The sequence below is a fragment of the Aegilops tauschii genome, chromosome 5, assembly GCF_002575655.3.
Source record: "Aegilops tauschii subsp. strangulata cultivar AL8/78 chromosome 5, Aet v6.0, whole genome shotgun sequence".
NCBI lineage: Eukaryota > Viridiplantae > Streptophyta > Magnoliopsida > Poales > Poaceae > Aegilops > Aegilops tauschii.
This window is the reverse complement of record NC_053039.3, coordinates 542,786,029-542,857,206: the sequence shown is the minus strand read 5'-3', so window position 1 is coordinate 542,857,206 and position 71,178 is coordinate 542,786,029. Positions and strand designations below refer to the sequence as shown.

Genomic DNA, 71,178 nt, shown 5'->3' with positions numbered 1-71,178 from the left:
GACGGGAAATCAAAATCCACAAAGGAATCCATGGGAGCTGGGATGAAGCGCGCGAGGGAGGAGGAACCAACCGTGCCGCTGGCGCTGTCCCTCAGCACGGACTCGGCGTCTTCCTCCGTGACGTCGGCGGACTCGGGCGCCGCTGGGCCGGCCAAGCGCAGGAGGGGCGTCGTGGTGGCGACGTCGGGGGAGGGGGAGTTCGTGTGCAAGACTTGCGGGCGGGCCTTCGCGTCGTTCCAGGCGCTGGGCGGGCACCGGACCAGCCACCTCCGGGGCCGCCATGGGCTGGAGCTCGGCGTCGGCGTCGCCAGAGCCATCAAGGAACGGAAAAAGCGTGACGAGAAGCAGCACGAGTGCCACATCTGCGGGCTGGGTTTCAAGATGGGACAGGCGCTCGGGGGCCACATGAGGCGGCACCGTGAGGAGATTGCACTGCGCAGCGCCGACGATCGCTGGGTCGCGCTGCTGCCGGATCAAAAGGTGGAGGGGCAGCAGGCTGCCGCCGACCGGCCGCCGCCCGTCTTGCTCGAGCTGTTCGTCTAGGCTGGAAAGAAGGAGATACGCTTTGTTTTGTTTCCTAATGCGTGAATGGACATGTAAATACGAATTCATAGCTATAGCTAGCTTGTTAGAGTTTCGGTTATTGGAAATTTTGCTCGGTCTGGATCGTCGTTCATTCATTGGTCACTCGAAACTAAGAAAATTATTTTGTATATTCGACCATCCGGCTCCTGCGAATGCAATGACTATATTGAATGAAACTTCCCGGCCGGCCGGGGTGGTTCCGTTTTAGCTCGTCGGCAGCGGCCACGGCATTGACTGACTACGTACATATACGTACGGCCGCGTCGTGTTGGTGCGGACGCCCTGGTGCTACGTACGTACATATACACTGGAGTAGTGGTCGGGTCAGTGCCGGCCAGTTTCGCACGCGTGCAGCTGGCCAACTAGGCAAGCACTAATTAAGGTGGCCGGCCTATTCATTCAAATGGTATATTGTGGCGGTACGGTAAGCATTTGACCAACTAATGGCAACTTACAGGTTCCATTGCAGAGATTGGCAAGTGGAACACTGTGCTCGATCCCTCCCTTTTCATTCCTACGTACGTACATACACGATGACAACGTAGCGGTACGTACGTACGTACGTAGTCGTGCTCTGCAAGACTGCTGGGGAAGCTGCATGCACAACTAGCCCGGCCGGCCGGCCGCCACAATACTCTCGACGCTCGATTGACACGAGCGGTAGTTGCGTCAAAGAACGTTTTGCAAAAGAGAAAATGAAAGCAGCACTAGCTAGGAGTACGTTGCATCATGCATGAATGCAAGATGACGTCAGCACGGATCTGTGTACATCATTCTCGCGCTCGCGCCGCCACTGATTTGTGTCCCAGGTGTGCGCAGTGACAACACTTTACTTGGTTCTTGGATAGATATATGCTAGACAGGTTCGGACAAGTTTCGCTGTGCATGATCCAATAATTACAGGAATGATGTCTGTATCCAAACTAGTACTCCCTTCGTTCCTAAATATAAGTCTTTGGAGGAGATTCTATTATGGACCACATACAGAGCAAAATGAATGAATCTACACTCTAAATGCATCTATATACATCCGTATGTGGTTTATAGTGAAATCTTCACAAAGACTTATATTTAGGAACGGAGGGAGTACTATAGGCCTGAGTGTGGACAGTTGACGCGGTTAAGAAGCTTGTCATTGGCCGCGTAAACGCTAATGTCGACATGTCGACGTCCTGGGCATGCATCCAAACTGGTCATAGACGCAGAGTCCTGACCCATGCATATATATATATATATATATATATATATATATATATATATATATATATATATATATATATATATATATATATATATATATATATATATATATATATATCCAGGTTTAATAGTTTTGGATCGATTACACGACAAGTATCTTTACCGGGGAAGTGTGAAATTACACTTTGTAGTCACACGGTAAGGTAATACTACTACTACAATTATTTATTGGGAGAGACGGTGGAGTACTGGTATACAAGCTATACATGCGCAGAGTACGGTGTCATCATCGATCAATTGACGATGAATCCATAACATCCCATGCCGACAGTTGCTCCGAGAACACCTGGACATATGTCAGCAGCCCACTGTCACCCTCTACTACTACTGCAGATGGAGGAACAGCACCAACAGAAGCTGGTGTCGACAACGGCAAGACAGATACAGGACCAAGACCAAGGCCCAAGTCTTCCAGGCCCAAAAAGATTCTCCAGTGGCTTGCTAGCCCAAACTGGGCCCGTTAACTCGGGTGTAATAGTACTTATAGCCGTTGCTCGCTTTCTTTTTTCTTTGGCGATGGACCAGGCGGCTTCGGCCGAGGCTGTACTGTTACAGACGTGTGGGTGGTTGGGAGGATAGCGTCTGAATTCAAATATCTAGCTCATTTTCCCCAATCTCGCCTTAGCTTGAGTGAGTTAGATCCGAGATCCTCACAGTTGGTAATCGGAGCCTTCGTCCTGGATCTTCCGCTGCATCGCCACCACACCAGATTCGGCGACCGCCGACGGCGCTAGGCCATGGAGGAACTTAGCGACGAGAGCCGCGCTGTGTTCGATCTACTTCGTCATGAGATCTCCGTCGACTTGGACCAGAAGCTCAAAGCGCAAGGCGAATCTTTGCTCAAGTCCATGAACAAGATGCTGGAGGCCAACAATTCGGCGCTCGACAACCTCATGTCGGCACGAGCCGACGCCATCCATGACGAGATCGCGCTCGACCTCGAGCAGGTGAGAGCCGACGTCAGCAAGCTCGAGCCCGGAGATCCGGGGCTCAAACTGGACGGGAGCTCGTCCTCGCGCATCGGTGGCCAGATTCGAGGCAGCGCCGCCGGCGACGGCCTGGGTTTCGAAAGCGACCACCGCGGCAAGGCGCATAACATCTATGTACCTCCTCCGGCAAGAGGTGCGCGTGATTCGAATCCTTCGCCCAAAATTTTTTCACCTCGCGAATTCTCTGTTCCGGATGCTGCTGAATCGTCCTCGTTTTCTATGCACATGGAAATGCCTCGATTCGACGGCACCAATCCGTGACTTTGGCAGAATCGCTGTGAAGATCAGTTCAGGTTATGGAGTGTTCCTGCCCACAGATGGATTTCCTTGGCTACAGCTCAATTCGAAGGAGCTGCGGCGCGATGGCTGGAATCTGTTCAACGCCGAATGCCAAACAGTAGTTGGACTGAGTTCTGTTCTGCACTCCAAAGCAGGTTCGGTCGTAATCAGCACCAAACTCTCCTGCGCAAGTTGTTTCGCATTGCCCAAACCAGCACCATGGAGGATTATGTGGAGCATTTCGCGGAGTTGTATGACCAGTTGACAGCTTATGAAGATTCACCAAATGCTCTGCACTACACCACCAGATTCCTCGACGGTCTGAAACCGTGTGTTCGAATTGCTGTGGCACTGCAAAAACCTAAGGATTTGGATGCAGCTTATGAGCTTGCTCTATTGCATGAGGAGTTAGGTGAAGGCATTACACCAATCAACAGTTACTCAGCTAAGCGTGCGTCGTCAGTTGCTTCTGCTGTTACATCCCACAAGGTTAAATCTGCAGAGGAACGAAGGGGAACTGAGAATGTCAAAACACACCGTACTGAAGATAAGTGGTCTGCATTGCGTGAATACAGGAGATCTAAGGGCCTCTATTTTGTCTGTGGAGAAAAACGGTCCAGAGATCATGTGTGCAAGTCCACTGTGCAACTGCATTTTGTTCAAGAGATGATCGAACAACTACAGGCTAGTTCTCCTGAGGATTCTGAAACTTCTGACAATGAGCATCCATCATCAACTAAATCTTCAGTGCATTCCATCAGACTCTCTGCTGCTGCTATGGGCAGAGAACCTGAGGTCCCTATTCTGCAATTACAAGTAGTTATCCAGGGACATGAATTGAACTTCCTAGTGGACTCTGGTAGTACACACTCATTCCTGGACAGCAAGTTTGTGTCACTGTCAGGAGTTACCCCCATTGCTCCAGTCAGTGTTACAGTTGCAGGTGGAGCCGTTATTACTTGTCAGCACAACATTAGTGATTGCAGTTGGTCCAGTAACGGGGTACAATTCACATCCAACCTCAAACTTCTGCCTCTCAATACTTATGATGGTATCCTCGGGTTAGATTGGTTGGCCCAGCACAGCCGCATGAAAATTGACTGAGTAGAACAATGGATGTCCTTCAGTTATGATGGAAGAGTGGTTACTTTGCAAGGAATTCATGCAGCTGAATATACTTATGCCTGCGTCTCTATTTCAACTATTCAGCCGTCAGAGGCTGCTCCAGTTCCTGTAGAAATGCAACAACTTATCGACGAGTTTGCAGCTCCCACAGAATTGCCACCCAGGAGGCATAGTGATCATCACATTCCCCTAATTCCAGGATCAAGGCCTGTCACTTCGAGACCATACAGAATTGTTCCTCAGTTGAAGGATGAACTTGAGAGGCAAATCAATGAGCTGCTTGCAGCTGGCTTGATCAGGGTCAGCAAGAGTCCATTCTCTTCACTGGTGTTGCTTGTTAAAAAAAGGAGGAGAATGGAGATTGGTAGTGGATTATAGAATGTTAAATGCAATCACTGTTACTGGCAAGTTCCGAATCCCTGTGATCGATGAACTGCTAGATGAGCTGTCTGGTGCTGCCTGGTTCACTAAACTTGATTTGAGAGCTGGCTACCATCAAATTAGACTAGCCCCTGGCGAAGAATACAAGACTACATTCTCTACTCACATTGGTCATTATGAGTTCACTGTACTGGCCTTTGGACTTAGTGGTGGTCCTGGCACCGTCCAGGGTTCTCTGAACACCACCTTGAAACCTGTCAACAGAAAGAACACACTATGTGTCTTCGATGATATTCTAATCTTCAGTAAAACTTACAAGGAGCACCTGGCTCATGTTAGAACAGTACTAGAATTGCTTAGAGCTGATCAGTGGAAGGTTAAGCTGTCCAAGTGTGCCTTTGCTCAGCAACAAATTGACTATTTGGGCCATACCATTAGTGCTGCAGGTGTATCAACTGATTCTTCAAAAATCTCTACTGTCCAAAACTGGCCTACTCCTACCAATGTCAAGGAAGTGAGAGGATTTCTGGGTCTCAATGGCTATTACAGGAAATTTATTCAGCATTATGGTATAATCAGTAAGCCATTGTCTGAGCTACTTAAGAAGGGAGTGCCATGTGTATAGTCTCCTGTTACTGAAGAAGCCTTTTCTATTCTGAAGAATAAATTGATTGAGGCTCCTGTATTAGCTCTTCCTCAGTTTGATAAGCCTTTTGTCATTGAAACTGATGCTTGTGACAAAGGGATTGGAGCAGTGTTGATGCAGGAAGGTCATCCCCTGGCTTATGTCAGTAAGGCTCCAGGACCCAAAGACAGAGGCTTGTCAGTCTATGAGAAGGAATATATGGCTATTTAGTTAACAGTATAGCAGTGGAGACCTTATTTGCAGATGCAACACTTTGTGATCAGGACTGATCAGAAGAGTCTGATCCATTTACAGAGCCAAAAGTTACATACTGTCTGGCAACAGAAAGAACTTACACTAGTAGAAAACAGGGCTTTGGTCACAGCTCAATATACACATTAGTCCTGGTTGCATTACGAGCCGGGACTAATGTGAGCATTAGTCCCGGTTCGGGCGGCAAAAGGCATTAGTCCCGGTTCGAATGAGACCTTTAGTCCCGGTTTGAGGCACAAACCGGGACTAAAGGGTGCGATGCCCTTTAGTCCCAGTTCGTATCTCAAACTGGGACTAAATAATAGACATTTAGTCCCGGTTTGAGACATGAAGCGGGACTAAAGGGTGCGATGCCCTTTAATCCCGATTCGTGTCTCAAACCGGGACTAAAGGGGTTCGTGTCTCAAACTCTACCCCCCCCCCCCCCGGTGTATCGCCATTTCAGTTTTGGAAAAAACAAAAAAAATGATAAAAACTTCAAAAAATAAAATCCTTCGAGATGTAGTTATATTACTACATCTACTAGTTAGGAAAATTAAAAAACTTAAATTTGGAGATGTTTTGCAAAAAAGTGTTATGAAAAAGTAAAACAGCTATAACTTTTGCATACGATGTCGGAAAAAAGTATAATATATCAAAATGTTCAGCATGAAAATCCGCATCCGAATTTGACTACCGTAGGCCGTTTTGCAAATTTATAGAATCCTCAAATTTTAAAAGGAAAAAAGTTATGCTCAAATTTCAGTTTTTTTTTGAATTTTGGTTAAATCTGGTCAAACTATGGTCAAACTACTTATTCAAGAAGTATTTGTGTTACTAAATAATTATTCAAGAATATTAGTGTTACTAAATAATTATTTAAGTTTTTTTGAATTTTGGTCAAATTTGGTCAAACTATGGTCAAACTACTTATCAAGAAATATTAGTGTTACTAAATAATTATTGTTTTTTAGAATAATAGTTTCAAACTCAAACAGTGAAACATGTGACTTCATGCTCAAGCTAAACTCCTGATGGTTAATAGGATTGACATCTTACTATTGTCAGGAAAACAACAAGTGCAGACTTGGAAACTAGGGGGAATAGAACTCGGAGGTTAAGTGTGCTCAGGCTGGAGTAGTGACAGGATGGGTGACTGGCCGGGAAGTTAGACGATTTGGAATGATGAGGGGTGATTAGAGAATAGAGATTGTAGATTAAACTGAGCAGTGATGAGGGATGAGTAGAGATTAAATTGTAAAATAATTCAGAAATTTGAAAATCGTGAAAAAAAATTCAATTTTTTTTCATAAAATTTCCTTTAGTCCCGGTTGGTGTTACCAACCGGGACTAAATGTGGAGCTCCAGACAGCGGCCGTGTGGAGGGCCTTTAGTCTCGGTTCGTAACAGAACCGGGACTAGCCCTTTAGTCCCGGACTAAAGGCCCTCTAGAACCAGGACTAAAGGCTCGTTTTCTACTAGCGTTACCAAGTTGATGGGGTTAGATTATCAAATTGTTTATAAAAAAGGGTTGAGAATTCTGCAGCAGATGCTCTGTCCAGAAGACCACCAGATCAACAACTGTTCTCCATTTCTAAAGTGCAACCTGTCTGGATGACTGAAGTTATTGACAGCTACACTGCTGATAAGACTGCTACTAAACTTCTACAACAGTTAGCTCTTGATCCTACTGCCAAGCCCAATCACCAGTTACTTCAAGGAATAATCAGATACAAAGGAGCTATATGGATAGGTAATAAGCAAGAATTACATGACAAAATCTTTGCTGCCTTCTACGACAGTCCAGTGGGTGTGGCCATTCAGGATTTCCTGTCACCTACCACATGATACATTCTCTTTTTAGGTGGTCAGGAATGAAAATTTTCATCAAGAAGAAAGTGCAATCCTGTCTCATTTGCCAACAAGCTAAACTAGAGAGAGTTAACTAGCCAGGATTGCTGTCCTCTCTACCAGTTCCTAAGAAGGCTTGGGAGTATGTTACTATGGATTTCATATCTGGACTGCCTGTCTCAGGCCATTTTGGCTGTATCTTCCTGGTAATTGACAAGTTCACTAAATATGGCCATTTCATTCCATTGAAACATCCCTTCACTGCTGCTAAGGTTGCTGAAGTGTTTTTGGATAATGTGCACAAAATACATGGAATACCAGAATATATAGTGTCTGACAGAGATCCTGTTTTCACTAGTACCTTTTGGCAGACTTTGGTCAAAAGAACTGGAACACAACTCAATATGAGTACTGCTTATCATCCAACTATTGATGAACGCTGGTTCGGACAAGTTTTGTGGCTCCTTCTTAGATACTGGAACGCTGGTTCGGACAAGTTTCCCTATGTCCTGGGAACCATATGTATTATAAAGACAAGTACGAAGACGATGTCTTTTTCCGACCATATCTCTCGAGTCTTGACCGTGTTGACACGGTTGTGCTTGCCTCTCACAAGGAGATTACTTAGTTATTAAGTTATCGACATGTCCATATATTGGCATCCAACCTGATGAAAAAGACCAAGAGTACATCTTCACCCATGCATATAAATCAGATCTAACAGTTTTGGACTGATTAGTGTCATTACTGGCAAGTGCGCAAACTAAACATTGTACTGACGCGGCAAGGTGTATACTATACTAGTAACCTCTTTAGGGACACACGGTTGAGACCTTATTAGTTGAGATAGGATCCAAGCTGCGCACTCGGTATATAAATTACGCGGTGCGGTACCATCATCAGTAAATAGTACGTACGTATAGTTTACTTAAGGTAGAATACATTGTTGTATTTTAATTGTAGCTTTCCAGTTGCAGCAAGCTAGATGCGTTTAGCTTGCCAGCCCCTAGCAACTCCATACCCACCTACTTATATATAACGTGAGCCACGGGCACCCATATGCCATATCAACCCGTTCATTCTCCATTCTCTCACAGACAACCAAGCTAGCTGGAAATTTACGAAGGACAAGAAGAAGTCGGAGGATCAAACTCCATGGGAGCGGGGATGAAGCGCGCGAGGGACAAGGAGGTATTGTCGCTCGCGCTGGCGCTGACCACGGACTCACCGACGCCGTCCACGACGTCAGCGGACTCAGCCGGGTCACCGGCCAAGAAATCACGGCGACGCGCGAGGGGCGCCGTGGTGGCCACATCGGGTGAGGGGGAGTTCGTGTGCAAGACGTGCGGCCGTGCCTTCGTGTCGTTCCGGGCGCTAGGCGGGCACCGGACGAGCCACCTTCGGGGCCGCCATGAGCTGGAGCTCGGTGTCGGCATCGCCAGGGCCATCAGAGAACGGAGAAGACGGGAGAACAAGCAGCACGAGTGCAGCATCTGCGGCATGGGGTTCGAGACGGGCCAGGCGCTCGGGGGACACATGAGGCGTCACCGCGAGGAGATGGCACTGCGCGGCCGCATCGACGACGACCAGTGGGTGTGGCGCGGCGTCGCGCTACTGCCGGGTCAGGTGGTGACGGGGCACCAGGCCAGTGCCAACCAGCCACCCGTCTTGCTTAAGCTGTTCGTCTAGGTAGCTAGCTAGCTGGAAAGAAGGAAGACGATCAAAAGGTCACTTTGGAACCCGGGTCCATTGGAGCCCTATTTTTTGAACTGTGTTAAAAGGCTATTTTAAAGTTTCAAAAAATTCTGAAAACAAATCAACATGTTTATATGAGTGTATATAACACATGTGTAAATTTTGATGCTGAAATAAGTAACCATGTGAATTACACAAAAATGATAAAATCATGATTTTGGAAAGATGAACAGTGCATGCATTATTCACTATTTGGAAATCACCATCTTGTCATTTTTGTATAGGTCGCATATTTACTTATTTCATCACCAAACTTTACACATGTGTAATATACATTAGTGTTACAATTTACATGAACACCGACACCGCCATCCATCCACCACTCACCCTACTCTATCGACTAACTACTCGGTCTAGCCCATCCTTCCACATTTCGAAAGAAGTCGTTCATCATTGATGACCTGTAAAAAGTTAACGCAAAGTTGGGTACCTTCTATAGACATCCTAGCATAAAAATAAAATTAAAAATCAAACGATTCTAGCTGATCAAAATATTGAATGAGGCATCAGTCATTAGAATGGAATGCGTGTTACCTTTTTTTTTAAATTTCAACGGGGTTAATCAGTAGTGGACGAAGCACGCGGGTTACGTCTTACGTGCGTATGCTACTAGTAGAAGAAGAGGATAAAATCACACTAGTTGAATATATATTTTTTTCGATTGAAACGGATAGTTGAATTATACGAACGTGGAGCTAAAACGAATGTATTTTACTGCCAGTGCCATGTATGTATGCATGTCAACACACTGAGGCTCGACACGTCGTGGGTATTGAGGCGGGCCCACACGGCGTCGCTTTGCTTCCCTCTGTCTTGCTCCAATAATCGCCTCGGCTTGTTAAAAGGCTCCACATGCAGCCGCCTCCAATTAGCTCCAACACGACCCTCTCACATAGCTATCGGGAGCAGGGAAGGAAGCACCTTCAGCATCCGTTTGTCTAGCGACGGTGAGTCACTCCCCTCTCCCTCTTAACTTTGTCTTTCGACGTGGTCATCCGTTTCCTCCATCTCCATCGAATGTTGGAAACCTTCACGCTGGACCGTCTTGCTCAAGCTGTTCGTCTAGGTAGCTAGCTGGAAAGAAGGAAAACGGTGCACTTTTGTTTCTTGATGATGCGTGGTCAAACACATTTACAAGTGGAGCACGCTGCATGGACCACTTGTAAATGAGTTTGATTGGAATGAAATATATAGGTTCGCTGTTCGATCTTGTAAATACGAAATTCGTACTATATACTATTGTTAGCGTTTCTGAAGATTGATGAATTATGCCAAGGATCTTTCAGTTTTTGAACCGTATACACCTTTGGGCGGGATTCACTAATTCCATTGACGGCTAAGAGGAAACTCGGTTTTGCTACTCGATAGGTACCTGAAATTTTTCCTCTTGTCAATCACCTCTTTCCTTCATTTCTTCCTTCCTTCAGGCTGGACCACGCCGTAGAAGAGAACCTCACTATCTATCTTAGGGTGAAGCCATGGCCCCCATAATCCCCATTATCTATCTTAGGGTTGGGGGTGCAGAGAATCGCTGGAGTTGTTTTCCGGTGCGGCGGAGCTTACAAGGATGGCCGGGGCGGCGGCCAGCATGACGGTGGGGGGAGGTAGAGGGGAGTGCGAGCGCTAGCCACCAGCCGCGGGAGAGGCAGGCGGTTAGGCCTGGGCGGGCCGGCAGCTGCGCGAGGAAGAACAACTGTTTTCGACCGTTGGATGAAGATCGAAGGGCCCTGTATCAAAGTGACTGATGCAGTTTTATTTTCAGTTAACTGATGCGTAGTCGGTCCCGAGGAAAATTCGTTTCTTCATTCAGCAATTTGATCTCAAAATGTTGTTATCGATCAGTCAGCAGACTATGGTTCGACAAATACGATTGATATAGGCAGCGTATCGATGCTCCAGGCCGGCAGTGTTGCACTTGCTGCGCCGCACGGGTCACCTATGTTTCCATAGCTGATACTGACCAGTTAGCCCAATCGAAGGCAACTTGTTCAAACACGTGTGTTGTTCATGCAGACACGCACATATTCCCTCCGTTCCTAAATATTATTATTTTTAGAGATTTTAAATGGACTATCATATACAGATGTATATAGACATATTTTAGAGTGTAGATTCACTCATTTTGCTTCGTATGTAGTTACTTGTTGAAATCTCTAGAAAGAAAAATATTTAGAAACGAAGGGAGTAGTACATTCTCCGCTTCCATTCCTGCTAGAACATGTAGCATGCATGGAGGCGGAGTATACCCTAACGGTGTCGGCCAATTCCAATAGGATTTCTCTCGTTTCCATGCCCACGTAACGTTCGTAACCGATGGGATTCAGCGGTACTTGCTTACGCCTTGATTGGGACCAGATGCTGACAGACTTTCCACTTCAATTTCGTTCATAAAAAAATATAAGAGTATTTAGATCACTAACAGAGGGAGTAACTTGTAACTTGCTCTCAAAGCCGCGAATCAAGCTAGCTAGCCTGGCCGCCACAAAACTTAAATTGAACGCTGGACGTGAGATGAGCCCATTCATGGACACGCAGTGGCACCAACACAGCATGTCACCATGGATGTATGCCCATGTTGGAGTAATCTACGTGTGCCCCAGGTGAGCAGTGAGAACGCGTGTACTACTAGTCTTTTCCTTAACACGCGTGTACTCCTAGTTAGTTCTTGGATATGTGCTGGACTGCAGGTTCGGACAAATTTCGTGCATGATTGTCCAAACTGGGAGCGCCAAGATAAATCTATCGGCATGTTCGTGTCCTCGGCATCCAACCTGATCAAAGACTAAGAGACTTGACCCGTGCATATGCAAGTCTAACGGTTTTGGATTGACAGGGTAAGTACCATTACTGGTGGAGAAGCTAGTGTGCATGGTAGCACTCACACGGTTAGGTAATAGAGCACTATTCGGTGCAGCACTCGGTTTACTGGGTGAGATCATCTCCAGCCGGATGCCCCAAACTGGTCCCAAACATCCGGGCGGCCTACTCGGTCACTGATCGGTTATCAAAATCTGACCTAGACGGGGCCTTCAAATGGGGCTCAAATGTCCGGACTGACCGGCACTCCTCATATCCAGTCTAAATATAGGGCAGATATGGGGCACCGGATGCGTCCGCTACGTCAGCCCCCCCCCCCCCCCCCATCCCCACAAATATCCCCCATCCGGAAAACCCTAGACACCGATCAATCCAAACCCCACTTCACTCCCCTCTTCATCCACATCACTTCCGATCCCCTCGCCTCGATCCGATGGCCGGCGACAGAAGCAGCGGCGGATCCGGTTCAGAATCTGACGGGTCGAACATCGACGTGGAGGAGGTGGCCCTCCGCATCGCATTGCGGAGGTCGCAGCTCGAGCAAGGTAGCCCCAACAATGGCAGATCTTCTTCCCCAGCACCGTCGCCCGTCGATACAGCGCCGGCGACGTCATCTGCCCTTCCCACCCGCCGCGTAGCACCGATAACTCTACTCCGCTCCACTCTGGCAGCTCCCCTTCGCTCCACCAGGCACGCCGTCCACCTCCACCACCCTTTGGTCCGGAAGTGGTACCCGGCCATCGCTGGGTCCTCGTGCCCGCGCCGGGGCCGGCGTGCATGAGGACGCCCGAGTCCGAGGCACGTGCAGCCTGGCGTGAGCGGCAGCGGGCGAGGGGGGGGGGAGGGGAGTACCGGGTACTCCCATCCTTGGGGTACTCCCAATGCTCCAAGTTGAAAAAAACATTCATAAATGTTTCAAAAAAAAATCTAGGAAAAATGTGAATGTTCGCAAGGAATGTAACCACAACCCCTAGAAATTTGAAGTCCAAACTAGAAATGCACATTAAGAAACAAAAATGTGAAATCTTGTATGAATAGTGTAAAAAAAGACAGAATCAACATTTACACTATTAACATCTGGATTTCATATTTTTGTGTCTCAATGTACATTTCGTGTTTGGACCTGAACTATCTAGGGGTTGTAGTCACATTTCTTACGAACATTCATATATTTTTTTGAAAATTTTGGAAAGATTTAAGATTTGTTTTTTTAACTTGAAGCACCAGAAGTACCCCAAGGATCGGAGTACCAGATATTTTCCCGGAGAGGGGGGAGGCGATGTCGGTCCGCCGTTCGCCGTCACGAGCGCCGATGGATCCCGAGGCCGCACTCCTCGCATTAGTCCTTCGCCGCTCTCTGACGACGGCAGAGATCGAAGAATGCCACGGCGCTCCGACTCCCCATAGAGACGTCGGAGCGCGAGGCAACCAAGGAGGCGGCGGCGGAGGTGAAGGTGAAGGTGGCCCGCCATGCGAAGGAGCAGGACCGACTGCTCCGCAGGCTATCGGGCATGAGTTGTAACTTCGACACGGACTTGACGAACGGCTCCACCTCGAGCTCCGATGACGACGCGCCTCCGCACGCCGATGCCTACATGGAGGAGGGGCACAGCCGCGCCGACGACCGGAAGGGGGAGGGGCCGGCGAGGAAATGGTGATTTCCACCACCCTTCCCCGTTATGTTTATATTTTAACTATGTTTTAAGTTCGTAGTATGGATTTGCCATTGAACTCCCATGAACTATGCTTCGTTTGTCCAGCGATGCAAAGTTGATCCGATGAACTGCGTGTTGTTGATTGTGTTTACGTAGCGTTATATGGTTTTGAGGGTTTGGATATGAGGGACATGGGTGTGGAAGCCACCAAATAGGACGTGTTCGGTCAGTGCCCGCGGACGCGCCCGTCCGCGGGCGTTTGAGGGCCTGGATTTGCAACCTGCGGCTGTGGATGCTGTAAGCTACGCGGCAGTGTATGGTGTCATCAACTCATCATGGATCATCGAAATCCATTTACTGTCTGTCCATGAGCCGACTAGCCAAGTAGACGGATAGATACAAAGCTTCAGATCCTGAGAGGTGTGCATCGTGCATGTACGGCGACGTAAGTCGGTGCTTACGTGCTCTCCCTCTAGTGTCAAAGGGACCTTTTCAAAGTACTAATTGCAACACACCACTAAGAAGAAGTGATTATAAACAACCAAAGCAGCACGTAACCAGTTTTGTTAGCTTGTGCACATGCATGCAGATCCATTACAAGATCCCAACCAGAATCTTGCTTCCTGGTGCCGCTGCCGCAAGGCTGGTCGCCGATAGGCTGACCGCTTCCTCTGGTCCACCTTTGCAAGAAACTGCGGCGCTGTTGCACATACATCGTCAGGTGCATGCACTGCACATCGCGAGGGCGACATGCTAGGCAATTTCCGCTCGTCCCATTAGCGGACTCTGTCTCGAAAGCGTAAGCTTTGATCAAGATTAAGAAGACTATTTTAAATGTGTGTAGGGCACAGAGATGCTTGGACGCGCATGATCGAATCTGCGGTGGTTAGATTAATTGGTCATCATGCAAGTATTGCTTCATGCATGCTCTTTCGTACGCTTTGCAAACTTACGTAACCGATCGATCGATGCATGCATGGGACTCGTACGTGCTTACGCAATCGTGACCCTCAACGCCAAGGCTCCAAGCTGAGACCAAATGCTGATCCATCTTTTCGTCCAAGGATTTGATTTAGTTTACTTGTTCTTCAGTGCTCTGGAAGACGGCCGCGCAGCCCCCTCGCAGCACGGACGACTCGGCGCGCTACCTGACCTACTACCACGTCGACGGCACCGGCAGCTAGCAAGTGCGAATACATTAGTAGGCCGATGAGCCCGCGGTGACATCACCATCCATGTCCCAAGCGACGTTGCTCCTAGTTAGTTAGTTCTTGCATGCTGGACTGCTGGTTCGGACAAGTTTCGCCCATGCCATATGCAGGTTTGGATCAAGATAGCGTGCTGGAACGACGTCTCTCGCGAGTCCAAGTTCGTCCACGTCCACATGCAGCCCGTCCATTACATGTCCTGGGCATCCGAACGATCCTCAGGTCAACGACCAAGTCTTCGCTATGCATGCAAATACCGAGTGTTTTTAGTTACAGCCAAGTATGCAAACCATGTACTACTCACGCGGCAAGCCGGCAAGGTAATTACTGGTGCTCGTTTTTAGGAGCACACGGTGATCGTCGAGCACTTAGTTTACTTACTCCTACATATAATCCCAACTGCGCACTGCTCGGTAAGTAAATTGTAGGCGGTGCCGTGTCATCATCAATATAGTTCAATACTACTCCCTCCGTCCTAGTACATAGTTTACTTGGGGTGGAGTAGATTGCTGTATCTCGATTGCTTTTCAGCTGCAGCAAACGAAATGGTGGTTTTGTTTCCCAGCCTCACCAACTTGACACCCACGTAATGTAATTAAGCTCCACCAAGCAACCGCGTCGTACGCACACTACCTATATATAACTAGGCCGCCCCGGCCGATCAACATTCCTTCTCGCTTCTTCGCTCACACGACAGCAAGCTAAGCTGTGGGAGCCTAGCCCTAGCTACGAAGGACGGGAAATCGAGGGCTCAAAATCCACAAGCGAATCCATGGGAGCTGGGATGAAACGCACGAGGGAGGAGGAGCCAGCCGTGTCGCTGGCACTGTCCCTCAGCACGGATCCCGCGTCTTCCGCCGTAACGTCAGCCGACTCAGGCGCTGGTGCGCCGGCCAAGCGCAGGAGGGGCGCCGTGGTAGCGACGTCGGGGGAGGGGGAGTTCGTGTGCAAGACGTGCGGGCGGGCCTTCGCGACGTTCCAGGCGCTGGGCGGGCACCGGACCAGCCACCTCCGCGGCCGCCACGGGCTGGAGCTCGGCGTCGGCGTCGCCAGAGCCATCAAGCAACGGAAAAAGCAGCGGCACGAGTGCCACATCTGCGGGCTCGGGTTCGAGATGGGCCAGGCGCTGGGGGGACACATGAGGCGGCACCGCGAGGACATGGCACTCGGCGGCGCCGACGACCAGCGGGTCGCGCTGCTCTCGGATCAGGAGGTGGCGGGGCACCAGGCCGCGGCCGACCAGCCGCCGGTCTTGCTCGAGCTGTTCGTCTAGGCAGAGCTGGAAAGAAGGAAGACACATACGTTTTCTTTCCTTATTATATAATGCGTGCGTGAATAGACATGTAAATATGATATAGGTTCATTGGCCGATCTTGTAATTACGAATTCATAGCTATAGCTTGTTAGAGTTTCGGTTATTGGAATTTTGCTCGGTCTGCATCGTTCATTCGTTCACTACTGGAATTCTGGGCTACGCCGAGTGCCACGGACACTCGGCAAAGGGCCGAAAACCGCCCGCAAAGCCTTTGCCAAGTGTCATCCTCGGCGAAAGCCACCCGGCGTACACCTCTTCGGTAAATAGGAGTTTGCCGAGAGCCAGAACACGGGCACTCGGCAAAGGCTTGGCCGAGAGCCAAACAGTATCACTCGGCAAAATAAAGTAGCTAACGGATAGCAGACGGTGCCGGCGGTTCCTGACACGTGGGACCAGGGGAACAGGCCAAGGGCCTTCTTTGCCGAGTGCCACTTTCGGCAAAGAGAGCCAGTAGGTGGCTGACACGTGTCAGCTGCTGACATGTGGGACCAGGCGAACAGGCCGAGGGCCAACTTTGCCGAGAGCAACTCTCGGCAAAGCCACCCAGTAGGTGGCTGACACGTGTCAGCTCCTGACATGTGGGACCAGGCGAACAGGCCGAGGGCCAGCTTTGCCGAGAGCCACTCTCGGCAAATCCACCCAGTAGGTGGCTGACACGTGTCAGCTCCTGATACGTGGGACCAGGCGAACAGGCCGAGGGCCAGCTTTGCCGAGAGCCACTCTCGGCAAATCCACCCAGTAGGTGGCTGACACGTGTCAGCTCCTGACACGTGGGACCAGGCGAACAGGCCGAGGGCCAGCTTTGCCGAGAGCCTCTCTCGGCAAAGCCACCCAGTAGGTGGCTGACACGTGTCAGCTCCTGACATGTGGGACCAGGCGAACAGGCCGAGGGCCAGCTTTGCCGAGAGCCCCTCTCGGCAAAGCCACCCAGTAGGTGGCTGACACGTGTCAGCTCCTGACATGTGGGACCAGGCGAACAGGCCGAGGGCCATCTTGGCCGAGAGCCCCTCTCGGCAAAGAGAACCACTAGGAGGCTGACACGTGTCACCTCCTGACATGTGGGACCACGAGAGCAGGCCGAGGTCCAACTTTGCCGAGAGCCACCCTCGGCAATCCTTTTCCCTCGGTAAAGTTGTCAGGGGCACCACAGGTTATTATCCTTTACCGAGAGGCCTCTCGGTAAAGGTGTCAGGTTCTACTGGTTGGTACATGTTTACCGAGAGGCCTATCGGTAAAGGGTGCATTATGGTCCAGTTTCACAGTTATTACCGAGAGCCACCCTCGGTAATGGTGTGCCCATGAGCCTTTTTTCTGTTTCTGTTTCTTTCCTGCAGCGAAACATATACAGCAGAAGCATATAGTTCATCACACATAAAACATGTCACATATAGGCATCATTGAACAAAAGAAGCAATGATTCTGAAAAGCATTCCACATAAAAGCAATAGTACATAAAAGGTGAAATAGTAGTGAAGACACTCGACTACCACAAGTTTACAAGTCTCAAGATGCAAGAGTTCTCAACATACAGGGAACAGTTTCTAACATAACATAACATGAAGTTCACGCGATTTTGGAGATCGGAGTGATAACATCAACATTAGAAGGCATCATTCCGTTTGCTGCCCCAACTCCATCAACCAGAGTGATAACATCAACATTAGAAGGCATTATTCCCTTTGCTGCCCCAACTCCACCAACTTGAGGTGGAACTACCGGAACATTGTTCGACCCTTGTGATGGGTTGAGCTGTGATGGATTGACCCAATAGTGAGATGAATGCATATGGTAATGCCGAAAATGGTGATAGAAATAGTTTGAACGAAACTCACAATGTTCCACTCTGGCGTCGGTGGCATCTCTGGCACTGGTTGGCCTTGCATGGAATAAAGATTGGCCACCATATGTTGTAAAGACTTCACTAGATCATCTTGTGCCTTCAGCTTGGCCCGGTTTTCATCTCGTTCTTTCTCGGTGTCAATCAGTCGAGTCTACAATATGGCAATGCAAATGTCATTCATGTTGAAATGCAAATATGCAGGACCATGAAGGATCAATGAAGAAGCACTGACCTGAATATCCTCAATAATGCTCACGGAATGTGGTACGTGACGCTCTACGGTAGGAGTAGAGCCAGTACTCATAGCACGGAGCGTGTTGACTCTCGGAAGGGAGGAGGTTATGACAGAATCGAGGTGAACCGCCATCCGGCCATTCGGTCTACGCCTGCCGCGGCAATGGCCACAAGAGGGTCAAACGGTAGCACGTGAGGATCAGCGTCAGGCCCGTACGTCTCCTTCAATTTTTTGGTGTAGTTCTCTCCATCTAACCGGGCTTTAGAGCTGATCCAGTCCCTCTCCGGGTGGAGAGGGTCCTTGTCCTTGTCGTCTTTGGTACGTTTGATGGTCCATGCCTCGAAGTAAGTGATATCCTTGCCAGTGTCTTCTTTCTGCAAAAGAAAGCGATCCAAACAATCAAGGGAATGCTCACAAATGAAAGAGAACATGATGAAAAGGATGTGGTTGCCTACATGTTTTGAGACGACACCTGGGATGGTTAGGTTGCCTTGACGGTGTCCTCGACCCCCCATCAACTTACGCCATTCAGATATTACTTTGTGTTCATCCTGCCACCCTGGATCTATCCACCGTTCGACGATCTTCTCCCAGCACGGACGTTTGTCAGCGCACCACCGAGTAATCACCTGTAAATTAAACACATACATCTTAGTAAGGATTCTAATTTTGCGGTAATGTAGGGAATAGCAAGCATCCATCGTCACTTGCCTTGAAGTAATTGTCCCGTGAAAGATGCGTCCCTCGAGCCTCCTGTTTGGAAATCCTATGGTTGAGATAGTCCGCGTGATACTTGACCACTAACCGGACGCGTTCCTAATAGTGGATGTCGTGGACTAGTTTCTTGGCAATATTCTCGACCACCACATTTGCACGATCCTTCTAACCCTCAACGCATGTATAGAAATCCTACAAACATGCATACATGTGAGAAGGGTTAAATCATGACTATGGCAAATTTAAACCTTTTGGTATTGACATTTAGGTGTTTGAAAGGACTTACCCAGAAATCATTGACCACTCGCATGGCTCTGTTAGCATAAACCCTCTGACGCATATCCAGAAAATCTGGTGCAAGTTTGTAGTGATCCCATGACCAAGCTGGCTCAATGATACCGTTCGGCAAAGTGACCAGTCCAGGATAATTTAACCTACAAAGACCCCCAATGATGCCACTCAGCGACCGTGGCAGACGCCTCTCACCACCTTTTACTAAGCTTCTGCATTTCGAAGAGTGAAGTCATATTATATGTGAGGAAATGACAAAAGGTACAATTTATATGGGATGAGTCGAGATAACCACTTACTTCTCTCCCATTGGTTTAATCAACACGTCTCTATGCACATATGGACGTCTTGGAAGCTTTGAAGAACCACGCAACCACACTTTCCCTCCGGAAGTAGTGCTGATAGTCGAACCGCTCTGTTGCGAACCGCTCACCTCGTGGTGCTCTGTCACCCGTGAGGGTCCATCCCCACCCTCAGAAACCCGACGAACAACCAGCCTCCTCTCGGCGGCGTCGTCCTCCACCACCTCCTCCGCAAAATCCTCCTCGTCCTCCTCCTCACACGCCTCATCCCCATCCTCTGTTTCCTCCTCCTGAGCACGGTGAAGCACTGCATCAGAGGGTCGAGGAGAAGAAAGAGGTGCTCTACTCTGGGCTGCTTTACGTACTCCTCCTCCTGCCTCACATACTCCCCCTCCTCGTCTGCCTCCTCCTCCTGCCTCACCTACTCCCCCTCCTCGTCCGCCTCCTCGTCTGCCTCCTCCTCCTGCCTCACCTACTCCCCCTCCTCGTCCGCCTCCTCGTCCGCCTCCTCCTGCTGCCTCACCTACTCCCCCTCCTCGTCCGCCTCCTCCTCCTGCCTCACCTACTCCCCCTCCTCGTCCGCCTCCTCGTCCGCCTCCTCCTCCTGCCTCACCTACTCCCCCTCCTCGTCCGCCTCCTCCTCCTGCCTCACCTACTCCCCCTCCTCGTCCGCCTCCTCCTCCTGCCTCACCTACTCCCCCTCCTCGTCCGCCTCCTCCTCCTGCCTCACCTACTCCCCCTCCTCGTCTGCCTCCTCCTCCTGCCTCACCTACTCCCCCTCCTCGTCCGCCTCCTCGTCCGCCTCCTCCTCCTGCCTCACCTACTCCCACTCCTCGTCCGCCTCCTCCTCCTGCCTCACCTACTCCCCCTCCTCGTCCGCCTCCTCCTCCTACCTCACCTACTCCCCTCCTCGTCCGCCTCCTCCTCCTACCTCACCTACTCCCCCTCCTCGTCCGCCTCCTACTCCTCCCCCGCGTGGTACTCGACCTTGTTTCACACGTTTTGCCGGACGGGTGTCTAGACCCGCCAATCCTTTGGCCTTCTTGGCGATTGTGGCAACCGATGAAGGAGCGGCCACCGCTTTCACCGGTCGAGCAGGTTGATCATTGTACATATCATTCACTTTTTTCAAACTTTCCTTTGGAATCTTCTTGCTACCTGTCATGTTTCAATCACCTGATACGAAGAAGAACAAACCAGTTAGTACAGATGATACAACTTAATGTAAATACAATAAATATATCACATATGAAGAATAAATGGAATTGACACAATAATACATATAGTTGTTACACACACAAATACATAGAGTTGTTGCACACACGAACACATAGAGTTGTTGCACACACGAATACATAGAGTTGTTACACACACGAATACATAGAGTTGTGACACACATACATAGAGTTCTCACACGATTACATGGAGTTGTTAGAAATAAGGGTCAATATTAGGTGCAACATTTGGATCAGGGCTTTCATCATCGCTATCAGCCCGTTCATACATTCATCCTTGAAGTCTTCAGGGGTCCCTCATCCTCATCTAGCCCCATGTGCCATCGCATAAGTAATGCCAAATCTCGAGGGTCAGAAACATCCTCGTATTCGTCCTCTGCATTATCTACTTCCATGTCATCCATGGCCTCATGTTCCATAGCATCATGTTCGTGATGCACGCCATCATCTTCGTCTTCGTCAGTGTCTGCTTCTTGAAAGAACTCCCCCTCGTATGTGTTAGGGTTTATATGGTAATCGTCCTTGTTTGGGGTAGGTACCTTGATACGCGGGGGTACCTTGTACACGACATCCCACTTCAAGAGATCGATATATTTCATAGATGTGCACGCGTATGGGAGAAAAAACACTTGTGTAGCCTGTTGAGCCATAATATAGACATCATTTCCTGCATATTTCGATGCTCGTTCAACTTCGACAAAGCCAATACTAGGGGTTCGTCTCACTTTCTCAGGATTGAGCCAGCTGCATCTGAATACGATGGGCTTCACTCCTTGTAAACCACAATTGCAACTCATAAATTTCTTCGATGGTTCCATAGTAGTGACGTCCATCTGTCCCTAGACAATAGACCGCACTATTTATTGACCTTCGGTTGGGCCTCTCACGCGTGTGTTTATCAGTGTGGAAGCGATACCCATTCATGTCGTAAGCCTTAAATGACTTGGCCTCGTATTCAAAACCTTTGGCTACTTCTCTCACTTTGGCGTCCATATCAACCTCCTGATATGCCTACAAGATTAATAGGAGATTGTCTGGTTCAATAGTGGAAACATTACAGGAAAGTAAGATCAACTTGAAGTAACATAAAGTTAGAAAAGTAACTTTTCTTGAGAACCAAGAAATGAAACCGCCATCAGCATTGGTATCTTCAAGAAGGTCTGCTGATTCTTCGTCGCTAGGAGGCCATGGTAGCTTCCAGAATTCGTTCTGGAATTCCCTAGCAATAGGAAGAATTCGAGTTAGAACTCAAGACTACTAAGTGGTTGTCAATAAAGGTGTTCTACACTTACTTTATGTACGGTTGCACTTCTTCCATGTTGGTCAAGACATAGATCATAATAGTCGACCACTCAGTAGGTGAAAAGTTCTTGGGCTTCGGTCCACTTGCTTTGCCACCTTGGCCTTCGAAGAGGCTAAGGTCGGAAACATTACTGGTGGGTTCTTCATTGTAACGAGGAGCTGGATTTAACCTAGTCTGAATACTCTCATGATAGTACTTTGTCGTGGTCGTGGCCACCTCCTCGTTCAGGTATGCCTCGGCTATGGAGGCTTCAATGCGGGCTTTATTCTTACATTTCCCACGAAGATGCTTGAACTCCCGTTCAGGTGCATACTGCCATCGGAACTGCACAGGTCCTCCCATTCTAGCCTCATACGCGAGATGTAAGATCATATGTTGCATCGTATTAAAGAAATCTGGCGGAAATATCATCTCTAACTTGCATAGCAACTCAGGTGCTTGTTCCTCCAACTTTGCAACCACTTCATAATCTAGTTCTTTGGCACAAAGCTGATGGAAGAAGTAGCTCAACTCCGCCAGCACTCGCCAAATATCCTCTCTGACATACCCTCGAATCATCACAGGCATTATTCGCTCAAGCCATACATGGTAGTCATGACTCTTGAGGCCTCCTATTTGCTTTGTAGCCATATTCACTCCCCTCATGATATTAGGTGCATATCCATCAGGGAAGTACATGTTCACAATCCATTGGAGAATTTCCTTCCTTTGGGGCATTGAAGGGGTGAAAGGGGCTGGTGGCTTCTTCCAAGAATTACCTTTTGCACGAGGCACCAAATTTAATTTTGGCTTGTTGCATAGTTTGGCTTGATCGATCCTAGCTTGAATGTTATCCTTTGACTTCTCGGTGTCGAGAGCGTCCCGAGTAAGGCCTCCGCAATATTCTTTTCAGTGTGCATTACATCAATGTTGTGTGGAAGTAGAAGATCTTTAAAGTAAGGGAGCCTCCATAAGCTTGGAATGTGAGTCCACTGGTGTGTCTCTCCATATCCCACAAAACCTTTCCCATCGAGCTTTTCCTCGAGAGCATCTAACTCATCCTTAAGCTGGGCACCGGTCATAATAGGTGGTGGCGGGTCATCAACAATAACACCTTTTTGGAAGTGCATAGCGTCTTGCCTGTATGGGTGATCAAGACGAAGGAACTGCCGATGTTGGTCAAAGCATACATACTTGTGACCCTTAGCCAGCCAAATGAAAGTCACACGCTGTCGACACACTGGGCAAGGCCACTTCCCCTTTACACACCAACCACAAAATATCGCACGTGCCGGGTAGGTCATGTAGCGATGTGTGGTACCAGATATGCATATTGAAGTGCTTCTTTGAAACGGCATCGTATGTCCGGACCCCGTTGTTCCAAGCAACAAGTAAGTCGTCCACCAATGGCTCCATATACACACTCATATGCTTCCCGGGATAGTTAGGACCTGGAATTATCAACGTCAGGAACATGTGATGTCGTTGCATGCAAACGCCAGGGGGCAGATTCAGGGGGATAACATATACTGGCCAACAACTGTATATGGCAGCCATCAAACCATATGGATTGAACCCGTCAGTTGTTATCCCAACAGCTACACTCTTCCAGTCATCTGTTTTCTTATGAATTTCAACAAATTTCTTCCATGCTTCACCATCCCGTGGATGTTGCATCTTTTTTGTATTGTACATCTTCCCTTCGGCGGCCCATCTCATATATTGGGCAGTTTCCTCGGTCATATAAAGCCTCTGGATCCTTTCTGTGAATGAAAGATATCAAAGGATATTGACGGCAATTGTGAGCTGCCTCTTGCTACCATCATCATCTATTACCTCAATATACCTAGAGGATTTGCACTTGACACAATAATCCGTATCTTTATGTTCATTTCTAAATAACATGCATCCGTTTGGACAAGCATGTATTTGCTCCGGCATCTTAAGTGAACCGAGGATTTTGTTCGACTCGTACATGTTCTTTGGCAATATATTTTCTTTAGGCAACAGGCTAGCAATAACTGACAACAAATCATTGAAGCAAATTATGCTCATGTTATGGTTTGCCTTCAGGGCCATTCGGCGTGCAATGCCATCTAGTTGAGTAACCTCTGTATGGGCGTGAAGGGGTTTTTGTGCCGCAAACAAAGCTGCATGATACTCTTCAGGGCTTTTCGGCGGCTCCTCGGAGTTCGAGTCCTCCCGTGGATCCGCACGGCGGATGTCATCTAACAGGTTTTCAATCCGAGTATCATATTCGCCGGTGCGTGGTCGCACCACCTCCGCCCTGGACTGTTCTGTCTCACCGTGAAAGATCCACCGGTAATAGCCTGGCGTAAACCCATGTTTGCCTAAGTGTTTACTCATAGTAATCTTATCTCTTTCAGTCTGGTTATCACACTCCGTGCATGGGCACCAAATTCCACGAACTGGCGTTTCTCCAGCAAATACTAATTCTAGGAAATCATTGGTCTTCGACCTCCACTCAGGGGTCATACCCTCCATGCTGGGATGTCCGGTGTACATCCACTCACGTTCTTCCATCCTCTGATATAAAGTGAAACACACACATAATTTTTTAATGTAACAAGTGGTTCCATCATGTTTTACGACATGCACTGAGCTATGTAATAGGTAAAGATAGGTCCTAATCCCACCCGAGAATGTGTAGGCTGGGTCCGCTTTCATGACGTACTCCGACCCGAGACAAAATTTCGGCAGCACCTCCCCGCTGTTCTCCAAATACACGTCTCAGCAATAAGCCAAGAGGATGTGTATCTAGAGAACAACACAGAGACACTGTCGAAATTCTGTCTCGGATCTAAGTACATCATGAAAACGACCCGCCTACACATCCTCGGGTTGTCCATGGAAAACGTGGACAATTCGAAAGAGTTGAGGTTATAAATATGCAAAGACTTGCATATTTATAGATACAACCCTTCCGAACGGGAGACACCTAGGTTACGTGACTATTTAGGTGATCTACAAATAATGAAAACCTACACATGAACGGGAAGAGATTACCCTTGAAGCGTGCAATGGAATTCACTCTCTCTATTGTCAAAATAGATGCATGTCCTGCATGAAAGAATGAAGTTGTGTCAATCATATGTCAAACACACAAACATCATATGTCCTGCATGAAACACTCACTCACACACCCCCCACACACAAACACACTCACATATCCATACACACACATCACACACTCACTCGCACATGCACACACACACACACATCAATAGCACCCCTCTCCCACACACACACACTCACATACACCATTCATTATATATGCACATATATACACACCTAAATATAAAAAAACCATTCATTATATATGCACACATACACCAACATCACTCACTGACACACTCACATACAAAGCACACACTCACACACATTATTCACTATGCATATATATATACACCTTTTGTTGTAATGGAGAGGGGGGAAACCCCTTTTACTTCAAAAAAACAAGATTGAGTAGGGGCTCACCAACGGGGCAGGGGGGCGGCGGGGGAGGTGGATGCCGGACGAGGTAGAGCTCAGTGGAGGGGATGCCGCGCCGGTGGTGCTCAGTGAAGCTTGGCCAAGATGGTGGCGGTGGACAAGCTCGGTGGAGGTGGCGGTGGGGGGGGGGGCTCGGTGGAGGTGGAGGGGTCGGGGGAGGCACTCCCGGTGGCGGTGGCGGCGGCAGAGCTCGCCGGATGGGGAGGCGGCACTAAGGGGCGGCGGCGGACAGAGGGGGCGGGGGCGAGAGAGACAGAGAGAGAAGAGAGGAGTGAGCGCGCGCGAGGGGGAAATTTTGCATAAGTCCCCGCGGGAAACATTTCCGAGAGCCAACTTCTAACGACACTCGGTAAAAGTCTTAACCTAGATCTCGGAGGCTTTTCGGAGAGCCGCACCGACAGAATTTACCGAGGGTCGTCCAGCAGCACTCGGCAATGGCCGCATTTTCCGAGAGGAACTCTCGGTAAAGCATCCTTCTTGTGTATTCTCCATAATATGTATTATACTTTTTTTTGTTGTTTTCTTCCACGCTTGGCAAACAACCTTAGCACATCATAATTACCGTCCTGTGTTTTCTTTTTCAAATGATGGGCCTCGCCCGGTTCTAGAGACCGGCACCCCTCCGGTGGCCCCGACAGTCTAGGGCGTTGATCGGCACTGAGAGGGTGTAGTCCACGGTGAATAACTGCTTCTCCGTGTTAGTGCATGTCATCGCAAGATGACAGACCAAGTCTAGGCCAAAGCCACAGCAAGATCCCATCCGTGTAGACCAAGTCTACTATTGTGTCATCGCCGTCCGTGAGGGGGGCCACACCCCGGAGATGCGTGCCGCCTCTTCGAACATGCCACCACACCGTACGGCATGTATGAGGGCCCGGTGCGATGCTCAGTGGCATTGCTACCCCCCAGGCCCCCCGTCCCGCCTAACCCTGTAGCGTTTGACCATGGGATCTAGCTCTTTGACTTTGCACGGACGGGCTTTGACCAGTGGAACTCTCCACCCGGTTGTGTTAGGTCAGCCCATAGGAACACTTTGGAGCAACATCCGGGCCAAAGCCACAGCAAGACCCCATCCGTGTAGACCCGACGCGTCCGTTTCCCCCCTCCAGGTGCCGGCGGCGGCGCCGTCCGTGAGGGGGGCACACCCCGGAGACGCGTGTCGGGCGTTTGCAACCACCACAACACTTCCAGACTTGTGAGAGGCCGCCTACGCAAGATTTGGCGGCATGTGCTAGCCCCGGAGGCCGCTGGCCACAGTCGTAGACACGCGAAGAGCAATCCGCGGAGAGGAAAGTTTATCAGATACTTCTCCATCACCAAAAATTATGAAAAATTACCATCAGTCCTATAGCACATGTGCCCACGTCGTGTAAAAAACTCATGATTTTATCGCGCTACGAGTATTTAATAATATTCACACCGCATCGTTATCGCAGAACGTCTACTATTGTGTCATCGCCGTCCGTGAGGGGGCCACACCCCAGAGACGCGTGCCGCCTCTTCGGACATGCCACCACACCGTACGGCATGTATGAGGGCCCGGTGCGATGCTCCGGTGGCATTGCTACCCCCCAAGGGCCCCCGTCCCGCCTAACCCTGTAGCGTTTGACCACGGGATCTAGCCCTTTGACTTTGCACGGACGGGCTTTGACCAGTGGAACTCTCCACCCGGTTGTGTTAGGTCAGCCCATCGGAACACTTCGGAGCAACATCCGGGCCAAAGCCACAGCAAGACTCCATCCGTGTAGACCCGACGCGTCCGTTACCCCCCTCCAGGTGCCGGCGGCGGCGCCGTCCGTGAGGGGGGGCACACCCCGGAGACGCGGGCCGGCCGTTTGCAACTGCCACAACACTTCCAGACTTGTGAGAGACCTCCTACGCAAGATTTGGCGGCATGTGCTAGCCCCCGGAGGCCGCCGGCCACAGTCGTAGACACGCGAAGAGCAATCCGCGGAGAGGGAAGTTTATCAGATACTTCTCCATCACCAAAAATTATGAAAAATTACCATCAATCCTATAGCACATGTGCCCACGTCGTGTAAAAAACTCATGATTTTATCGCGCTCCGAGCATTTAATAATATTCACGCCGCATCGTTACCGCAGAACGTCTACTACTGTGTCATCGCCGTCCGTGAGGGGGGCCACACCCCGAAGACGCGTGCCGCCTCTTCGGACATGCCACCACACCGTACGGCATGTATGAGGGCCCGGTGCGATGCTCCGGTGGCATTGCTACCCCCCAGGGCTCCCGTCCCGCCTAACCCTGTAGCGTTTGACCACGGGATCTAGCCCTTTGACTTTGCACGAACGGGCTTTGACCAGTGGAACTCTCCACCCGGTTGTGTTAGGTCAGCCCATCGGAACACTTTGGAGCAACATCCGGGCCAAAGCCACAGCAAGACCCCATCCGTGTATACCCGACGCGTTCGTTTCCCCCCTCCAGGTGCCGGCGGCGGCGCCGTCCGTGAGGGGGGGCACACCCCGGAGACGCGGGCCGGGCGTTTGCAACCGCCAAAACACTTCCAGACTTGTGAGAGACCGCCTACGCAAGATTTGGCGGCATGTGCTAGCTCCCGGAGGCCGCCGGCCATAGTCGTAGACACGCGAAGACCAATCCGCGGAGAGGGAAGTTTATCAGATACTTCTCCATCACCAAAAATTATGAAAAATTACCATCAGTCCTATAGCACATGTGCCCACGTCGTGTAAAAAACTCATGATTTTATCGCGCTCCGAGTATTTAATAATATTCACGCCGCATCGTTACCGCAGAACGTCTACTACTGTGTCATCGCCGTCCGTGAGGGGCGCCACACCCCGGAGACGCGTGCCGCCTCTTCGGACATGCCACCACACCGTACGGCAAGTATGAGGGCCCAGTGCGATGCTCCGGTGGCATTGCTACCCCCCCCCCCCCCAGGGCCCCCGTCCCGCCTAACCCTGTAGCATTTGACCACGGGATCTAGCCCTTTGACTTTGCACGGACGGGCTTTGACCAGTGGAACTCTCCACCCGGTTGTGTTAGGTCAGCCCATCGGAACACTTTGGAGCAACATCTCGGCCAAAGCCACAGCAAGACCCCATCCGTGTAGACCCGACGCGTCCGTTTCCCCCTCCAGGTGCCGGCGGCGCACCGTCCGTGAGGGGAGCACACCCCGGAGACGCGGGCCGGGCGTTTGCAACCGCCACAACACTTCCAGACTTGTGAGAGACCGCCTATGCAAGATTTGGCGGCATGTGCTAGCCCCCGGAGGCCGCTGGCCACAGTCGTAGACGCGCGAAGAGCAATCCGCGGAGAGGGAAGTGTTCAGATACTTCTCCATCACCAAAAACTATGAAAATTACCATCAGTCCTATAGCACATGTGCCCACGTCGTGAAAAAAGTCATGATTTTATCGCGCTCCGAGTATTTAATAATATTCACGCCGCATCGTTACCGCAGAACGTCTACTACTGTGTCATCGCCGTCCGTGAGGGGGCCCACACCCCGGAGACGCGTGCCGCCTCTTTGGACATGCCACCACACCGTACGGCATGTATGAGGGCCCGGTGCGATGCTCCGGTGGCATTGCTACCCCCCCCCCCCCCCCACACGGTCAACAACTGCTTCTTCTCATGTTTTATACTTTACACTCTTTAAAGTTGAGTTTTGAAAAAAATCATCAAAAGTCATGGAATTTATAAACTTTGGTCGTAAAAGCATATGAAATATGAGATACAAAAAAGATAGTGCAAAACAAAGACAAAATGAGAAGGGAAAAAATATTAGAGCAGTACTTACCCAGGGTCGACTATCGGCCCTCGGGAATGTCTACTTTTTCCGAGTGTGACTCTCGGTAAAGCATCTAACCTAGATCTAGGGGACGTATTTTCCGAGAGCTGCTCTCGGTAATGATAAGGGCACCATCAAAGTTTAGTCCCACCTCGCCTAGAGACAAGCAACAAAACCTATTTAAATAGTGGGATAGTCCACATGCAGTAAGCTTCGGTATCCATTACACTCTTGTTAAGGAGATGGACTATCACTTTGAATGTTCACCTGTCTTGAGCAGAGAACATTCAAAGTGATAGGCCTTCTTCTTAATGGTGGATGCCAGTGTTTTTTTATTAATAGTGTCGGAACGTGTCCGTTTTGTGCAGGAAGTGCTGGTCATGTTGCTCCGGTGGCCCCGGCTGTCTAGGGCATTGTTCGGCACCTAGAGGGGGTAGGCCACGGGGAATAACTGCTTCTTCGTGTTAGTGCATGTCATCGCGAGATGACAGGCCAAGTCTAGGCTCGTTGTGGTTTGTGAGGCACGTGCCACGTCAAGGACATGCGTTGCTTATTCAAATAGCACACCACCCCTGCATGCATATGCATGGGCCACGCGCATGTAGGGGTGCCCTCCCCCCCTCGGGCGGTCTCCATATCGAGCACCCATCCGGTGGCCCCGGCGGTCTAGGGCGTTGTTCGGCACCTAGAGTGGGTAGGCCACGGGAAATAACTGCTTCTTCGTGTTAGTGCATGTCATCGCGAGATGACAGACCAAGTCTAGGCCCGTTCTGTCACGGGATCGCCCACCGAAGACTCTGTCTCGGGGACGAACGCAGCCGGTCCTCGACGTTCCCACCCGTGTGTGTGGTTTGTGAGGCACGTGCCACGTCAAGGACGTGCGTTGCTTATTCAAATAGCACACCACCCCTACATGCATTTGCATGGTCCACGCGCATGTAGGGGTGCCCTCCCCCCCTTCGGGCGGTCTCCATTCGAGCACCCATCCGGTGGCCCCGGCGGTCTAGGGCGTTATTCGGCATAGAGAGGGTGTAGTCCACGGTGAATAACTGCTTCTCTGTGTTAGTGCATGTCATCGCGAGTTGACAGACCAGGTCTAGGCTCGCTCTGTCACGGGATCACCCACCGAAGATTCTGTCTCGGGGACGAACACAGCCGGTCCTCGACGTTCCCGCCCGTGTGTGTGGTTTGTGAGGCACGTGTCACGTCAAGGACGTGCGTTGCTTATTCAAATAGCACACCACCACTGCATGCATATGCCTGGGCCGCACGCATGTAGGGGTGCCGTCCCCCCCCCCCCCTCGAGCGGTCTCTATATCGAGCACCCATCCGGTGGCCCTGGCGGTCTAGGGCATTATTCGGCACCGAGAGGGTGTAGTCCATGGTGAATAACTGCTTCTTCGTGTTAGTGGATGTCATCGCGAGATGACAGACCAAGTCTAGGCCCGTTCTTCGATATAGTCTATGAGTATCGAGAGGAAATGTGTCCGGTTTGTGCAGGAAGTGCGGGTCCTGTTGCTCCGTTGGCCTTGAAACTTCTTGTGCTCTCAAAGAAGGCCATCGCATGTATATGCATGGGCTATGCATGGGCTATCCGGTGGCCCCGGCGGTCTAGGAAGTTGACCGGCACCGAGAGAGGGGGTAGGCCACGGTCAACAACTGCTTCTTCTCATGTTTATTACTTTACACTCTTTAAAGTTTTCTCTCGGTGCCGGTCTAGAAAGTTGACCGGCACCGAGAGAGGGGGTAGGCCACGGTCAACAACTGCTTCTTCTCATGTTTATTACTTTACACTCTTTAAAGTCGAGTTTTGAAATAATTCATCAAAAGTCATGGAATTTATAAACTTTGGTCGTAAAAGCATATGAAATATGAGATACAAAAAAGATAGTGCAAAACAAAGACAAAAAGAGAAGGGAAAAAAGTTAGAGCAGTGGTTACCGAGGGTCGATTCTCGGCTCTCGGTAATGGCCACCTTTTCCGAGAGTTGCTCTCGGTAAAGCATCTAACCTAGATATCTTTCCTTCTTGTTCATTCTCGATAATATGTATTATACTTTTTTGTTGTTGTTTTCTTTCATGCTTGGCAAACAACCTTAGCACATCATAATTTCCGTCTTGTGTTTTTTGCTTCGGATGGGCCTCGTCCGGTTCTAGAGACCGGCACCCCTCCGGTGGCCCCGGCGGTCTAGGGCGTTGTTCGGCACCTAGAGGGGGTAGGCCACGGGGAATAACTGCTTCTTCGTGTTAGTGCATGTCATCGCGAGATAACAGACCAAGTCTAGGCCCGTTCTGTCACGGGATCGCCCACCGAAGACTCTGTCTCGGGGACGAACGCAGCCCGGTCCTCGACGTTCCCGCCCGTGTGTATGGTTTGTGAGGCACGTGCCACGTCAAGGACGTGCATTGCTTATTCAAATAGCACACCACCCCTGCATGCATATGCATGGTCCACGCGCATGTAGGGGTGCCCTCCCCCCCTCGGGTGGTCTTCATATGGAGCACCCACGCGCATGTAGGGGTGCCCTCCAGGTGTCGGCGGCGGCTCCGTCCGTGAGGGGGGGCACACCCCGGAGACGCGGGCCGGGCGTTTGCAACCGCCACAATACTTCCAGACTTGTGAGAGACCGCCTACGCAAGATTTGGCGGCACGTGCTAGCCCCCAGAGGCCGCCGACCACAGTCGTAGACACGAGAAGAGCAATCCGCGGAAAGGGAAGTGTTCAGATACTTCTCCATCACCAAAAACTATGAAAATTACCATCAGTCCTATAGCACATGTGCCCACGTCGTGTATGTAACTCATGATTTTATCGCGCTCCGAGTATTTAATAATATTCACGCCGCATCGTTACCGCAGAACATCTACTGTGTCATCACCGTCCGTGAGGGGGGCCACACCCCGGAGACGCGTGCCGCCTCTTTGGACATGCCACCACACCGTACGGCATGTATGAAGGCCTGGTGCGATGCTCCGGTGGCATTGCTACCCCCCCCCCCCCAACAACTGCTTCTTCTCATGTTTTATACTTTACACTCTTTAAAGTTGAGTTTTGAAAAAAATCATCAAAAGTCATGGAATTTATAAACTTTGGTCGTAAAAGCATATGAAATATGAGATACAGAAAAGATAGTGCAAAACAAAGACAAAATGAGAAGGGAAAAAATATTAGAGCAGTACTTACCCAGGGTCGACTATCGGCCCTCGGGAATGTCTACTTTTTCCGAGTGTGACTCTCGGTAAAGCATCTAACCTAGATCTAGGGGACGTATTTTCCGAGAGCTGCTCTCGGTAAATCGTCTAACCTAGATCTAGAGTTGATTTCTTTCCCGAGGGCCGCACCGACAAGCACTCGGCAAATGTGACGTCGACTACTTAAGCATATTTCCCCCCTGTTGTTTCTTCTCTCAGCTCCCCACCGACCGGCGCCCATCCTCCTCTGCTCCCCACCGACCGGTGCCCCCTCCACCGCCGCCCCCCACACCACACCGAGCTCCTCCCTCCGGTGAGCCCCCCCTCCTCCTCTCCATGTGTGTATAGATGGATGGATTGATAGATGGATGCATAGATAGATGGATGGATTGATAGATGGATGCATAGATAGATGGATGGATTGATAGATGGATGCATAGATAGATGGATGGATTGATAGATGGGTGCATAGATAGATGGATGGATTGATAGATGGATGGATGCCATGTAGATACATTTTTTTCAAAAGAAAAAATGTAGATAATTGTTGATAATGTTGTATGCATGGATGCTATGTGGCGGATGTGACCGATGAGTTACGTGAGATAGTGTCGATGAGAGTTGTTCTTGGAGGAAGAAAAATCAACTTTTGAGCGATGACGGTTGATTTGTGTGAGATCCTCATGTTATATCTTGATAACGCGCGAGGGGCTCACCCAGCTCAACCATCATCAAAAGTTGAAATACTCGTGAGAGAGTGTCCACCATATATACCACCACCAGCGAGAGTGTCCATCGTATATACGTGAAAGAGTATTGATGAGATTTGTTCTTGGAGGAAGAAAAATCAACTTTTGAGCGATGACGGTTGATCTGTGTGAGCTCCTCATGTTATATCTTGATAACGCACGAGGGGCTCACCCAGCTCAACCATCACCAAAAGTTGAAATACCCGTGAGAGAGTGTCCACCATATATACCACCACCAGCGAGAGTGTCCACCGTATATACGCGAGAGAGTGTCGTTGAGAGTTGTTCTTGGAGGAAGAAAATCGACTTTTGATGATGGCGGTCGATCTACGTGAGCTCTTCATGTTATATCTTTCATATTTGATTCTTATGTTATTTTCCATTGTGTGATGAAAGGTGTTAGCATCGATCGATTTTTTGGCTATGGCCTCCTCCAACGACGAAGCTTCCATTAGGGTCGACTCCACGGACACGAAGAAGAGCTCCGAGGACCGCTTGGAGGAACTCCTTGAGAAGAACCCACAGCTGATCCTAATGAAGTTTTTTGTGGATCTGGCCAAGAAGAATCCCCCAGCTAAGGAGGGCAAGGCTCCACCACGCAAGGAGCCATTGAGTCCACCGACCATCATTCCCGACGATGCTTGGTCCTCCACTGTGGGGGATGCCCCCACGTGCTCTGACTCGACGATCACTGGTTTCACCGACTACACCTCGGAGTAGTCACCTAGATAGTTTGACGTTGATTTAGTGGTATAGTTATGTACCTGCTGATATGGACTTGGATGGCCACTTGCAATGCTTTTGATTGTATGAGTGATGAATGATTATGTTGATTATGTATGATGTGCCTTATTTCTTTTTCTTTTGTAGATGAAGTGGTATGTGGTGTACAGAGGACGATGTCCAGGAGTCTACAATTCACGGTCGGAATGCAATGAACAAATACTTCATTATGAAGGCAACTCCTTCGCCTCATTCAACAACAGAGAGACGGCAGAGTATCATTACAGTCAGTATTTGCTTAAGCAAAAGAGAAAAACAGAATTACGCAATGGTGCAAGCCAGACACGGCTTAGCTGGTTCAGTGGGTTGAAGAACTTCATAATTCTCTTTCAGTTTGTCATAATTGTGGTGTTGCTTTTTATCATATGGTGCATGCATGCAGACCACTTTGTTGTTTAATTAGTAAGTAGGCACTTGTACTAAAGAGCTACTTTGTGATTTGAAATGAAGCTTGTGTGAACTATTTATGGATTAATGCTTATGTGAGTTTGTTGTTAACCTATGTGACTGTAAATGCAAGTTTGAGTATTGTATAAATGTTTTTGCTGCACCAACTCGAGCAAAAAACAGTATGAACAGAACTGGGAACAAAATTTTACCGAGGGCGGCACACGGCAAAGAGGCATGCGTTGGGAGCTGAAGTCACTTGGCTGTTGCAGTTATGCCGAGAGGACTCTCGGTAGAGCAGTGGTTACCGAGGGTCGACTCTAGGCTCTCGGTAAATTAGCAGGTGCCGAGAGTAGCTCTCGGTAATGATAAGGGCACCATCAAAGTTTAGTCCCACCTCGTCTAGAGACAAGCAACAAAACCTATTTAAATAGTGGCATAGTCCACATGCAGTAAGCTTCGGTATCCATTACACTCTTGTTAAGGAGATGAACTATCTGTCTCGGGGACGAACGCAGCCGGTCCTCGACGTTCCCGCCCGTGTGTGTGGTTTGTGAGCCACGTGCCACGTCAAGGACGTGCGTTGCTTATTCAAATAGCACACCACCCTTGCATGCATATGCATGGTCCACGCACATGTAGGGGTGCCCTCCCCCCCCCTCGGGCGGTCTCCATATCGAGCACCCATCCGGTGGCCCCGGCGGTCTAGGGCGTTATTCGGCACCGAAAGGGTGTAGTCCACGGTGAATAACTGCTTCTCCGTGTTAGTGCATGTCATCGCGAGTTGACAGACCAAGTCTAGGCTCGTTCTGTCATGGGATCACCCACCGAAGATTCTGTCTCGGGGACGGACGCAGCCGGTCCTCGACGTTCCCGCCCGTGTGTGTGGTTTGTGAGGCACGTGTCACGTCAAGGACGTGCGTTGCTTATTCAAATAGCACACCACCCCTGCATGCATATGCATGGGCCACACGCATGTAGGGGTGCCCTCCCCCCCTCGGGCGGTCTCTATATCGAGCACCCATCCCGTGGCCTTGGCGGTCTAGGGCATTATTCGGCACCGAGAGGGCGTAGTCCACGGTGAACTGCTTCTCCATGTTAGCGCATGTCATCACGAGATGACAGACAAGTCTAGGGCCGGTCTTGGAGATAGTCTATGGGTATCGAGAGGGAATGTGTCCGGTTTGTGCAGGAAGTGCGGGTCCTGTTGCTCCGTTGGCCTCGAAACTTCTTTTGCTCTCAAAGAAGGCCATCACATGTATATGCATGGGCTATGCATGGGCTATCCGGTGGCCCCGGCGGTCTCGGAAGTTGACCGGCACCGATAGAGGGGGTAGGCCACGGTCAACAACTGCTTCTTCTCATGTTTATTACTTTACACTCTTTAAAGTTCTCTCTCGGTGCCGGTCTAGAAAGTTGACCGGCACCGAGAGAGGGGGTAGGCCACGGTCAACAACTGCTTCTTCTCATGTTTATTACTTTACACTCTTTAAAGTCGAGTTTTTAAATAATTCATCAAAAGTCATGGAATTTATAAACTTTGGTTGTAAAAGCATATGAAATATGAGATACAAAAAAGATAGTGCAAAACAAAGACAAAAAGGGAAGGGAAAAAAATTTAGAGCAGTGGTTACCGAGGGTCGATTCTCGGCTCTCGGTAATGGCCACCTTTTCTGAGAGTTGTTCTCGGTAAAGCATCTAACCTAGATATCTTGCCTTCTTGTTCATTCTCGATAATATGTATTATACTTTTTTGTTGTTGTTTTCTTTCATGCTTGGCAAACAACCTTAGCACATCATAATTACCGTCTTGTGTTTTCTTCTTCGGATGGGCCTCGTCCGGTTCTAGAGACCGGCACCCCTCCGGTGGCCCCGGCGGTCTAGGGCATTGTTCGGCACCTAGAGGGGGTAGGCCACGGGGAATAACTGCTTCTTCGTGTTAGTGCATGTCATCGCGAGATGACAGACCAAGTCTAGGCCCGTTCTGTCACGGGATCACCCACCGAAGACTCTGTCTTGGGGACGAACGCAGCCGGTCCTCGACGTTCCCGCCCGTGTGTGTGGTTTGTGAGGCACGTGCCACGTCAAGGACGTGCGTTGCTTATTCAAATAGCACACCACCCCTGCATGCATATGCATGGTCCACGTGCATGTAGGGGTGCCCTCCCCCCCTCGAGCGGTCTCCATATCGAGCACCCATCCGGTGGCCCCGGCGGTCTAGGGCGTTATTCGGCACCGAGAGGGTGTAGTCCACGGTGAAAAATTGCTTCTTCGTGTTAGTGCATGTGATCACGAGTTGACAGACCAAGTCTAGGCTCGTTCTGTCACAGGATCACACACCGAAGATTCTGTCTCGGGGACGGACGCAGCCGGTCCTCGATGTTCCCGCCCGTGTGTGTGGTTTGTGAGGCACGTGTCACGTCAAGGACGTGCGTTGCTTATTCAAATAGCACACGACCCCTGCATGCATATGCATGGTCCACACGCATGTAGGGGTGCCCTCCACCCCCCTCGGGCGGTCTCTATATCAAGCACCCATCCGGTGGCCCTGGCGGTCTAGGGCATTATTCGGCACCGAGAGGGTGTAGTCCACGGTGAATAACTGCTTCTCCGTGTTAGTGCATGTCATCGCGAGATGACAGACCAAGTCTATGGCCGTTCTTCGAGATAGTCTATGGGTATCGAGAGGGAATGTGTCCGGTTTGTGCAGGAAGTGCGGGTCCTGTTGCTCCGTTGGCCTCGAAACTTCTTTTGCACTCAAAGAAGGCCATCGCATGTATATGCATGGGCTATCCGGTGGCCCCGGCGGTCTAGGAAGTTGACCGGCACCGATAGAGGGGGTAGGCCACGGTCAACAACTGCTTCTTCTCATGTTTATTACTTTACACTCTTTAAAGTTCTCTCTCGGTGCTGGTCTAGAAAGTTGACCGGCACCGAGAGAGGGGGTAGGCCACGGTCAACAACTGCTTCTTCTCATGTTTATTACTTTACACTCTTTAAAGTCGAGTTTTGAAATAATTCATCAAAAGTCATGGAATTTATAAACTTTGGTCGTAAAAGCATATGAAATATGAGATACAAAAAAGATAGTGCAAAACAAAGACAAAAAGAGAAGGGAAAAAAGTTAGAGCAGTGGTTACCGAGGGTCGATTCTCGGCTCTCGGTAATGGCCACCTTTTCCGAGAGTTGCTCTCGGTAAAGCATCTAACCTAGATATCTTTCCTTCTTGTTCATTCTCGATAATATGTATTATACTTTTTTGTTGTTGTTTTCTTTATGCTTGGCAAACAACCTTAGCACATCATAATTACCGTCTTGTGTTTTCTTCTTCGGATGGGCCTCGTCCGGTTCTAGAGACCGGCACCTCTTCGGTGGCCCCGGCGGTCTAGGGCGTTGTTCGGCACCTAGAGGGGGTAGGCCACGGGGAATAACTGCTTCTTCGTGTTAGTGCATGTCATCGAGAGATGACAGACCAAGTCTAGGCCCGTTCTGTCACGGGATCGCCCACCGAAGACTCTGTCTCGGGGACGAACGCAGCCGGTCCTCGACGTTCCCGCCCGTGTGTGTGGTTTGTGAGGCACGTGCCACGTAAAGGACGTGCGTTGCTTATTCAAATAGCACACCACCCCTGCATGCATATGCATGGTCCACGCGCATGTCGGGGTGCCCTCCCCCCCTCGAGCGGTCTCCATATCGAGCACCCATCCGGTGGCCCCGACGGTCTAGGGCGTTATTCGGCACCGAGAGGGTGTAGTCCATGGTGAATAATTGCTTCTCCGTGTTAGTGCATGTCATCACGAGTTGACAGACCAAGTCTAGGCTCGTTCTGTCATGGGATCACCCACCGAAGATTCTGTCTCGGGGACGGACGCAGCCGGTCTTCGACGTTCCCGCCCGTGTGTGTGGTTTGTGAGGCACGTGTCACGTCAAGGACGTGTGTTGCTTATTCAAATAGCACACCACCCCTGCATGCATATGCATGGGCCACACGCATGTAGGGGTGCCCTCCCCCCCCCCCTCGGGCGGTCTCTATATCGAGCACCCATCCGGTGGCCCTGGCGTTCTAGGGCATTATTCGTCACCGAGAGGGTGTAGTCCACGGTGAATAACTGCTTCTCCGTGTTAGCGCATGTCATCACGAGATGACAGACCAAGTCTAGGGCCGTTCTTCGAGATAGTCTATGGGTATCGAGAGGGAATGTGTCCGGTTTGTGCAGGAAGTGCGGGTCCTGTTGCTCCGTTGGCCTCGAAACTTCTTGTGCTCTCAAAGAAGGCCATCGCATGTATATGCATGGGCTATCCGGTGGCCCCGGCGGTCTAGGAAGTTGACCGGCACCGAGAGAGGGGGTAGGCCACGGTCAACAACTGCTTCTTCTCATGTTTATTACTTTACACTCTTTAAAGTTCTCTCTCGGTGCCGGTCTAGAAAGTTGACCCGCACCGAGAGAGGGGGTAGGCCACGGTCAACAACTGCTTCTTCTCATGTTTATTACTTTACACTCTTTAAAGTTGAGTTTTGAAATAATTCATCAAAAGTCATGGAATTTATAAACTTCTGTCGTAAAAGCATATGAAATATCAGATGCAAAAAAGATAGTGCAAAACAAAGACAAAAAGAGAAGGGAAAAAAATTAGAGCAGTGGTTACCGAGGGTCAATTCTCGTCTCTCGGTAATGGCCACCTTTTCCGAGAGTTGCGCTCGGTAAAGCATGTAACCTAGATATCTTTCCTTCTTGTCCATTCTCGATAATATGTATTATACTTTTTGTTGTTGTTTTCTTTCATGCTTGGCAAACAACCTTAACACATCATAATTACCGTCTTGTGTTTTCTTCTTCGGATGGGCCTCGTCCTGTTCTAGAGCCCGGCACCCCTCCGGTGGCCCCGGCGGTCTAGGGCGTTGTTCGGCACCTAGAGGGGTTAGGCCACGGGGAATAACTGCTTCTTCGTGTTAGTGCATGTCATCGCGAGATGACAGACCAAGTCTAGGCCCGTTCTGTCACGGGATCGCCCACCGAAGACTCTGTCTTGGGGACGAACGCAGCCGGTCCTCGACGTTCCCGCCCGTGTGTGTGGTTTGTGAGGCACGTGCCACGTCAAGGATGTGCGTTGCTTATTCAAATAGCACACCACCCCTGCATGCATATGCATGGGCCACGCGCATGTAGGGGTGCCCTCCCCCCTCTTGGGCGGTCTCCATATCGAGCACCCATCCGGTGGCCCCGGCGATCTAGGGCGTTATTCGGCACCGAGAGGGTGTAGTCCACGGTGAATAACTGCTTCTCCGTGTTAGTGCTTGTCATCACGAGTTGACAGACCAAGTCTAGGCTCGTTCTGTCACGGGATCACCCATCGAAGATTCTGTCTCGGGGACGGATGCAGCCGGTCCTTGACATTCCCGCCCGTGTGTGTGGTTTGTGAGGCACGTGTCACGTCAAGGACGTGCGTTGCTTATTCAAATAGCACAGCACCCCTGCATGCATATGCATGGGCCACACGCATGTAGGGGTGCCCTCCCCCCCTCGGGCGGTCTCTATATCGAGCACCCATTCGGTGGCCCCGGCGGTCTAGGGCATTATTCGGCACCGAGAGGATGTATCCAAGTGGAAGCTTCTACCTCACGACAAGGAGAACGAAGAGTTGATACGGAAGCATCCACGAGTGGGACACATCAAGATGAAGAAAACGAGGAAGTACACCAAGATGAACCTCATCAACCTCCTTCTCCACCACGACAAGAGAACGACGACGTCAACAATGAAGAAGTCCACGGTCAACAACTGCTTCTTCTCATGTTTTTTTACTTTACACTCTTTAAAGTTGAGTTTTGAACAAATCTAACCCAAAAAGCATATATATATATATCTATGAGTGCATCAGAAGTCTTTTATCGGAAAAATTCATCAAAAGTCATGGCATTTTCAAATTTTGGTCGTAAAAACATATGAAATATCAGATACACAAAAGATACTGCCAAACAAAAACACAAAGAGAAGGAAAACAAAAAATTAGAGCAGTTGTTACCGAGGGTCGCTTATCGGCTCTCGGTAATGGCCGCTTTTTCCGAGAGCCGCTCTCGGTAAAGCATGTAACCTAGATCTTAATCGTTCCCCTTTCTTTCTATCTTCATTCTTCTCTTCCCCGCGCCACCACCGCCGCCCCCGCCGAAATCGCCACCGCCGCCCTCAACCACCACCAACTGCCGCCGCCACCCCTCCTCCACCGCCGCCCCTCCTCCACCACCACCAACTGCAGCCGCCGCCACCCCTCCTCCACCGCCCCCAACTGCAGCCACCGCCCCCTCTCTGTTCCCCGCGCCACCGCTACCGCCGCCGCCAAAATCGCCGCCGCCACCCCTCCTCCACCGCCCCCAACTGCAGCCACCGCCACCCCTCCTCCACCACCACCAAGCTTCATGGCCGGCGGCCGGCGCGGCGGTTCTTCGATGCGACGAGAGGACGGCCGTCACAGCGGAGCTCCTCGGGTAGCGCGGCAGCTGGAGATGCCCTCAGGTTAGTACAAAACCGCCCCCTCCTCCCTCTCTCGTCTCTGTATATTGAATCATATATGAATCATGCTTGTTGGCATATATTACATCCAGTTAAAATGAAGCTTGAATAAACCATGGAGTATGCTTCAATACTTTTTATTTACCATTTTGGTTGTGCTTATACTCTTCTTTCACATAACTTACGATTTTTTTAGTTTGGACATATAGGCCGGCTCCACTTTTATATTGAAATATTGAAATGAAACCAAGCATCGAACTAGTCATCGTCCCTAACATAGATATGTAAACTAATCAACAAAGTGAATACCTGTTGGCTTGGTTTTCTTTAATGAAAATCGGAAGGGGAAAACCCTTCTTTGATAAAAAAAAAGGTTTGATGCCTATTGAAGTAGTGTGGTTAATATTCACCATATTTATTTTGTTTTTCAGATTCTGATGGGGGCACTAGTAAGTACCAGAGAGTCCCGATTGGTAGGACCGAGTCGTCCGCCTCCCACCAGTCCACTCCCGACGACGAGTCATCATCAGATGGCGATGTCGGAGTGGACTTAGATGGACCAGATCCGCTCGCTACCGAGTCGGGCGACATGGAGGCCTCGGACGGCTCGGGGTCTACCTCGAGCAACATTTCCAAGAGGAAGAAATCCGGGCGTGGTCCGGGGAAGGTCCCGGAACCAACTGCTGCCAGCAACCGTCCTGTCATTTGCCCAACAGGAGAGGGGTAAGCAAGCATTTCATTTCCATCATATTTTGGATGCTACAGCTTTGACACTCACATATGCTTGTCTTTTATATCATGCAGTCAGTGGGAATTTATCCCGACACAACCTAAGGGGGCACGCCCGCCGAACCACGTCATCGGCTCCCTCTTGAGGAAGCACTTCCCTGGATTGTCCAAGCCGGGTGATGATGATCCGCCGTCGCCAGGTTTAACCTGGGAGCATTATCTACACAACAAGGATGAGCACGATGTCACCATGGCCACTCGGGTCATCAATGCTTTTTTTGTAAGTATCTTCGCTCCGACCACTGCATTTTTCCATATCCAAATCCTTGCTTGCGTGGATGGTGAGAAGATGCCATATGCTTTCTTGTAGCAAACATTTTCTTGCGTGGATGGTGAGAAGCAGAAGGCGATCAAAGGCATCGTGAAATCTGCCCGAAAGATACTCTCTGACACCAAGCACACGCTGCGGTACAAAGCCGTGATGCAGTGTCGGCCGGTTGATGAGAAGGGAGAGAAGATGACAAGGAAGACTGCTTGCCAGACCAACTTGTCGCGAGAAGAATACCTGTCAGTGGTAAGTGACTACATCGGTTGCTAGTACTTTGATTCATCCCTCTTGTTCCTCAATTATTCGATTTTGTCTGACTAGGTGAAGGAACCCTGGATGAAGGAGGATTGTTGGGAGGCCCTGGTTGACATGTGGTGTGACCCAGCATGGCAGGCGCAGCATGTGGAGCAGGGAAACGAATGAGCCAAAATGCCAGGCCTGGCTCATGTCCAGGGGAGCCGGAACCTAACCGCTCTCAAGCAACACGTGGTATGTGGATTAAAATGTTAACTTTTTCGCACGGTGCATCTTGGTTCATTCAACTTGATCGTTAATTTTGCAGGAGGCGAAGGCTGGTCACCCAGTCCACATCCTGGAAGCCTGGAGAGAAGGCCACAAGGGGAAGGATGGCGCCGAGTTCTGCAGCGAGTCGGCGGAGGAGAAGTGGGGGACCTTCAAAGAGGTCTTCCAGGAGGTGCACGGGCAGGAAGCCGAACCTACGTCCAAGCCCCTTGATCCCGAGCTTCTCATCATTGCTGTCGAGGGGAAGGGCCATGGCCGCCACCTCCTTTGCAACGGGGCGATCGCCACCTCCTCGCATCGCAAGCTGCACGAGATACGCGCGTCGAGCACCAGCTCAACTCCGTCCATACGGAGTCGCCCAACCACCGCATCACGTGAGATAGCGCGTCTCAAGGTTAGCATCCTAACCTTTCATTTATGTCCATGCCTCGAAATAGCACCGTTCCAACCTATATGAGCCTAATGCCATGTTACAGGATTTAATGGCGCAGCGGACTGTTGAAGAGGAGCAAAGGCGGGAGGCTGAGCAGGAGTCCAGAGAAAAGGAACGGGAAGACACGAACAAGAGGTTGAAGCTGCTTGAGGATCAACTACAGGTAGAACATTATCTTAACTAGAGTAGAAGATTCATTACATATGGACGAACCACCCTCACGTGACTCTCATCTTATAGGTTCTTATGCAATCTCGAAGCAGTGCAAGTGATGCCCCTCCTCCTCCTCCGGAATGTTAACCCGATGGCCTCTCCTCCTCAAGATGATCTATATATGAACAAGTGTACTTCTATTGTGACGTGCACGTGTTTTGCAAGTAGTGACAATATGTATGAATTTGCGACTTGTGTGTGACGTCTACTAGGATAATACATTCGACTTGTGTGTGACAATATGTGGACTATCCCTAATTATGCCTATATATGTGTGGACTAGATCAAATTATGCCTATATATGATCAAATTATGCCTATATATGTGTGGACTAGATCAAATTATGCCTATATATGATCAAATTGCACTGCAGTTGTTTTTATCTGCAGGGATCAGAAAAGAAATAGCTTGACAGCAGAATGGATGGGAAAGATTTCCGAGAGCAACACTCGGAACACGATATACTACCGAAAGCACCTCTCCAAAACATGGTCGTCTGGGACACTACTGTTGTGCCACAACTTTTTCGAGAGCTGCTCTCGGAAAAGAAGGCCATTGCCGAGCATAGCTCTCGGCAAAGCTATGTAAAGTGTCAGCCCTCCATGTGGGCCACGCTGGTCAGAAGGATTGCCAAGAGCAGCTCTCGGCAAAGATATCGTCATTTTTTCAAAAATATTTAACAAGTTATTTAAAAAATTTACTGATAAATGTGACCAGTGGGACCACATGTCAGTTAGAAAGAACACACACACAAAAAAGGATGTTGCATATGCTTTGCCGAGGGTGACGCTCGGCAAAGTACGCAGTAACTGACGGAGCCGTCTGTTGCGGACGAGCATGCCACGTGGCTCCTATTTGTCGTGAGCTGCTCTCGGCGTCTGCAACTTTGTCGTGCGGTGCCTCTTTGCCATGAGGCAGTGACGGCAAAGATGTCAGTTTGCTGCGACGGTGGGTTTGCCGAGAATGACACTCGGCAAACCTTGCTTTGCCGAGTGTCCGTGTTTTAGCACTCGGTGAAGAGCATTACACCCGGCGTACATGAAAATTCCAGTAGTGGTTGGTCACTCGAAACTAAAGATAATTATTTTGTTCATTCGACCATCCCGCTCCTGCGAATGCAACGATTCAATGAAACCTCCCGGCCGGCCGGGGTGGTTCCGTTTTACTAGATTTTAGATCGATCGAGAGAGCGGCGAGCTATATCAGCTGCTTCTTCCTAGTACATGTCGTACGTAATGGCCACGCCATTGACTGATTACGTACGTGCACACGGCCGTATTATGTTGGTGTGGTCAGGCCTGTTTGGCATGCACCTGGCCAAGTGGAAGTAAGCAAACGGGACGAATGGTATACTGTGGCTGTACGTTAAGCATGGGCCAACTGATGGCAAGTTGCAGATTCCCTTGAAAACATCTCTGACTCCCTGGAAAACATCTCTGACTCCCTTGGCACCACAGCAAGTTTGCGAAGCTTCGATTGATGGCCGCAAGTACGGTGTTGAGGTTAGCATGGTACTCCCTCCGTTTCTAAATATTTGTCTTTTTAGAGATTTCAAATAGACTACCACATACGGATTTATATAGACATATTTTAGAATGTAGATTCACTCATTTTGCTTCATATGTAGTCACTTGTTGAAATCTCTAGAAAGACAAATATTTAGGAACGGAGGGGGTAGAAGTTTGTCGATGAAAATCACATACATGAAGGTTGCACAATTCTATTCTTGTACCACGGAAAGTCCAATGCATTTGATTTATCCAATCATGAAAACTCTTCTTTCTTTGAACCACCTTCTGAGCTCTTTGAAGTCGTTGCTCCTCCCCGCGCTCATTGTGATGTGATGAAACGTAGAGTAGTTAGATGGGGTCTCGCTTACCAAGGTAGGAGGAGACCCAAGATAAAACACATCAAGACAACATGCTATCTAGTTGTTACGAAAGAGGATTTGGGTATGGTAGGCGTCTTAGTCCCATCATAGGTTTCCTCCTCTATTTCCAAATTAGTTATGAGTTGCATTTTATCATTCCTTAGCCATCAACTTATAACTGGGCTTCAAATAGTCCCTACTAGTTAATCGATAAGGATAAGCAAGATTAATCAACTTGAGCACCACCGCCAACTCCTCCACCTTCTTCTCCATATCCGAGGATTGCAAATGCTGGCGCGTGGTGTATGTGGGTTTTTTTAGGTAATCCGGCAAATCTGATACCATACGTTATGTTCCTCTTCTCAATCTAGTACAACATTCCGATACAGAGGAAGGATCTAGGGTAGATCAGAGGAATTGGGGTCGGGACGAGAAAGAACTAGGGTTCAGAGGAGGAGAAGGGGAAAGGGGAAAGTGACACATCCAATAGCTCATGGATACCAACTAGGGTTCAGAGGAGGAGAAGGGGAAAGGGGAAACTGATACATCCAATAGTTTCATCGATACCCCCCACACGCTAGCCGCACGGCCCTATATTACATCTCCCAAGTCTCGGGGTCGAAGTGGCGATTGGGCCGTCTCTTCCTCTTCGGCCGGCCTGCTTCAGCTGCTTCACTCGTACTTGAGCCTGGAGTAGTACTTGTAGTCGTGACATACTATCATATGCATGATGCTAACTTATGTTACTACCCACTAAGGACAGCCTCACAACGGACTAGCCAACTAGACGGGCAGATACAAAGCTCCTTGTTATATCTGACGTGTGCATCGTGCATGTGCGGCGACGTAAGTCGGTGCTTACTAGGAAATACACTTTGATTCCTGGTTATAGATACACCCTATATGGGGATTTTTTAAATAATTAAACAAAAGTCAAAATAATTCAGAAGTATTTTTAGAATAAACTTCACTTACTTTTGCACTAGTATATAAATTTTCACGAAAAAAACCAACGTTGACTTCATAGCAAATAAGACAAAATTTATTTGCTATTATAGGTCACTATTCACACTATTTTGGCGAAAAAAATTGTCTTTTTTAAAAGAAGTCAAAGGGGGATTTTCATTTTGTGAAATTTTTCTCACAAATACACTGGAAGGTCCAGTTTATTTCAAATATGTTTTCAGAATATTTTGACTTTTTGGTGAATTACTAAAAAATAATTCATATAGGGTATAGATACATCCATAGACCAAAAGTTTCCCTCCGGTGCTTACTTGCTCTCGCTCTCTACAAAAGGGAACTTTTCCAAGTACACTAATTAGTACTTACACCACTCCACTAACACAAAGTGATTGAACCAAAGCAGCACCGTAGTCGGTTTCGTTAGCTTGTGCCCATGCAACGCCGACCCACGACAAAAACCCAACCAGAATCTTGCTTCCTAGTGCTGCTTCCGCGAGGCTGACCGCTTCCTGGTCCACGTACCCCTGCAAGAAACCGCGACGCTGTCGCACATACTACTGCATGCATTCATCGTCAGGTGCACTGCACTGCACATTGCGGGGACGACGTGCTAGGAAATTTCCTCTCGTCCCATTGACGGACTCAGGCTACTTTAAGCGTGTGCGGGGGCGCACATAGATGCTTCGACGCACATCATCGAATCTGAGGTGCTTCCGTTAATTGGTCATCGAGCATGATTTTCTTAGTCAACAAGACTTACATTTTTGGCTTAGGCACCAACTCACTTCCACTGTCAGCAGATTCGGACAAGTTTCGTCCATGCCTTATCCATGTTTGGATAAAGGGACAAAGTGCAAGAACGACGTCTCTCGCGAGTCTTGACAGTTGACACGGTTATGCCTGTCGTTCAAACAGAAGCCAATCATTTCGAGTGACATGCGGCCCGTCCATGTTCATTGTCCATGTCTTGGACATCGAACGAACCTGTAGGTCAACGACCAAGTCTTCACCATGCATGCATGCATATATATAAACCTAGCAGTTTCAGACTGATTAGAAGATACCGAGTATTTTTACGGGTAAGCACCATCCAAACCATGTACTCACACGGCAAGGTAATTAGAAGCACTAGTTTTTAGGGGCACACGGGTGATCGAGCAGTTGGTTTACTTAAGATAGGAGTACGAGTACCTTTGTCTCCCAACTTTAATGATTTTTTGCCAAGCTGCGCACTCGGTAAGTGTGTGGTGTCCTCACAATACTAAGACCCTAGTTTACTTTGTGTGGAGTAGATCGATGTGTCTCGGTTGCTTTTCAGTCGAAGCAAGCAAAATGGCGGTTCGTTTGCCAGCCCCACCAACTTGGCACCCAAGCTATCGCGTCGTAAGCCTATATATAACTTGGCCGCCCCGGCCGATCAACATTCCTTCTCGCTTCTTAATTCTCTCACACGACAGCAAGCTAAGCTGTGGAAGCCTACGACGAAGGACGGGAAATCCAGTGATCAAAATCCACAAAGGAATCCATGGGAGCTGGGATGAAGCGCGCGAGGGAGGAGGAACCAACCGTGCCGCTGGCGCTGTCCCTCAGCACGGACTCGGCGTCTTCCGCCGTGACGTCGGCGGACTCGGGCGCCGCTGGGCCGGCCAAGCGCAGGAGGGGCGTCGTGGTGGCGACGTCGGGGGAGGGGGAGTTCGTGTGCAAGACGTGCGGCCGGGCCTTCGCGACGTTCCAGGCGCTGGGCGGGCACCGGACCAGCCACCTCCGCGGCCGCCACGGGCTGGAGCTCGGTGTCGGCGTCGCCAGGGCAATCAAGGAACGGAAAAAGCGCGAGGAGAAACAACACCAGTGTCACATCTGCGGGCTGGGCTTCGAGATGGGACAGGCGCTCGGGGGGCACATGAGGCGGCACCGCGAGGAGATGGCACCACGCCGCGCCGACGATCGCTGGGTCGCGCTGCTGCCGGATCAGGAGGTGGCGGGGCAGCAGGCCGCCGCCGACCAGCCGCCGCCCGTCTTGCTCGAGCTGTTCGTCTAGGCTGGAAAGAAGGAGATACGCTTTGTTTTTTTTTCCTAATGCGTGAATGGACGTGTAAATATGGCATATATGGGTACATTGATCGATCTTGTATTACGAATTCATAGCTAGCTTGTTAGAGTTTGGGTTATTGGAAATTTTGCTCGGTCTGGATTTTCGGTCATTCATTGGCCATCCGGCTCCTGCGAATGCAATGATTTAGTGAATCTCTTTTGCAATGATTATATTGGCCCTGTTTGGATACTCTAACACAGTGATGCACTGTAAAAAGTCTCATTTTCTAACCCACTCTAACCCAAATAAGCACCTCTTCACCGGGATAGTTGGGTTAGATGGAACTAACCCACTCTAACCCTCCCTTATTTGAATATTTTTGGGTTATTTGAGCCCGCAACTAACCCAAACTAGCTCTAACCCCATGATTCAAACAGGGCCATCGAACGAAACTTCCCGGCCGGCCGGCGTTGTTCCGTTTTAGCTCGTCGGCAGCGGCCACGGCATTGACTGACTACGTACACATACGGCCGCGTCGTGTTGGTGTGGGTACGTACATATACACTGGAGTAGTGGTCGGGTCAGTGCCGGCCTGCTTCGCATGCATGCAGCTGGCCAACTAGGCAAGCACTATTTTTTTTAACACAGTACAAACGCAAGCGCTCATATACACGCGCATACACTCATCCCTATGAACGCACACATGCACACCATATCCCTATGAGCACCTCCGAAAGACTGAGCCGGTATATCATTTTCAAATTTACGAAGTCGCCGTAGGCACCTCGTCGCCGACGGGAACGTCTCCTCCCACTGAATGCGCATCGCTGAAAATATTGAAATAAATTCAGGAATAAATGCGAGCACCGGGATTTGAACCCCGGTGGGCTGGGAATACCACAGTCCCTCTAACCATCCAATCACACGTTGGTTCGCGGCAAGCACTAATTAAGGTGGCCGGCCAATCCATTCAAACGGGATGAATGGTATATTTGCTATTATAGGTCACTATTCACACTATTTTGGTCAAAATTTTATCTTTCTGAAAGAAGTTTAAGGGGTTTTTTTTTTGAGATTTTTCTCACAAGTATCTTTCCGTCCGGAAAAGCTTGTCCCTCAAATAGATGTATCTAGCACCAAGTTAGAGTGCTAGATACATCCATTTGATGGACCAGCTTGGGACAAGTTTTTTCGGATGGAGCGAGTACAATGAAAAGTCAAGTTTATTTAAAAAAAATCAGATTTTTTTGAATTTTTGTTTAATTAATAAAAAAATCATACAGAGTGTAGATGTCCTCATAGACCAAACGTGTGTGTCCCACTAAGAGCACTTTACTTAGTTCTTGGAGTAGACAGGTTCGGACAAGTTTCGTTGTGCATGATCTAATAATTACAGCAATGACGTCTCAATCCAAACTAGTATATGCTCGAGTCTGGACAGTTGACGCGGTTAAGCTTGTCTTTTCTTTCTTTTCTTTTTTTTTTTGCGGGTGGACGCGGTTAAGCTTGTCATTGGTCGCGTAAAAGCTAATGTCGACATGTCGACGTCCTGGGCATGCATACAAGCTGGTCATAGACGCAGAGTGCTGACCCATGCATATCCGAGTTTAACAGTTTTGGATTGATTAGACGACAAGTACATTTACCAGGTAAGTGTGAAATTACACTTTGTAGTCACACGACACACGGTAAGGTAATACTACTGCGTACTACAATTATTTATCGGGAGAGACGGTGGGGTACTGGTATAAGCTATGCATGCACCCGATAAATGACGCGGCAGAGTACGGTGTGTCATCATCGATCAATGGACATTGGACAATGAATCCATAACATCCCATGCCGACAATTGCTCCAAGAACATCTGGACATAGCTGTGTCTTGGCCGCTGAGAAAACACCGTCCATTCACTGTCCATTTGCTGACAGTCAGAAGCATATCGACAGATACATCGCTTCTGGTCAGGACGGTGAACCATGTGTGGTGAGACGTCGGTGCATACGTGCTCCCTCCCATGGAACCTCTCCTCGCTACACATGCATGCCTTGTCTCCCCAAGTACCACTGATTAAACAAGTTCATCCACTAAGAACGAGTGATTAGACTTGACAACCGAAGCAGCACGTAATCGATTACGTTAGCTTGTGCACATATGCTATAGATCCACTACAAAATCCCAAACCGAATGCATCTTGCTCCGTGGCTAGTGCTTGGTGACTAACATTCGTCCTGCTTCCGGTCCTTGGTTTCCATAGGCGGCGGACCGCTTCATGGTCGTCCCCTGCAAGAAATTGCGACGCTGTTGCACATACCGACATGCACCGTCAGGTGCAGAAAGAGCATATCGCGAGAGCGACGCACCAGGCAATTTCCGCCGGCCCCATGTTCTGTCACGAAACCATTATATGCTCTTTTTTGGTGTCTGCTGGGCACATGATTGGTAGATTCAAGTTGCTTAGATTGGTCATCAAGCAAGATTTTCTTAGCCAACAAGACTGACAGTGAAGCGCGCTTAATTTAATTTGCGCTGACTAAGAAGTGTGCAAACCTTGTGCTCCCAGTCCCACGGTAAGGTATGGAGAATACGCTAATGGCACTCTCTTCTTCTTCTTTCTGGCGGGTACACTCATTTTATTTCAGGAGCACACGGACACGGCGGAGTGCTAGGATACAGACTCTGCATGCAGTGGGCAAATTACGCGGTACGGTGGTGTCACCATCGGTCAATCGATCCATAATACTACTACCTTGTATTTTTGGAACTCCGTTGCTGCTGAAGGCATGAGTCGGGTAAAACTGTGGGCTTAATTATCAGCACATGTGCTGACAGAGACTAGCGCGTATACCAATCGAGATACATCGCCTCTCCGGTCCTATCTACTCCCTCCGTTCTAAATATAAGTTTTTTTAGAGATTTTAATATGGACTAGTTACGGATGCATATAGACATTGTTTAGCGTGTATTCATTCATTTTGCTCTGTATGTACTCCCTCCGTCCGGAAATACTTGTCATTGAAATGGATGTATCTAGATGTATTTTAGTTCTAGATACATCCATTTTCATCCATTTTGATGACAATTATTTCTGGACGAAGGGAGTAGTCCATATTAGAATCTCTAAAAACACTTATATTTTAGGAACGGAGGGAGTATATGCATGCGAGGCGACGTCAGTGCTTACGTCATCTATCTTTTTCCCAAGTAGTACTAGTACTAATTAAACAACTACACTATGAAAAAGTAACCAAACAACTGAATGAATAAGCAGACCGACGTAACTAAACGACTGAAGCAGCGCGTAATCCATTGCCTTGTGCTACTTCTGCACTGCATGCTTGGTCGCCGGTAGGCAGACTGTAACCTGCATCTTGCTTTAGGTCGTCGATAGGCGGACTGTTTCCTTGTCCGACACTGCATTGCCCAGCAAGAAATTGTTGCACATGCATCATCAATCACAATGCGAGTGTGACGCAATAGCCAGTTTCATCGTCAACAGACTCTGCCTCAACCGTAAGCTTTGTTTACGATAAACTATTCCATACACGTTTGCGATAAACTATTACAAAGTACATGTTGGTCACAAAGATGTAAGCAGGATGTGCTTCGCGATGAAGGCTTGGTAGTCTTCACATAGGCACCAATTCACATTCCACTGCCAACAAGTCGGTAGAGGTGTTCATACCAGCAAAAGAGAGGGGGAATGGCTTCATAAACTCATATAGAGCTCACTCGGAAAAAAAAAACTCATATAGAGCTGATTCCCAACCAGCACATAAACCACCCGCTGTGCGAATTACACCACCTCAGTGCGAAATTTAGTACAGTCCAAATCCCAGTAAATGGACAAAATGTTCTCATTGCACCGAAGCCGTGACGCAGGGTCTTCTAGTTCTACTCAAGTATGCAACCAATTGGATGACCGTTCCAAAATGCTCTAGAAGATAACAAGCCATGTTATAAGGCCAAGACTTGAGATTTGAGGTCGATTCCGTTGAATATGAATGTTCCATTCAGCGGCACAAACTGCTTGGTCACCAGCTGGAGAAGGGGCGGGGACACATCACGTTAGTAAGGTACACGCGCGCTCACACAAGATACTACCCACATGTTCCTGGTCAATAAATTTCAGTGAAGAAAGGATAACATGCCTTGATTACTTCCTGGGAGGCCACTCCGCCAATAAAGGCAGCAACGGGGTGAATCTCTGCACCCGCAAAACGGCACACTTCAGTAACCAGGTCTTCAGACAAGGATGCTCCCTTCAAACCCATGTCACTCAGCACCGAGACAGCAGCCGCCTTCAGCCTAGGAACATCCTCAACAATCTCACTAGTGGACCCAATGCTTTATCAGTATTATAAAAACAGGATCAACTTTAAAAGCATGATATCATAATTATCACCATAAGTGAATGCGCATTTTTCTCATGTACCTGTCGAATATTCCAGGTAATCTGCTATAGCTGGCAGCAAGCCGGTCAACAGCACGTAGCAGAACATAGAAGTTCATTGCGTAGCTGCATCAATAAAATTGTTTGTTATTAGAGAAGCTAACTAATTTAGAAAATACAAAAGGAATGCAAATAAACCAGAGGTTAACAACTCCAACATAAAGTTACACACAATTCATGAGACATATACCCATGTGTGCACAAAACTTGCAATGCATTTTGCAATATGGTCTGCTGAAAGAACAATTACTTTTAACAAGAAACAAACTCATGCCGCTACACTAGATAAACACAAGAAGGGCCGCGTATTACAGTAGTTCCACCAAAAAAAATGCTTTACTGCCTTGAAAAAATGCTAATTCTACGGCATTATGAATTGGCTAGTTCTAGAATGACATATTTGTCAAAAAGATAACTAACAATGTTACAGAATATGGAGTAATAGTAATAGCATGGAATGTGGAACATGTATAATAATTTCCTGTGTTGATTACATATGAAGAGATGAAACGGAAACATAAGAGTAATAGATGCTGACCAACTGTCTTCGTCGGCGAAGTACTTTTGAACTTCAGATAGGGCTGGAGAGCTAAATTCCTCCTCCATACTGCGGTATCTACAGACCTAGAGAACAGAAACCACTCAACAATGAGAACACATATAGTTGACGCAAAGGACACGAGGGGAGAGAGCAGATTCAAGATAAAAAACAGAACCCCATAAGAATGGTTGGCTTTTTGAGCATCTTCTACAACATTCATGTATTTAGTATGCACCAATCTGAACTGATTAAAACTTGCCGACAGCCAGCACTTGCAACAAGAAATTTAAATCAGAGGAGTTGCATTGCCAATAAAAAAATAAGACTTAAATGTTTTGTGCATTTTACTCTCAAATGAGTGAGCAGTAATTGACACATCATTTGCATGGAAATAAAATTAAAATTTATTATCAAACATGGGAGTGGAATAACAGAACACTGAAAGGTTTATCCATCACCAAACCGGACTATCTATCACAATCATACGGGAATCATGCAATAAGATATACTGATAGCAATCACTAAAAAGAAGTTACAAATATATGTGCCCCTTAAGAAAGCATCTTACTTTGAGTTTTCTAGTGTTTTTGCAAAATGTTTTGATATATGCCCTCGAAATAGATTCAGGATCTCTACCAATCCGCTTCAAAATACTCTTCACACGATGCTCCATGGCAAGACAATCTGATTCAGCCTTAGCTTGGTAAATCTTTTGTAGGCTTACATAATACCTGCATTGGTCAGAAAGCAAATACTTAATAAAATTCATGCAATAGAAGAAACAGTCATGCCAACAAACTTGAACCTGAGGGATGATAGTGTCGCAAGAAACTGACTCGGTAAGTGATGTCATATCAGGTATTGTTCCCTCGAGAGGTAGCTCACCATTACCCTCATTTGTGATAAATTCCTGTAAAATGGAAAGAAGGCTGTGCAACTTAAGAAAAGGAAACCATGGTAAGAAAGAGAAATGATTGCACAAAAGATGGGCGAAGGAAACCCTGTGCCACTTCAGCAGGTAACAGTTGTATGTGAATAGTTCATCACTTCACATTCATTTTTTTAAACAGCTCCCCACATTTCACGCATATAGGCTTATTGCTCTACTAAATGGGTCCTCTCAGTATAACACAACTCATCCATGGCTTTAGCTTGGCTTTACCCAATAAAAAACAAGTTATGAACTACCTGTCATCTGCTTCAGCTGATGCTTACACTTCACACACACACACACACAAAAAAAAAACAGCTCTCTGAACTTGTGTCAACAACATCAAAGAGTATCAAGAACGGCTGCTATTTCATATAACAGAGTATTAAAGTAGCATGGGCTATCACATCTACTATGCTGCGAATCATAATGAAGATACCTTCAAAGCAGACACTAAAACCCAAAAATCTGAAGAAGAAAAATTGACTTCAGAGGAGCTATCATCAATTATCTGACGGATTTCATTACCTAGCAGAAAACGGTCATGAGTGAGAATTTTCAATTCTGCATAGCTGTGTTTCCTGTATCAAATAAATAACAGAACACACATCATCTGGAAATAAGACTATTCAGAGTAAATCGTGAAGACAATTTTTTTTCCAACAATTAATGTAATAAATTGTTTCAGATGGCACGTGACTAACATTATTTAAGTGACATCTAGCATGCTACCATCAGGTGGGTACTGACAGGATAGAGAACAGCCAAGTGAGTCGGTGTTCATATACGGTTGACACCCATGCCTTGGTACGGACAGGATAGAGAACAGCAAGTGAGTCGGTATTCATATACAATTCAAACTGACAAGAAATACCAGGTGACAATACTGTTAATTTTTACAGGACAGTCAGATAGTACTCAAATACACTGTAACAAAGCAGGTTACCTTTGATCAACCATCTCAAATCACTAATACCAAGCAATCACACTATCTAGAACAAAGCCTGAAGCAGATAAGTTCTTATTCTTAAAAAGAAACCGATGTGGGCGCATCTCCCACTGCTTTCCTTTAAGAAGGCCTGAAGTAGATAACTAGGTAAATCCTCAAACAACTGCATGTTACGATTCAGTAATTATGTGACGCCGTTAAAGTATAGTTTTGTATAGTTGATTTGTATAGGAATGTTATCACCTGCCGAATATTGTTGTGATTCGGTTAGGATCTCCCTTGGTCTCCAAGGCTTGTAACCCTATACAATGTTAACACGATGGCACACCTAGGTGTGGTGTTTTGGCCTAAAGTACTTGATATTAGTTTCCAAACCACGACCCTCCCTTCGATCTCCACCACGCCGCCGGCATGTCCACTACGCCAGGGACCAACCCTTCCTTCGTCACCCCTACCCTCCCCGCCACGATCAACTCCACCACCGGCGCACTCATCTCCGCCCCAATGCCCAATTCTGGCTCACCAGCGGCGAACGTAGCTAGCGTCCGTACCCATGTGCCTGTCACCCTCGACCTCCACACCTCCAACTTCTCAAAGTGGCGGATGTTGATCTGTGTTCTCCTCGGCAAGTATGACCTCCTTCCCTACATCAACACCACCACCGTAGAGGGCGACCAAACCCTAAATTGGACTCGCGAGGACTAAATCATCCGGTCATGGCTCTATAGCTCCATCTCCAATGAGATCCTCGACATCATCATGTCGGAGGACCAGACGGTTCAAGAGGCATGGGTGCTCACCACCAACCTCTTCCTTGACAACCAGATGACACGTGTCATCTACCTCGAGGGGGAATTTCGCGGGCTTGTGCAAGGTTACCTCTCCGTCACCGCGTACTGCCACCGCCTCAAGGCTCTCTCAGACGCCCTCGGCGATGTCCACACTCCCGTCTCGGATCAGACGCTCGTCCTCAACTGTCTCCGCAGCCTCAACCCTCGCTTCTCTGACATCACCACCATCGTCACCATGCAAAACCCGCTCTCGTCCTTCGCGCATGTGCGCTCCCTCCTCACCTTGCGTGAGACCCAGCTCGCCAACTCCAAGTCGGTGGGAAACCAAACCACTCTCTACGGCAGAGCCCCCTCCTACGGCTCCGGCAACTCCGGCAACAACCACGTCCTGGACCGCGGCGACGGGAACCGGAGCGGCAACAACTACGGCGGTGGTCACCATGGTGGCAACCGCAACGGCAGCAGTAATTGACGCAAGAAGAACACCGACAGCAGCTCCAACGGAGGAAATTCCGACGGCAACCAGAACAGCGGCGACGACGGCAACACCTACCGTGGCGCTCCTCCTACGGTTGGTCGGTGGGTGTGTTTCAACCCATACACGGGCCAGGCCTAGCAGCCTCAGGCGCCCCAGCGATGCGACCCAGAGGGCCGGCCTGCTTGGCCCACGGCCTCGGCGATGCCCCCTGTGCCTAGGAGTTCACCTCGCTCGCCCCTCTGCATGGTCAAGCCTTCGGCACCAACCCGCCATCTACTCCCGGCTACAATGATGCCCCGGCTTGGGACTGCTCCAAACTCATGGCGGCCCTGAACAACGTGGCCACTCCATCAACCGTCGATGAGTGGGTCATGGACAACGGAGCCACTTCACACATGGCCTCCTACCCCGGTATATGCTCCACAATCTTGTTCCCGCCTCTCCCTCCTCCCTTGTCACCGTGGGCAACAGTTCCACGCTGCCCATCTCTCATACTGGCCATGCATCCATATCTACTTCCGCTCGCACTCTCTTACTTAACAAAGTTTTACTTGTTCCTCATATTGTTAAGAATCTTCTTTCTATTCATCGTTTCACTCTTCATAATCTTTGTTCAATAGAGTTTGACCCTTTTGGCTTTTCTGTCAAGGACCTTCGTGCCAAGGTTGTGATCCTTTGCCGCAATAATTATGGAGATCTCTACGTCTTCGGTCATCAATCGCCACGCCCATGTAAACCTCAGCACCACCTCCACCAAATTTTGGCATTGTCGGTTAGGTCACCCGGGTCGTGACGCTATGTGACAACTACATAAGCAGTCTTTTATTCCATGCAATAAAGCAGCCTCGCATGTTTGCCACGCTTGTCAACTTGGTAAGCACATGCGCTTGCCTTTTGTTGAGTCTACTTCAAAAAGTGTTGAACCATTTCAATGAGTGCATTGTGATCTTATGAGCACCACGCGCATTGGAGGCGGTGATGATAATATCATCTATGTACAAGAGGTTGTAGGCAAGGTCTTGACCGCGCTTGTAGACGAACAAGGAGACATCCGATTTTGATGCAACGAAACCAAGGTTGTGCGCGAAGAGGGCAAACCGATGGTACCATGCGCGTGGCGCTTGCTTAAGCCCATAGAGCGACTTGTGCAGGCGACACGTAGTCAGGGTAGTGACCGTCGACAAAAACAGGTGGCTGCTGACCTCCTCGTCAAGATTGCCATGTAGGAAGGCATTCTTGACGTCGAGCTGGTGGATCAGCCATGCCCGCTAGACCGTGAGGCTGAAAACGATGCATATCGTGGCCGGCTTGACGACAGGGCTGAACGTCTCGTCGAAATCAATGCCCGGCTGTTGAGAATAGCCGCGCACCACCCACCTAGCCTTGTAGTCAGCAAGGCTGCTATCAGAGTGGAATTTGTGCTTAAAGATCCAATTCCCTGGAACAACATGAGCACGAGGAGGACGTGGAACAAGTAACCACGTCCCGCCAGTAACAAGGGCCTGAAACTCATCGTGCATGGCACGGCGCCAGTATGGGTCATTCAGAGCACCCCAGTATGTTTTAGGAATAGAGGGAGTGGAATGGGAGGCCATTAGGTTCAAATGATCGACGGACTGGAAGAGGCCTGTTTTGCAAAGTGGCCATGGTGTGAGTATTAGAGGGAAGGGTGGCCGATGAATAACAACTGGTGGCGATGGTTCACTTGAACCGAAAGGAGGGGAGTCCGGTGTTGTAGGCGAGACGGGGGTGATTGGCAATCCTGGAGGGGTCGGAGGACCGGGAGAAGGAATGGGGGCGATGGGGCAAAGTGAGGCCCAGCAAGGTTGTGTGGCGTCCGCGGCGCTGACGTGGGTGAAGGCCAAGGGCCGCCATGCATAGCGGGTGAGGATGCCCATGCATAACAGGCGGAGTGGGTGCTGGCAGGTTTTGCGTTGCAGCGAGGTCAAGGAGGAAATCGAGCGCGACGAGGGTGTTAGGTGGCCAGTCAGGTGAGTGTGAGAAGGGAAACATGGTTTCGCCAAAGACGACATGGCGAGAGATGATGACCCGGCGTGTTTCAGGATCAAGGCAACGGTATCCTTTGTGGTTACTAGGGTAGTCGAGAAAATGCAAGCAACGGAGCGAGGTGCGAGCTTATGTTTGGCGACGGCGGATTAGTTTGTGTAGCATAAGCAGCCAAATACATGTAGGGCGCCGTAGTTGGGCAGGGTGTCGTATAGATGAATGTAGGGCATGGCAAACTCGATTGGTTGGGAGGGACGAATGTTGACGAGGTGAGTGGTTGTTGCCAAGGCTTTGGCACAATACGAGGATGGCAGGGATGACTGAAAGAGAAGTGTGTGTGTGTGACGTTAAGTGTGCAGATGGCTCATTCGGCCTTGCCGTTCTGCGCAGAGGTGTATGGGCATGAAAGACGAAGTTGAATGCCATGGGAGGTGAAGAAAGAGGTGATCATGGAGTTGAGAAACTCAGTCACGTTATCGGCATGAACGTCGACAACGGGGCGTGACAATTGTGTACGAGCGTAGGCAACGAAATTTATGAGTATGGCAGCGGCAGCGGATTTTCAACATAAAGGAAACGTCCACATGTAGTGGGAAAAATCATCAACAATAATGAGCTAATATTTTTACACCGGGGTTACTCAAGATAGGAGAAGTCCAAAGATCACAATGCACTAATTTAAACGGTTCAACACTTTTTGAAGTAGACCTAGTGAAAGGCAAGCGCACGTGTTTACCAAGTTGACAAGCGTGGCAAACATGCGAGGCTGCTTTATTACATGGAATAAAAGACTGCTTATGTAGTTGTGACATAGCGTCATGACCCGGGTGACCTAACTGACGATGCCAAAGGTCGGTGGAGGTGGTGGTGAGGAGTCCATGGGCGTGGTGATTGATGACCGAAGACGGGAAGACGTAGAGATCTCCATGACTATTGCAGCGAAGGATCACGGCCTTGGTGCGAAGGTCCTTGGCAGAAAAGCCAAAATGGTCAAACTCTATTGAACAAAGGTTATCGATAGTGGAACGACGAGAAGAAAGATGATTTTTGCCAATATGAGGAACAAGTAAAACTTTGTTAAGAAAGAGAGTGCGAGCGGAAGTAGATATGGGTGCATGGCAGATATGAGAGATGTGAGGCATGGAACCGTTGCCCACGATGACAAGGGGGAAAGGAGAGGCAGGAACAAGATTGGGGAGCATACCGAGGTGGGAAGCCATGTGTGCAGTGGCTCCGCGGTCCATAACCCACCCACCGGCGGTTGATGGAGTGGTTGCGTTGTTCAGGGCTGCGATGAGCGCAGACCAGTCCCAAGTCGAGGCGCCATTGTAGCTGGGAGTCGGTCGCGGGTTGGTGCCAAGGGCTTGACCATGCAGAGAGGTGAACGCCTGGGCAGGGGGCATCGCCAGGGGCCGGGGGCGCCTGAGGTTGCTTGTCCTGGCCCGTGTATGGGTTGAAACACACCCACGGACCGACCGTATAGAAGCGCTACGGTAGGTGTTGCCATCATCATCGCCGTTCCGGTTGCCTCCGGAACTTCCTCCGCCGAAGCTGGTTGCTGCCAGCGTTCTTCTTGCACCAGTTACCATCGCCGTTGCGGTTGCCACCATGGTGGCCACCATCGTAGTTGTTGTCACTCCGGTTCCCGTAGCCGCGGTCCGAGCCGCGGTTGTTGCTAGAGTTGCCGGAGCCGTGGGAGGGGGCGCCGCCCTAGAGAGCGGTTTGGTTTCTCATCGTCGTGGAGTTGGCGAGCTGGGTCTCACGCAAGGTGAGGAGGGAGCGTGTATGCGCGAAGGACGGGAGCAGGTTTTGCATGGTGATGATGGTTCTGATGTCGGAGAAGCAAGGGTTGAGGCCGCGGAAACAGTTGAGGACGAGTGTTTTGATCCGAGCCGGGAGTGTCGGCGTCGCCAAGGGCGTCCGAGAGAGTCTTGAGGCGGTAGCAGTACACGGTGACAAAGAGCTCACCTTGCAAAACGCCGCAAAATTCCACCTCGAGGTAGACGACATGTGTCATCTGGTTGTCGAGGAAGAGATTGGTGATGAGCACCCATGCATATTGAGTCGTCTGGTCCTCCGCCATGATGATGTCGAGGATCTCATCGGAGATGAAGCCATAGAGCCACGACTCGACGATGTAGTCCTCGTGAGTCCAATCTAGGGTGCGGTCGGTGTCGACGATGGTGGTGTTGACGGGGTGAAGGAGGCATACTTGCCAAGGAGAATACGGATCAACATCCGCCACTTTGAGAAGTTGGATGTGTGGAGGTCGAGGGTGACCGACACGTGGGTGCGAACGCTAGCCACATTCACCGGCGGTGAGGCAGAAGCGGGCATGGGGGCGGAGATGAGCGCGGATGGTGGAGTTGATCGTGGCGGGGAGGGTATGGGTGGCGAGGGAAGGGCTGGTCCCTGGTGCGGTGGACATAGCGATGGTGTGGTGGAGATCGAATGGAGGGTCGTGGTTTGGAAATTGATAACAAGTAAACGATGTGTTTAGGCCAAAACGCCACACCTAGGGCGCTATGTTAACATTATATAGGGTTACAAGCCTTGGAGACCAAGGGAGATCCTAACCGAATCACAACAATATTCGGTGGGTGATTCAAGTATACTTCAACACAACCGACGAGCTGGAAGACGCCTAAACCATTACTAATCCGAATGCAAACTATGTAAATGCTTAGTATGAACAGGTTGTGGGGGCACATAGGTCACACTAATTATATATGTAGACCACAGTTCGGTAGCGTCACAGTGATTCAAGTAGTTTTGTCATACAGTACTAAGAAAAGTAAGCTGTGAATCATGTTAAAGTTACATTCACGAAAGCAATTATATAAATCAACTCACTGATTCCCGGAGTTAATGAGACTTTGTATGAAGATTCTACTGCTTCTTTGTAATTGTCTTCATCTACGTTAAGCATATGGGCTCGAATTAGGTCCTGCCAAAAACAGTAGCTTTGTCAACAATCAGAAACTCCTAGAATTTTTTTCAATTATTCGGCCAGCAAAACAAAACAAAAAACATGTACCTTAAATTCCCTTTTCTCTTGCCTGGTCGAAGGTAACTGCCCATCATGCGCATCTGCCCATTTTTCTGCAAGCCTCACGAGGATAACAATGTATGGAGTATGCTTGTGCACAACGGCATCCTTGTCGCATATATCAATTGACTTTGCAAATCTGAAAGCCAATAGCAAGTCGGCAACAAATATTTCGTTGAGAATGAAATAATTATCATGCAACTTGCTCTGTGAACAATCAAGATATGAATACATTCTTACTGCTTGAGTTCAGTCCAGGGATTGTGCAACCGTAAATCATCCAAGAAGTGGTCTGGTTTTGATTCTATAACACAATGCTCCTAATAACAAATTACAAGGAAAAACGGTCAACTTTCTCAAAATGATTTGGCCCACGACTCCCCCAAGACAGTTAGACTCCCAGAGCATAATTAACTACCAAACAACATTAACAAGTCATACAAACTAAGGCTCATGTATGAAGTGCTTAAGTACCTTGATGCTGACCCTGACAAGGCCAGTTAAACCATATGAACGCGCAGCAACTAAAACAATATTTGCGCTCCCGCAGATACCATCTAATTTCAATAAAGAACTCTCAGGAAGCTGCAGTAGTGAAAACTTTGGTATTAGTAACTTAGTTTGAGAGCGGAACACTGCATATAGATGTTTTGCTAGCTAAAAGACTTCAACAGCAAACTAGGAAACTCTTCTTCCATCTACATTCACAAAAGTACGGGAGAAGTTAACTGAAAACAGGTTTGCCGCTAACAACAGCATACTAAACATTTGAATCATCAGTCTATTCAATAAATAATCAATTGCAAACACGGACAAATATGTAGTATGTGGACCACATCATATATTTTCTTATGCACACAGCAGTTAGTTGATCCTTAAGGGAACATTAAGAGAAATTTTAATTTAATGCTAACTCAGAAGCCTGCATTTATTTATTTATTTTGCATTGGGCATAGTGCAATGAAATTTTGGCGCAAATGAAAATTCCAGTAACTATATGGGTTGGGAGATTTACTAGTAACAATTTTCTTGAGACCACTATGTTATGAGAAGTTTACTCGCATATTTGCATAAGTAGATAAAGTGTCATGCCAATTCGCCTTAAGCGGTCACTTTAAATCTTATCTGACAGACTGACACTGGATTATGGTAACATATTGCATATAACTAGATAAAGTGTCATGCCAATTCACCTTAAGCGGACACTTATCTGACACTGGATTATGGTAACCCTGTTTGGTCGAACAGCTTCCAAATATATATTTGGTTGTTTGACCAACTTTTTTTCTTAATCAAGTTGCAAACAAATGTAGTATTGATTTCCAAACATGTGAGATTCAATGTGAGAGGATAAATATATTTATCTAACTTTAATTTATTTCCTCAAAAAACAAAAAGACTTGTTGCAACTTTTACCATGGCAGGTTGAAAACACTGCTTAATATCTGTGGTCACAGGCTCAAATCATCTAATTCTCTAATAGTATGAAATAGGCATTTCAGGTAGTCACCCACCACGATCCATATATTTCCCAGCTTAAAAAATGCTTTACTATTAAATATACAAAAGTATTCACTTCTTTCCCAGCGTACAACTATTTGTAATAGAAATACATAGGTTATTCAGTTATATATATATATCTCATGCATAACCCTGACCCTACAAACCGCCTAATCTACCATCCAAGATTTTGATCACTTCAATTTTTTGGCTTAAAAAAAACACAAGTGTTCATTCAGCTAAAACTCTACGCAGAAAGCATCAGCAAATGAATCACTGCGTTTGCAGCTTATGTTAAGAGTATATCAAAACACATACCTGTGTAGCAATGACAACAGTGAACTCGGAAAAGAAGGAAGGATTTGTATCTATCATTGTCGCTACAGACTCCTCAACATATTTGGCTTTCACAGCATCATTGAGCTCTTGTAGGAAAGAACAGATAGATTTTGCTCTTGAATGACCCAAGCACCCTTCATCCACTGAACAGAAATACAGAGCACTCAGTAAATATGAATTCCATCACTTTTATGGAAATGAATTTAAGGAACAGAAGGAACAGCATCGCATATTCGCATTACACAAAAAATTGTTTCCCAGGTCCGACGGTTCAACTTTGGAATCATCAACAACAGTAACACTCCCTATTCCTCCAAGCACAAGGTTCTTCAGCGCTTCAGTTCCGGTAGGGCCACAGTTAAGCAAGCATATGCTAGCCTTCTCCAGTGCAGCCTGTCCTTGATCACCCCATATCCTGTACTTCATATTTACAAGATCATGTAGCTTTCAATATATGCACATATTCATCATAAGCTTTTGTAGGGAGGAACTTAAGCTGATAATAATGAACATCTATTGTAAGACATTACTGAGAAAAAGTGAAGGGCAGAAGGCCATACAATAGAATGTGGGTCATATTAAATTTATTAATTAAAGACTGTCATGAATTATAGTTTTGGTTTGCACTGATGAGCGCCAAAGATTTGTATCAGTAAATGTTGTTGCTATCCTGATGTCATGGATAACTATGTTTGGATAAGCTGAATTGCTGGTTTCCAAATAGCTCGATTTCAAAATTCCGTGCAGACTAAAAGAGCTACAAATGTAGTAGTGGACAGTCAACATGTTATTGTACTAGCATATGCACAGGAACTCGAACCACCCATGTAAGCACGATTCATCTGAAGTTCTGAACATCATCATAAACATAACAAGTAGTGCCGTCTTAACCAGCAACCAAACACTCGCTCCAATCAGGACCCAAACAGCGCTTCCAAAATCCCGAACAACAACAGCCACCCCGACTGCATGCAATGCAAGGCCCGCGGCCTTCGAATCTAGAAGCAGGGCACCCGCTTCCCTCGGACAGTTCAGGCCGGCCAGCGGGCCGAATCACAGCGGAAGCAGAAAACCCTAGACCACACGCCGCCCCTACCGAAACCGAGCCCGAGAGGACGAGCGTAGTTCCACCAGTCACGCGGAGATGTAACCAAGGGTGGGGTGATGCCGTGGAGGGCGCCGACGCGTTACCTGAGCTGGCGATCGTACTTGGTCTTGGGCTCGGCAACGGCGACGGCGGAGGCGGAGGCGGATGGGGCGGCGGCCATGGCTGCGGAGGCGTAGTCTCTTCCCTGTGCGGCGGTGGGGGTTTCCGCCTCGCCGCGCCGGGCCGCGCCGCCTCCTCACCGGCGCCCCCGAGGAATAAAGCGAGGAGCGGAAGTGGAAGTGCGGAGCCAGGGGAGAAGGCATTTATTCGCTTTCCGTTACTATGGCAAATGCGTCAGGCCAGCTAGAAGTTCTCCGCAGAGCCCATCCTGGCCCAACTTCCCATTCTCTCGGCCTACGTACCAGGACAGGCCTACTAGGCTTGTGTCGGCCTGGCCCAGAAGGCTATCAGGATTCCTCACCAAAAAAAAGGATATCAGAAAGGCCCGATTCGAGTTTACATCACTCATTACGAGGTCACTAATTAAGGAATATTTGCCTAAAAAAACTAATTAAGGAATATTATTGTCTCAAAAAACTAATTAAGAAATACTATTTCTGGATTTATTTTAGAATTTCCGGCGATGCGCTTTCAGTGCATCGATGACAAGGCACCTACGGTGGCTTCGTAAATCTCAAGATGATATGCCGGCGCAGTCTCTCGGAGGTGCTCATAAGGGGTAGGGTGTGCGTGTGTGTGTTCATACGGTGAGTGTATGCGCGTATGTATGAGCGCTTGCGTCTATGTTGTGTTCAAAAACTAATTAAGCAATACTACCCCTAAAAAAACTAATTAAGGAATATTGATTCTAAAAAAAGTGTAAGTAATACTCGGCTAGAAAAACTAATTAAGGAATACTCTTTGTAAAGATCATTCCCACCTTATCATGAAAAAAACTTGATTCCTCCATGTTAAAGGATTCCTTGCGTCGAGATCTTTAAAACTTGGTTCCATGTTAATAGATTTCAACGAACTTTTTTTCCATAAAAAAAAGAAACTGGGAGCACTTTTTTCCATTTTCAAAGAGGCACGCGTTTTTTCCTTTCCAAAAGTCACGAACCGTGCCTCCATGAAAAGTAAATCCGTACCTCCATAAGAAGTAAGTATGTGCCTTTCACGGAAGGCAAAAAAGATTAAAAAAACATATTTTTTCCTTTTCCGCAAGGCACGACTGTACCTCTCGCGGAAGCAAATCCGTGTCTTCACGAGAAGTAAATCTGTGTCTCTCGTAGAATGAAAAAATAAACGTATTTTTTCGAGAGGCACGATCATGGAAGCAAATCCCTGCCTATCGCAAAAGAAAAAAAGAAAAAAGAAAACATTTTTTCACTACTTTTTCTGTGAGGCATGATTGTGCCTCTCACAGAAGCAAATCCATGTCTTCATGAGAAGTAAATCCGTGTCTCTCGTGGAACGAAAAAATGCATCTTTTTTGTTTTCTCAGAGGTACGATCATGGAAGCAAATCCCTGCCACTCGTGGAAGGAAAAAAAGAAAACATGTTTTCATTTCTTTTTTGTGAGGCACGACTGTGCTTCTCACGGAAGCAAATCTGTGCCTCCATGAGAAGTAAATCTGTGCCTCTTGCGGAATGAAAAAACACACACATTTTTCTTTTCCAAGAGGCACGGCCATGCCTCTCACCGAAACAAATCCGTGTCTTCCGCAGAAGGAAAAAAAAGGAAACGCATTTTTTGTGCTTTTTTCCGAAATTTGTTTTGGTCCAGATACTGAGGAAAGCCGAGAAAAACCCAAAAAAAATCATCTAAAAGCTGAAAACACGTATAGAAAAAAAACCGAAGGGAGCGCCGATAGTGCGACACGTGGCGGCGGCTAAGAGTGCGCCACTTGAGGCACTCCCAATTAATCCCAAGTGACCCTTGCGGGGCTCCCGAAGGAGTACTCCTTGATTAGTTGCTCTCTCGTCAACAACAACATCATATAACCGCATGTTCGGTTGGAGGCCTGGGTACCGGCCACTCCTATTTGGCACGTTAGCGACCTAGCGGATACTCCCCATCTCTCCTCTTATTGGGCCGGTGAGGGAGTCCAGGACTAAGGGGGCCTCGGGCGTCCGGCCTGTTAGCCATGAGCCGGACTGTTGGGCTGTGAAGATACAAAGACCGAAGACTCTACCCGTGTCCGGATGGGACTCTCCTTGGCGTGGAAGGCAAGCTTGATGACCTAATATGAAGATTCTCTTCTCTGTAACCGACTTTGTGTAACCCTAGATCCCTTCGGTCTCTATATATACCGGAGGGCTAGGTCCGTAGAGGACAATCATAATCGTAGTCATACAGGCTAGACTGTAGGGTTTTAGCCATTACGATCTCGTGGTAGATCAACTCTTGTAATACTCATATTCATCAAGATCAATCAAGCAGGAAGTAGGGTATTGTTGGGGAACGTAGTAATTTCAAAAAATTTCCTACGAACACGCAAGATCATGGTGATGCATAGCAACGAGAGGGGAGAGTGTTGTCCACGTACCCTCGTAGACCGAAAGCCGAAGCGTTAACACAACGCGGTTGATGTAGTCGTACGTCTTCACGATCCGACCGATCAAGTACCGAACGTACGGCACCTCCGAGTTCAGCACACGTTCAGCTCGATGACGTCCCTCGAACTCCGATCCAGCCGAGTGTTGAGGGAGAGTTTCGTCAGCACGACGGCGTGGTGACGATGATGATGTTCTACCGACGCAGGGCTTCGCCTAAGCACCGCTACGATATTATCGAGGTGTAATATGGTGGAGGGGGGCACCGCACACGGCTAAGAGATCAATAGATCAATTGTTGTGTCTATGGGGTGCCCCCTGCCCCCGTATATAAAGGAGCAAGGGGGAGGCCGGCCGGCCCTTGTTGGCGCGCCAGGAGGAGGAGTCCTCCTCCTAGTAGGAGTAGGACTCCCCTCTTTCCTACTCCTACTAGGAGGGGGAAAGGAAGGGGGAGAGGGAGAAGGAAAGGGGGGCGCCGCCCCCCCTCTCCTAGTCCAATTCGGACCAGAGGGGGAGGAGGCGCGCGGCCCCTCCTGGCTGCCCCTCTCTCTCTCCACTAAGGCCCATAAGGCCCATTACTTCTCCCGGGGGGGTTCCGGTAACCCTCCGGCACTCCGGTTTTCTCCGAAATCACCCGGAACATTTCCGGTGTCCGAATATAGTCGTCCAATATATCAATCTTTATGTCTCGACCATTTCGAGACTCCTCGTCATGTCCGTGATCACATCCGGGACTCCGAACAACCTTCGGTACATCAAAACATATAAACTCATAATATAACTGTCATCGTAACGTTAAGCGTGCGGACCCTACGGGTTCGAGAACTATGTAGACATGACCGAGACACGTCTCCGGTCAATAACCAATAGCGGAACCTGGATGCTCATATTGGCTCCCACATATTCTACGAAGATCTTTATCGGTCAGACCGCATAACAACATACGTTGTTCCCTTTGTCATCGGTATGTTACTTGCCCGAGATTCGATCATCGGTATCTCAATACCTAGTTCAATCTCGTTACCGGCAAGTCTCTTTACTCCTTCCGTAATACATCATCTTGCAACAAACTCTTTAGTTGCAATGCTTGCAAGGCTTAAGTGATGTGCATTACCGAGAGGGCCCAGAGATACCTCTCCGACAATCGGAGTGACAAATCCTAATCTCGAAATACGCCAACCCAACAAGTACCTTCGGAGACACCTGTAGAGCACCTTTATAATCACCCAGTTACGTTGTGACGTTTGGTAGCACACAAAGTGTTCCGCCGGTAAACGGGAGTTGCATAATCTCATAGTCATAGGAACATGTATAAGTCATGAAGAAAGCAATAGCAACATACTAAACGACCAAGTGCTAAGCTAACGGAATGGGTCAAGTCAATCACATCATTCTCCTAATAATGTGATCCCGTTAATCAAATGACAACTCATGTCTATGGCTAGGAAACATAACCATCTTTGATCAACGAGCTAGTCAAGTAGAGGCATACTAGTGACACTCTGTTTGTCTATGTATTCACACAGGTATTATGTTTCCGGTTAATACAATTCTAGCATGAATAATAAACATTTATCATGAAATAAGGAAATAAATAATAACTTTATTATTGCCTCTAGGGCATATTTCCTTCAGTCTCCCACTTGCACTAGAGTCAATAATCTAGATTACACAGTAATGATTCTTACACCCATGGAGCCTTGGTGCTGATCATGTTTTGCTCGTGGAAGAGGCTTAGTCAACGGGTCTGCAACATTCAGATCCGTATGTATCTTGCAAATTTCTATGTCTCCCACCTGGACTAAATCCCGGATGGAATTGAAGCGTCTTTTGATGTGCTTGGTTCTCTTGTGAAATCTGGATTCCTTTGCTAAGGCAATTGCACCAGTATTGTCACAAAAGATTTTCATTGGACCCGATGCACTAGATATGACACCTAGATCGGATATGAACTCCTTCATCCAGACTCCTTCATTTGCTGCTTCCGAAGCAGCTATGTACTCTGCTTCACACGTAGATCCCGCCACGATGCTTTGTTTAGAACTGCACCAACTGACAGCTCCACCGTTCAATGTAAACACGTATCCGGTTTGCGATTTAGAATCGTCCGGATCAGTGTCAAAGCTTGCATCGACGTAACCATTTACGATGAGCTCTTTGTCACCTCCATAAATGAGAAACATATCCTTAGTCCTTTTCAGGTATTTCAGGATGTTCTTGACCGTTGTCCAGTGATCCACTCCTGGATTACTTTGGTACCTTCCTGCTAGACTTATAACAAGGCATACATCAGGTCTGGTACACAGCATTGCATACATGATAGAGCCTATGGCTGAAGCATAGGGAACATCTTTCATCTTCTCTCTATCTTCTGCAGTGGTCGGGCATTGAGTCTTACTCAATTTCACACCTTGTAACACAGGCAAGAACCCTTTCTTTGCTTGATCCATTTTGAACTTTTTCAAAACTTTGTCAAGGTATGTGCTTTGTGAAAGTCCAATTAAGCGTCTTGATCTATCTCTATAAATCTTGATGCCCAATATATACGCAGCTTCACCGAGGTCTTTCATTGAAAAACTCTCATTCAAGTATCCCTTTATGCTATCTAGAAATTCTATATCATTTCCAATCAGCAATATGTCATCCACATATAATATCATAAATGCTACAGAGCTCCCACTCACTTTCTTGTAAATACAGGCTTCTCCAAAAGTCTGTATAAAACCAAATGCTTTGATCACACTATCAAAGCGTTTATTCCAACTCCGAGAGGCTTGCACCAGTCCATAAATGGATCGCTGGAGCTTGCACACTTTGTTAGCTTCCTTTGGATCGACAAAACCTTCCGGTTGCATCATATACAACTCTTCTTCCAGAAATCCATTCAGGAATGCAGTTTTGACATCCATTTGCCAATTTTCATAATCATAAAATGCGGCAATTGCTAACATGATTCGGACAGACTTAAGCATCGCTACGGGTGAGAAGGTCTCATCGTAGTCAATCCCTTGAACTTGTCGAAAACCTTTCGCAACAAGTCGAGCTTTATAGACAGTAACATTACCGTCAGCATCAGTCTTCTTCTTGAAGATCCATTTATTTTCAATGGCTTGCCGATCATCGGGCAAGTCAACCAAAGTCCATACTTTGTTCTCATACATGGATCCCATCTCGGATTTCATGGCCTCAAGCCATTTTGCGGAATTTGGGCTCACCATCGCTTCTTCATAGTTCGTAGGTTCGTCATGGTCTAGTAACATAACCTCCAGAACAGGATTACTGTACCACTCTGGTGCGGATCTTACTCTGGTTGATCTACGAGGTTCAGTAATAACTTGATCTGAAGTTTCATGATCATCATCATTAACTTACTCACTAATTAGCGTAGGTGTCACAGAAACTGGTTTCTGTGATGAACTACTTTCCAATAAGGGAGCAGGTACAGTTACCTCATCAAGTTCTACTCTCCTCCCACTCATTTCTTTCGAGAGAAACTCCTTCTCCAGAAAATTTCCGAATTTAGCAACAAAAGTTTATCCTTCGGATCTGTGATAGAAGGTGTACCCAATAGTCTCCTTTGGGTATCCTATGAAGACACATTTCTCCGATTTGGGTTCGAGCTTATCAGGTTGAAGTTTTTTCACATAAGCATCGCAGCCCCAAACTTTAAGAAACGACAACTTTGGTTTCTTGCCAAACCACAGTTCATAAGGCGTCGTCTCAACGGATTTTGATGGTGCCCTATTTAACGTGAATGCAGCCGTCTCTAAAGCATAACCCCAAAACGATAGCGGTAAATCAGTAAGAGACATCATAGATCGCACCATATCTAGTAAAGTGTGATTACGGTGTTCGGACACACCATTACGTTGTGGTGTTCCGGGTGGCGTGAGTTGCGAAACTATTCCGCATTGTTTCAAATGTAGACCAAACTCGTAACTCAAATATTCTCCTCCATGATCTGATCGTAGAAACTTTATTTTCTTATTACAATGATTTTCAACTTCACTCTGAAATTCTTTGAACCTTTCAAATGTTTCAGACTTATGTTTCATTAAGTAGATATACCCATATCTGCTCAAATCATCTGTAAAGGTGAGAAAATAACGATATCCGCCACGAGCCTCAATATTCATCGGACCACATACATCTGTATGTATGATTTCCAACAAATCTGTTGCTCTCTCCATAGTTCCGGAGAACGGTGTTTTAGTCATCTTGCCCATGAGGCACGGTTCGCAAGTACCAAGTGATTCATAATCAAGTGGTTCCAAAAGTCCATCAATATGGAGTTTCTTCATGCGCTTTACACCGATATGACCTAAACGGCAGTGCCACAAATAAGTTGCACTATCATTATCAACTCTGCATCTTTTGGCTTCAATATTATGAATATGTGTATCACTACTATCGAGATTCAACAAAAATAGACCACTCTTCAAGGGTGCATGACCATAAAAGATATTACTCATATAAATAGAACAACCATTATTCTCTGATT

The 71,178-nt window shown here is 48.3% G+C and overlaps 6 protein-coding genes and 1 pseudogene across 8 annotated transcripts; 5 read left to right on the top strand and 2 right to left on the bottom strand.

Annotated features, from left to right (window-relative positions):
* Positions 1-30: 30 nt before the first annotated feature.
* LOC109784244 (uncharacterized) lies at positions 31-543 on the top strand. Its single transcript, XM_020342840.1, has one exon. It carries the CDS (start codon positions 31-33, stop codon positions 541-543), a length of 513 nt encoding a protein of 170 aa, XP_020198429.1.
* Positions 544-8,444: 7,901 nt separating this feature from the next.
* LOC109784245 (uncharacterized) lies at positions 8,445-9,036 on the top strand. Its single transcript, XM_020342841.3, has one exon. It carries the CDS (start codon positions 8,503-8,505, stop codon positions 9,034-9,036), a length of 534 nt encoding a protein of 177 aa, XP_020198430.1. The 5' UTR covers positions 8,445-8,502.
* Positions 9,037-15,481: 6,445 nt separating this feature from the next.
* Positions 15,482-16,190, top strand: LOC109784246 (uncharacterized). The gene has a single exon (XM_020342842.3). It carries the CDS (start codon positions 15,555-15,557, stop codon positions 16,053-16,055), a length of 501 nt encoding a protein of 166 aa, XP_020198431.1. The 5' UTR covers positions 15,482-15,554; the 3' UTR covers positions 16,056-16,190.
* A 31,228-nt stretch (positions 16,191-47,418) lies between these two features.
* LOC109784247 (uncharacterized) lies at positions 47,419-48,224 on the top strand. Its single transcript, XM_020342843.3, has one exon. The coding sequence runs from the start codon at positions 47,493-47,495 to the stop codon at positions 48,003-48,005; it is 513 nt and encodes a 170-aa protein (XP_020198432.1). The 5' UTR covers positions 47,419-47,492; the 3' UTR covers positions 48,006-48,224.
* Positions 48,225-51,480: 3,256 nt separating this feature from the next.
* On the bottom strand, positions 51,481-64,440 carry LOC109784253 (NEDD8-activating enzyme E1 regulatory subunit AXR1). Of its 3 annotated transcripts, none has more exons than XM_020342851.4 (14): positions 64,226-64,440; positions 63,277-63,449; positions 63,014-63,177; positions 61,670-61,780; positions 61,436-61,515; positions 61,184-61,334; positions 61,000-61,093; positions 54,361-54,449; positions 53,827-53,900; positions 53,559-53,721; positions 52,988-53,073; positions 52,432-52,515; positions 52,148-52,328; positions 51,481-52,037 (listed from the first exon to the last, which is right to left on the bottom strand). In XM_020342851.4, exons 1-14 carry the CDS (start codon positions 64,300-64,302, stop codon positions 51,954-51,956), a joined length of 1,611 nt encoding a protein of 536 aa, XP_020198440.1. In that variant the 5' UTR covers positions 64,303-64,440; the 3' UTR covers positions 51,481-51,953. The 3 variants fall into 3 exon arrangements, with proteins under 3 accessions (XP_020198440.1, XP_020198441.1, XP_020198439.1); XM_020342852.4 differs by having other exon boundaries at positions 52,148-52,304; XM_020342850.4 differs by having other exon boundaries at positions 51,588-52,037; positions 52,148-52,343.
* Positions 55,495-56,202, top strand: LOC141022189 (uncharacterized). Its single transcript, XM_073498376.1, has one exon. The coding sequence runs from the start codon at positions 55,630-55,632 to the stop codon at positions 56,131-56,133; it is 504 nt and encodes a 167-aa protein (XP_073354477.1). The 5' UTR covers positions 55,495-55,629; the 3' UTR covers positions 56,134-56,202.
* Positions 58,602-60,633, bottom strand: LOC141022231 (uncharacterized; annotated as a pseudogene).
* Positions 64,441-71,178: the final 6,738 nt, after the last annotated feature.

Bases quoted from the DNA above. Each gene is read 5' to 3' on its own strand.
- LOC109784247 (XM_020342843.3), top strand. From the start codon at position 47,493: ATGGGAGCTGGGATGAAGCGCGCGAGGGAGGAGGAACCAACCGTGCCG.
- LOC109784253 (XM_020342850.4), bottom strand. From the start codon at position 64,302: ATGGCCGCCGCCCCATCCGCCTCCGCCTCCGCCGTCGCCGTTGCCGAG. The intron at 53,074-53,558 runs GTAAGATGCTTT...TCTGTTCTCTAG, and splicing joins AAAACACTAGAAAACTCAAA to GTCTGTAGATACCGCAGTAT. The intron at 52,516-52,987 runs GTCAGCATCTAT...TTATTGATGCAG, and splicing joins TTCGCCGACGAAGACAGTTG to CTACGCAATGAACTTCTATG.
- LOC109784246 (XM_020342842.3), top strand. From the start codon at position 15,555: ATGGGAGCTGGGATGAAACGCACGAGGGAGGAGGAGCCAGCCGTGTCG.
- LOC109784245 (XM_020342841.3), top strand. From the start codon at position 8,503: ATGGGAGCGGGGATGAAGCGCGCGAGGGACAAGGAGGTATTGTCGCTC.
- LOC109784244 (XM_020342840.1), top strand. From the start codon at position 31: ATGGGAGCTGGGATGAAGCGCGCGAGGGAGGAGGAACCAACCGTGCCG.
- LOC141022189 (XM_073498376.1), top strand. From the start codon at position 55,630: ATGTCGGAGGACCAGACGGTTCAAGAGGCATGGGTGCTCACCACCAAC.